Raw genomic sequence first — 72,089 nt, forward strand, 5'->3', positions numbered from 1 at the left:
ACCCCGCACAAAGACTAGGCCCATGCAGCACTCACTACCCCTGGGCATAATGGATGAAAGCTAGGCAAAATAAGTGCAGGCCTCAGACACAGCCTCTCTTCAAAATGGCCCCTTGCACCCCAAGCACATGTTGCCTGTACCAGCACTCAAGGTGGCCACCACCACCACCCACATGGCCAGTCCAAATCAACAGTAGCACCCCAAAAAAAACGAAAAACACACAAAAATCACCACAATCCAATGCCATCCAGGATGTTTACATTAAAGAGAGTGAGACCCCACAGGCAGACTCAGTCCATGCACCACTCACTACCCCTGGGCAAAAGGCCCCAACAGCAGCCCCAAAAAGATCGACAAAAAACACAAAATTCAGCACAATCCCAGCCCATCCATGGCCTCAATGGTGTTTAAATCCAAGAAGACACCCCACAGAAAGACTAGGCCCATGCACCACTCACTACCCCTGGGCAAAAGGCCCCACCAGCAGCCCCAAAAAAACGACAAAAAACACGAAATTCAGCACAATCCCAGCCCATCCATGGCCTCAATGGTGTTTAAATTCAAGAAGACACCCCACAGAAAGACTAGGCCCGTGCACCACTCACTACCCCTGGGCATAATGGATGAAAGCTAGGCAAAATAAGTGCAGGCCTCAGACACTGCCTCTCTTCAAAATGGCCCCTTGCACCCCAAGCATACGTTGCCTGTACCAGCACTCAAGATGGCCACCACCACCACCCACATGGCCAGTCCAAATCAACAGTAGCACCCCAAAAAAAACGAAAAACACACAAAAATCACCACAATCCAATGCCATCCAGGATGGTTACATTAAAGAGAGTGAGACCCCACAGGCAGACTCAGTCCATGCACCACTCACTACCCCTGGGCAAAAAGCCCCAACAGCAGCCCCAAAAAATCGACACAAAACACAAAATAAGCACAATCCCAGCCCATCCATGGCCTCAATGATGTTTAAATTCAACAAAACAGTTGTATCATGCACCCATAACCAACCCTGGTCCTACTGGATACTGTGGCTACCCACAATATATTTTATTTAATGTTCTGAAAAAGTTCCAAAATTGTAGTTGCTGCAACTGTAATGCCCCAAACAAACTTACTTGTGAAAGTTGATTTCTAATCCAAAAGTGATCCAAAGAAAGTCAAAAAGGCCTCAAATCCAAATATCCAGCAGCACCCACAAAAAGTAATCCTTCCAGGTCAAGGTCCAAATGAAAGTGACCAGCACATGAAGAAAGCACTGGGAGGAGCCTGCTGGACAGGAACAGGAAGTTGGAGACGGTGGGGCACTTCCTTCCCCCCCCCCCACCTCCCCCAAAAAATGGACTCCTTGCAAAAAAAAGTGCAGGCAAATGTCAACCTGAGGAGTGATTCTGATAAAAATCATCATTTTCTGAAGGTTTATGCTGTTTGCTGGTGGATTTCTTGTGCAGAATTGCAAAATCTCTATTTTGCGAGTGCGAGATTGTTCGTGCCCGCCGCACCTACGTGTTCTCGCGATGCGTGCTGTGCAAGGTAAGGTGGCAAGCCGCGATTACGTATTCGCGGGCGACAACTCCCGCAGGATCCCGCAGCAAGATCCAAAATGGCGCAGCACTCGCAAAATATCGAGAAAAACAAATCGGCAAATGCTGAATGACGGAAAGTGAACGCCGTGCGCCACGCCGCGCGCCGCAATATTGTATCACCAAGCAAAAAAATCCGCCGCGTGCGAATTGACGGATTTTCGGCAAATTCGCTAGAGTTCGCGGATTGCGAATTTACCGAAAATCAGCAAATTCAGCAAGCGGAACGGATTTTACGCCCATGCTTAGTGCTGATCCAAGTGGGGTTCGGGAGAAATTCCATATTTTAATTCTGAATTGCTATCCGCGTCCCACGGCTTTGGTCCCTGTTAACGGTCATACCTCACCCGCCTACCTATCTCTAGGGGGACCCATCAGGAATGTTCCCTTCCCCCCCTTCTCTTCGCACTCTACATGGAATCTTTTGCCCAACGTTTCTGGCACAATTCTCTGATCACCCCTCTCAAGCCCTGGGTGTATTTATGGCAGAACTAGATTGTTTCACTCAGGTGTTAGGCTTTAAAATGAATGTTGAGAAATCAGTCGCTCTTAACCTTTCCATGCTGCCCTCCACCCTCGAGCGCCTTGTTGCTGTGCACCCCTACAATGGGCAGACGTATCCGTCACCTACCTTGGCATCCAGCTGGTGCCCATGCTGCCAGAGATATCTGCCATCAACTACTCTAAACTGCTGATGCAGATCAAAGTGGAGCTGCGGGGTGGTAATATTTACTGATTTCCTGGCTGGGGAGAGCAGCTGCTATAAAAATGACGATCCTGCCCCATATACTCTACATCTTTTAGACTCTCCCTTTACGGCCACCCAGTGGGTGGATCAAGCAGGTTCAATTAGAACTGTCACAATTTATCTGGCGGGGTTGGCGACCCCGCATGAAGGAAATCATAGCAAGGCTGCCCAGAGAGGAAGGCGGGCTAGGAGTCCTAGATCTCCGACTCCACTTCCAAGCAACACAACTCCGGCATTTAGTAGAATGGAGTAGATCCGAATCAGAGAATCATGGATTGTTCCAACACCAAGTGGTAGCAGCCACAACGTTACAGTGACTTCCCTTTTTATGCAGCGTTCACAGACCTGCCAATATTTTTTTTTATTATTTTTTTTTGTTCACCAAGCAGTAGTTACAACCACATTACTTATTGTTACATTGTAAGACAAGTACAGTTCGCAATGCGCATTTGGCTTTTAGGTAGAAACATCTCAGGCCAACGTCAACTCTACAATGGAGTAGACCTCTGGGGTCCGCCAACAATAACATCATAGCATCTATCAGCCCCCCAGCTCTATCAGTGTATTAATAAGTCGTCTCCCCTACCCGCTCATCCGAGGGGTCTACAGGTTGATTTAATAGATAGTTCACAAACGGTTGCCAGAAGTCCTTGGGTCCAGAAGCAATTGGCAGGTTCTGCTCATAGGTATGCAGTGTTTCTTTACAGTATGCCATGTCCGACAACCAGTCCTTAAATCTGGGTGGCCGCCTGGTTCCCCATTTTATGGCTATTCGTCGTTTTGCTAACAATAGCGCCACTGCCAGCAGTTTACGTCGACCATGCTGCCTAAGCTTATATACTCCTAATGGACAGTTTGTTGGCGAATTAGGGATTGGTTCAGATAGCATTTGAGACAGCGCAGCCATGACTGCCTGCCAGTATCCCTCCAGTGTCGGACATGCCCATGCTGTATGCAGGAAATCCGCCCCCGGGGCAGAGCATTTTTTACATTTATCATCGGTACTAAACCCATATCTACACAGCTTCGCTGGAGTATAGTACGTCTGGTGTAGATATCTAAAGTGTATAATGCGGAGATTGCAATTTGTTGTAAGTAGGTGCAATTGCGCGCAGCTGTAATTCCAGGCGTCCTCTGATATTTCGGAACCTGTTATCTCTGCCCATTTAGCCCTGGCCTTGTCACAATCAATGTTCTCCTCGCTCTGTGACGTAGTATATAGTGTAGTGACCAGCGCCACTCGTGTCGGTGCGGTGAGCAGCTTTTGGAGAGCCAGTAGTGCAATGGGCTCTGCCGGGAACTCACTGTAGAGGTCTTTCATAGCCGCCCGAAGCCTGTGATAAGCAAAGAGTTTGAGCGTTGTCTGATGAGCGCAAAGGGCGGGATCGTTGCTCGATATGAATGCGTGGTGTGGGAAGAGGCTGCCTAGACACCTGCCAATATTTACGCTTCCCATATAACCAGGATGATTCCGGAATCCTGGCATCAGACCTGTCTGGATATACAATTTGACCTCTTTCCCGTCCCCCCTAACCCCACTATTCGACAACCCAGATTTTCAACCAGGGATGGGTAAGACCTACTTTGTAAGCTGGCGCCTAATGGATTGCTGGTCTCTAGGGCATTTGTTTGATCTTGACGGGATTCTCCCTTTCCCTCAGATCCAATCACACTAGGGGATCCCGGAATTGGAGCAATTCTATTATCTCCAGCTCTAACACTGGGCTCTCCATCCCCTCGTAAAGCCACATGCTCAGTTCCTTCTCACACCATACAGAAAATGGCTGCAAACTCGCTCATCCGTCAAAAAACTAATTTCATATTTGTACAAGATGCTGCTAGCCGGACATACACATGCTTATAACGCAGGGTGCATGCGCTGAGAACGAGACCTGGGCTGGGCGCTTAGCCACAAAGAATGGGACGGGATACATTATAGGGCTTGACACTCAGCAATATGGGACTGATGGAGACCGTGACTAAGGTGACCACATGCTGATGTTACACTCCGGACCGACTTTACTCGATGGGCCATCGACAAAATGCAGACTGCTGGTGGGGGTGTGGGCAGCAGGATACGCTGGTGAATCTACTTTGGGACTGTGAGCCGCTGCACGCCTATTGGGCACAGGTCATTGACAAAATTGATAAACGCTTTGATATTCAGCTCCCACGTTTCCCTAGCTATATTCTTTTGGGTCTCCCCAACCCCCTCACCTACGCTGGGCTCGGCCACACAAAACGTTCTGATTCACTGGTGGACTCTGCATATCCCCACATTTACTGGCTGGCTACACCGTCTTTGGCAGGTCTTGGGGATAGAAAAAATCACTCTGACATTACCTGGGAGGGGTTCCACCATTGCAGATCCCTGGCAGCCATTCCTTGCCCTACTTGGCTCTGATTTTAGGGAGCTCAACTGCCCGAGATATCTCTGCCTGCTGCATCTATCAGCACTGCCTGCGGGGGAATCTCAGAAAGCCTCATGGCCTAAAGAGAAGTAAACCTATCCTGCAATGGTATCTCCGTTGGTGGACCAGGGTCGGGTGGCGGGTAGGGTACGTTTTTTTTCTCTTCATGTCCATTCACAGTAGAAACACAGCTACTTTCTTCCACAACCTGAAATTTACTGTTGCTTCACTTGACTTTTGCTGGTAATCTTATGCAAAGTTTATTGTTGGCCTTTAATACGAAATGCAGATAAAAAGTTATAAACCATAAACTGATAGCTCTGTTGCAATGTCTGACCCTGGATGCTGTCTATGCTATTCCATGTCCCGGGTTTCTGCCAACAGCCACCATACTGCCAAACCAACGTCAACAGTGGGAGCCATTATCAGGATTCCTTGAAAGGTAATATATTAATCCATTATCTTCTCAATTAAACTTGTTGACTACAAGGCCTGCGATGAGGAGGATAAAGTGAGTCAATCTTTGGCCACCTTTCAGTTTGCAGCCATCTTTCCCCAGTGTCACTTTGAGGCAGCAAACATAAGAAACTTTGGTGAACTAGAATGAATTTGTACATTAAATATGTATTACTGGGGGCGTGGCCAAGATGGCAACCGAGTAGGACGTACCTGCTCGTCGTTCTGACCCCTGGCCTGGGCCCAAGCTGCATAGCAGCTTACAGCGGATTCCCGAGCGACATCTCAAACCTTGCTTTTGTCCGGTACATGCCGCAGAGGCGTAACTTTGAAAATGATGCGGCGCCTGCACTTCGTTTCCTAATCGGCGCTGCACCCATCCCTGCGCAGTCAGCGGCCTACCCTGCGGCAGAGCAGAGAGGTGTATGGGAGCGGCTGCACGCTCCGGATGAAGCCCATTAGAGGTCCATTGAGCGCTAGTGTCTGGCTTTGGGGGGGGAGATACCGTGCCCCGTTGTCGGTGGAAGCAACAAGCACACCTGTGAGGCGGCCCATGCTGCGGAGGGGGAAATGGCAGCCCTCACCTGATACCCCTGAAGAGACACCTTCGCTGACTCAGGCAGGTGAGCCCACACTCAACAACTGCAGGACCCTTGTTGCTTCCTAGACGCTGTGCCTTATCCCCCATGCGCCGCTGGGAGACGCAAGGGCAGTGTACACCCGGCCCGGGCCTTTGAACACCTGAAGGTGGCCCGAGGAGATAGTAATTGAGCCGCACACCTGACTCCACCGCATCCACCTCCCTCCCTTGGCCAGTGGTGTGCCCCTGCTAATCGCCTTACAGAGAGGCGCGCTGCAATCTGCACAAGCGTGGGGCCCTGTACTGAGACGCAGGATGGAGCAGGGGCCCTCTTAGACCCAGAGGGTGGTGAGTGGATGATCTGGTCAGGGTGAGACATCGCCCGGTGCCCCCAACGCTGCAGCCGCAAAAGCAGGGCCTGGAGCTAGAGGAAGACACCACGGGGCAGCCCTTATGACCTCTGGGGGCTCCTGGAAGAGGAGCACTGTGGCATAGCCCAGTTGAGCAGGTAGGCCAAGGGACCCAGGCACTGGAACCTGCGCGCCGAGGCATAGGCTTTCAGGGCCCTTGGAGCACAACTGGTAGTGGCCAACGTGTGAGCAAGTTGGAGGGGAGACTAACCGGTCCCTGATGCTTGCATTCTCTTTCTGTAAACCATCGCTTCCCAACTACAGGCAAGGGGAGTTAGCCACTTCACGATGGCCACCAACAAATCTAGGAAAGACAGATCTGTAAAGGACCTCCTACTCAAGGCCGGGGCGGGAGGAGCCCAGGCATCGTCAGTGCAGAGTGATCCTCATGCGTGACCGGGCCCAGATGATCCAGAGGGGCTGGTCGCACGTAGTGTCCTGGAATCTATTTTTGCAGATCACACAAGAGAATTCCACACCATGAATAAGGACTTGACCACAGAGATCTGGGAGATGCACAGAGACATGGATTCTGTGGGAGAGAGAGTCAATGAGCTGGAGAACCTAACAGCCAAGTCAGGCGAGGAGGTGTCACAGCTTCAACAAGAGGTCCTGCGACTCTGGGACCATCACTTGGATCTCCAAGCCCATGCAGAGGATCTCAAGAACCGCTCCTGCCGGAACAACATCAGTATCTGGGTGGTTCCTCAGGGGTCAGAGGGGCAAGACATTGAGGCCTATGTTGTGGAACTGTTTCATCATATCTTTGGGGGGTCTTCCGGAACAAAGGATTAAGCTAGACCACATGCATCATGTGGGGCCCAAGAGACCAGCGACTGCACCCTCCTGATATCTTAAGGCCAAGCACCCCATAGACTTCTACTCTTGCAGGCCTCTTCTCTTCCATGATCTGGCAGCCTCTACCATGCAGAAACGACAGGAGTTTCGACCTGTAACTGAGTTTTTGCGCTCAAAAGACATCTCCTACTCCTGGAGCCACCTGTTTAAACTCATTTTTAAATGGAAGGGCAGGCTCTGCCAGTTCTGCTCTCTTAGTGAGGCCACGTCACTTCTTCATCTACCAGGGGAAGATCACGACACTCCAGAGAGGGATGCCTCCACTAGATGCTGCAAGGATGAAGCAAGATGGCAACGAGCTGGGAATTCTTCACTACACCTCCACCCAGACCCGGAGACAATTGCTAAAGAACGCAATTGCTGGGCTGCAATCTCTACCAGAAGATTTGAATACTGCGGACTGAAACACTCCGGCTTTGGTAATAACAGCTGCAATTTTACTGGGATCCATTTTGATTTGACTGGCTGGGCCCTGTGCGGGGTGGAGGCAGTGGGGAGCTCCTGCTATCCATCTCATGTCTCTCCGCAGGGCAGTTTGCCCAGGACATTTGTGGACTTCACAAATTGATGTTTCCAGTTTCAGGGTTTCTGGGTTCCTTCCTCCTCCTTCCAGCTATGATGGGTTGATGGTCTCTACAGTTAGTACCTTATATTCGCTTTTACGGGTTGGGGGCAATTCCTCGTAGCACACTATGGAATCTTCACTTATGTTGTCTGAAATTAATATTCTATCCCTTAACGTTAAGGGTCTGAACAACCCTACCAAAAGGCGGGCCATCTTGTCCTTCTTTTAAAACTCTGACGCTCATATCTGCCTGCTTCAGGAGACACACTGTCCACCCACTGATATGTTTAGACTGATTTCCATGGCCTTTCCTTATCAAATGTTCTCCTCTCGTACCTCTAAGACTGGGCAATCCTGGTCTCTGCTAAGTTCCCAGGTCAGATAGGTAGCATACAGGCCGAGATTAAGGGTAGAATCCTGGCACATGCCTTCACCCCGGGTACACACACTCACTCATGGTAGCTACTGTATATGTTCCTAATAGAGGCCAAGAGGGATTCATCCGGGAAGTAGTACACGAGCGCACTGGCCTCCCTGACAAAACTGTGCTCCTAGGGGGAGATTTTAAATTGGCCTTTGATGGCACGGTGGACCGGTCGGGGCAGCGATGGGGGCACACTGGGGCCATTTCTGGGGATGGGAAATGTGTTCTGGCAGTGGCTGGACTCACAGACATCTTGCAACAGCAACATCTAGAGACCAGGGAATGCACCTTTTGCTCACATCCCCATAAGACATATAGCAGAATTGACTATGTACTCACCTCTGACACACTGACACAGCAGACACGGGAAGTAGAGATCCTTTGCTGCCCCTTATCTGACCACTCAGCCGTGTGAATATCCCTGTCCTAGCACCAACGCCGGCCCACTCGTATGTTCTGGAAAGGAATGTGACTGTGGTCATGAGATCGTGGATACGTACTGGCAATGCTATGAGACCTTATATGCAGCCCAGACGCGGCCCAATGATGGGCCAGCCCACTACTTACAGGGGGTCGCCATGACTAAACTCTTACTGAGCCCGGCGGAGGAGCTTCAAGCTCCCATCCGATTGGAGGAGGTCATCCCTGCAATCTCTCGCTTGAAACTCCATAAGTCACCAGGCCCAGATGGAATTTCCTCCGTCTTTTATAAAAAGTTCTGGCTCCGCTACTAGTGCAGGTCTTTAACTCGATCGGGACCGCCCCTGCCGCCTCCCTCCCACCCTCTATGCTGGAGGCACTGATTATGGTAAGACCTAAACAGGGTAAGGATAGGCGTGTGTGTGGTTTCTTTCACCCTATATCCCTCTTTAACATAGATTTAAAAATCTTTACTGGGAACCTAGCATATAGACTCTATCGTCACCTACCCAGGCTAATAGACTCGGACCAGTCTGGGTTAGTCCCCGGACGTCAGTGCTCTGACAATACCAAACAGCTCCTACATCTGGTAGACATATCTGAGCGTTTTCCAGTGGAACAAATGATTCTCTCTGTCGACGCAGAAAAAGCATTCGATGGGGTCCACTGGCCGTACCTCAAGGAGACTCTGAGTCGCTTTGGCCTTCCAAGCCGCTTCATCAACTGGGTATTTGGCAGCTACACAAACTCTACTGCTACGGTGCGGGTGTACGGGACGGCCTCGTCGGCCTTTCCCATTGGCAGAGGGATGAGACAGGAATGCCTCTGTCACCACTCCTGTTTGCCCTGTATATGGAGCCCATGGCCCAAAGAGTCCGAGACGATCCTGGTATTAGGGGGCATGTTTCGCGGGGTCAGAACACAAACTCTGCTTGTACACGGATGACGTGGTGGCTATGCTGGAGCACCCTAGGGAATCCCTACCCGCCCTCTTGGATGAACTGAACAGGTTCGCATTGGCCTCGGGCTTTAAGATTAACATGCAGAAGTCACTAGCCCTAGATTTCTCCTTGGAGCCTGAGACGCTGGGGCTGCTAAAGTGTTCCTACCCGGTCCAGTGGGCCCGCAACTTAATTCCATACATAGGATTGCAAGTCTCCACTACTATAAAAGTCCTCTGGGTGACAAACTACACAGCAGGTCTGCGATTCCCTCTGGAAATGGAGACCACATTCCCTCTCATGGTTGGGCTGCAAAGCAGATGTGAAAATGGTGATACTGCCCCAGTTTCTCTATCTGTTCCACACACTCCCACTTGTACCTCCGACAGGGGTTATACGCTCGCTGGAGCGGGACGACCCTGTTGAAGGGGGTCTGGAAGTCCCTGACCTCTAGGCTTACTGGTGGTTGGCCCAGGTGAGAGCACTAGTGGAGTGGTCGCACACGCAGTCTGAGAAGCATTGGTTATTTATGGATAGGCCTCTTGCTGGTCAGCCTCTGTGGGCGGTTCCCTTCCTTGCATCTGTGGGACGACCTCAAAACCTGTACCTTTCCGAGGTGACTCGCCCTACTCTTTTGGCCTGGGACAAGGTTGCTGCCCCTAGAGGCCTTTCGACATTTCCGTCCCCGATCACTCCTATAATATATAACCCCGATTTCGCACCAGGCCTGTCCTCTGTGGGGCTCCGTCACTGGACCAAGGAAGCATGTCGTTCTATAGGTCACCTTTTTGATCTCTCTGGACCTCGATACTTTACTGATCGTCGCAAAGATCATGACATACCAAAAACAGGACATTATCGTTACCTACAGGTCCGACACTGGGTTCTACATGGCAACGTGCGGGGGGGGGCACGGAGAGGCACCTCACTCTGTTTGAGAATTTTTTTTGGTTTTGGAAATCAATAAAAGAAATGTAAACAACAAAAAAATATGTATTACTGAAACTATGGAAATTATGTATGCTAATGAGAGGACCTATGGCTGAAGGCACACCAGGCAAAGAGACTTTCAAGGCACAAACCGGTAGACATATCTCAGGTGTATAATTTGGTCTGTGATTTCCCAGTCTCAGAAGCTGTAGGTATTGACTAAAAACCATCAAACATAGCATATGACAAACATGATTTAATTATCTCCACTGAAGCTTCGAAACCGTAAGTGTCTTTCCCTTTATGCGTAGCCCCGTATAGACCTTGTACATCTCTTCACCGCGATTAAGCGGTGTATGTTGTGAAAGATCCATCATGAAGAGAAAGAAAGGTTTGTGGCTGAATAAAAGTGTTTAGATATAGGCTTTACTTTAGGATCCGCTGCAATTGAAGATCTACCAGCCACACTTGCCCATAACGAATTTTCTTTTGACTTTCATGTTATTCTGTATACAAAATAAACGGTCCCAAAATTGGCTGTTTAAGCAGCTTGCTGATGCGAGCAAGGTGCTCTAAGTTACACGCTCAATGATGACTTCAGCTGTGATTTTTAGGTTAAGAGTTCAAATACAAGCAAAGCCAATTTTGACCCTCTATTTTTAATTCAAATGCAGTTGAAAGAAAAACCATTAAAGTGTAGGAAAGTCTGATGGTCGGTGTGAGCAGCTACGCAAAACACGCTATTAATATAATAGGATTATTCCTATAAAATGCTAAAAAGCTAATCAAAACCAATATCGCAACCTGCAAAAACGTATGCATTATTATGAGTATTTCCTAGAATGGTCAAACTCACCGTGACAAAGGCACAGATAATGAGAAAATACCCCTCATTTGTGAACAAACAATAACCAATGGTCTGATATGGTTATACCTATGGTCGTCCAAAAAGGTGAAAAAAAGTTCATATCATAATATTTACTCCATAAGAAAAATATACAGCAGTGGTTTAGATGATATTATTTAGAGATGTATGTTCCGCCATTTTTAACTGACGGGAATATGTAACTTATATGGAAAAGTAAAAACCCCTTACTGAGTTATTAAACTTTGAAAATGCTTTTTCATCACGATTAAAAATATGCCTCAATTACACACTGAATTAAATATTCGAGAGTTAAGATTTGGAGAGTTTGAAATTTATAGTTTCATTAAACCGAAAAATGTAATCTAAAATAGTGTAACATTTCACATTCATCATTTACTTTCCACACATAAAGGCAAATGGTTTGGAACTAAGGGTCTTCTATTGTAAGTAACGATTACACCATAGTATAGTTATGGATTTTATTAGAATTTGTGTTTAAAGGGCACATTTCTACTTACAGCTCACCACTTCATTAATCTGTGGGTAACCCCGATGAGATTCACTGGTTAATACCTTATATTAAAAGGCATTTAATTACTATTCTGTCATTGCAGATATGGCGATTGCTTTTGTTCTGGCTCTGTCTGTTGCCCTGTGTAACACTAGTGGACGAATCCATGCATCTCTTCACAGGCTGGAATGTTCCTGTTTAGTTTGTACGTAGGTAATATGTCTACAGGTACATCGGAGGCTTAGTATGTGGGACTTATCCTTTTGTTTTAAAGGTTTGACTAGCTCCGGAATAATACTTGCTGCCTTGGTGCATAATGACGTGCAGCCAAAGTTAAACAAAAGTTGATGCTTCAATAGAAAGAATGAAAAGAGTCTAAAACAGTATTCAGTCAGCTTCTGGCAGGAAATTAATTTGCTTGTTGCCAAGTATTTTGGACCACTAAGGACATGAATCAATTTACTCTACTGAAAAGGCCGGTGTAATAAAGATGCTATCTGGCTAATGTAATACAGGCTGTATTTTGTTTACTTAGTCCTGGGATACTCATGTAAAGAATACACATTCCCATCAGATACTAACTTCCTCCTATCCCCCAATATTAGCCAGCACAACCACACTATTGTACAAAAGCATATTAGGTGGCAATCTTGAGGATGCCAAAACGTCTCACTTACAAAACCTTATTACATCACTTCAACCTCACCCTCAACGACTTTCAAGCATCTGACTCTCCTTCATAATCTGATATCTATTATCCCTAGCTGCCAATGACGTTGCCTTATACTTCTACTCACAATTCGCTGCTGAACACACAGGCCCAGAAAACAGTACCTATTGATCAATTTCCGCTCACACAAACTCCTCTCAGTCACACTCTCACTTAATCACAACATCCGTACAGCTGCTGATCGATGAAATCACCACATCCTGCTGTGCACCATCAGACATTTTTAGCATCCAGACCATCAAACTCCTCGTGTGTGTTGGTTGTATGATGGTACAACGCATGCCTGAACAGCGCATGCCTGTACCATGCAGTCTCAACCACGAGCGTCTTTAACACGCATGCCTTTACCATGCAATTTCGTGGTAAAAATATGATGGGTAAAGAGAAATGCGTGCTAATTATCATACCCCTGCCCTCTAAGCTGTTCATTTTTCCTCTGCCTTGAGCTCTAAAAATTAACCCCATGCCCCAAAATCTAGCCCAGCCTCTCCCACCCTGATCTGTTAAAACTGTTCCCTGCATCCCTAAAGTAGCCTGATGAGGCCTAAAGTGTTCCCCTTCCCTGTTAACTGTCTCTTTTCCCCCTGCCCTGGGCCATAAAAATTAACCATATGCCCCAAACACTACCCTACCACAGCCTCCCTCACCTTCAGCCCAAAAACTGTCCCCTACATCCCTAAAGTAGCCGACCGCCCGCCCTGAGGCCTAAAACAGCCCCAGCCCTTAAAACTGTCCCTTTTCCCCACCCCACCCTGAGCCCTAAAAACTTTCCCCATGCCCTAAAACCTACCTTGACTCCAGCCCTGAACCCTAAAAACAGTCCCCTACACGGTAAAGTACCCCAACCCAGCCCTATAAACAACCCCTCACCTGAAACCTACTCCCTACCCCCCAAGATCTGGCCCCAGCCTCACTTACCTAACTGCGTCCTCTCCTGGTCCTTCCTCTTCCTGACTTCTTGTGCCAGACCCAAATGCTCTGCAACTAGACCGTGCATATGTGTTGTTAAAGCACATGCCCGTTTAAGGTGTGCGTGGTTCAGCTTACGGGAAAATGGCATGAATGGCGGATCCCACATTGTTCAGACCGTTTCCCTCCTGAAACATATGGGAGCACTGTGTTTGTGTACCTGAAAGGTCAATGGCAAGCTCTACAATTAGCATGGACAGGCAGCAGTAGGCTGCTTGTGGAGAAGAATTTATTGGAGGGGTGTTATTTACTGTGTATTCCACACTATGGAGATTAAAACATGTATTTAAGGTATTGTAAACATTTAGAAACATGAATCGGTTTAACTGGGGCACAACCTAGAATTCGGAAGGAGGAGAATTGTGATGTGTCAGCTTCTTGATCATTACTGTGATGATTAGTGACATGTCTTGGACGGGAGTGCCTTGTGCATGTCAGTCATTTTGAATTGGTTATATGGGTTGCTATGGACAATACATTACACTGAGCCAATATGAGAGCGCAATCACTGAACATGTGGAGCAGTGGGTTGTAATAGTGATTGCAAACTCTGGGCCTCATTTATGGGGATTTTGAGTAGGGCAGCACAGCAAGTCGCCATGCTGCACTGCCCTATCTCAAAGTGAAAGAGTAGGAATTCACACATTTTTTTCCAGTACAGTGCATTTCTGTCCACTCCAGCGCTGGTACCGTCTCGGCATCCTAGCGCCAACGTAGGCACCCTTGCACTATGGTGCACGGGTACCTCTGTTGTTGACAGGATTGGTTTTGTGTGGTAAGGGGCTCCTTCCTGCACAAAAACAATCCTGGGAGGCTTTTTCCTCTATATTATTTGCAGCACACATGGAAAGAGGAACAAACAAGATGAAATAAAGGCATTTGTCTTCATTGCGCATCCCCTGGGGAGGTGTAAAGTTTTTTTGCATCCCCAGGTTTACATGGTTTTGTGAATCTGGGGAAGCATAAAAATACATGGGTGTTACATGAGAAAACCAACTGCAAAGTCCATGGAACACCTCCCTAACGCAGAGTAAGGTAGTGCAGTGATTTGTGCTGCCTTGCTTCACTCCATAACTGTTAGACCTGGCATCTTTGGCATGGTTTCCCCTGACTTTTTGCCTCTACCTCCTGTATTTTTGACGCTGTGCTGGATTTCGTTTTTGCTGGTTTAGATGCTTTGGGCACTTTGCCACTGCTGATCAGTGTCAAAGTGCAAGTGCTCCCTGAGTAAATTGTTATTATGAATGGTTATCCATGATTGGCATATTTGTATTACAAAGAAGTCCCTAGTAAGGGCACTGGGTGTCCCAGGGCTGGTGATTCAAATGCTACTAGTGGGCCTGGAGCACTGATTGTGCCACCCACATTAGTAGCCCTAAAATGGTGTCTCAGGCCTGCCACCGCAGTGCCTGTGTGCAGTCTGTGAACTGCCATGTCAACCTACCCAGTGTCCCCACTGACCAGGCCTAACCCTTCCCCTTCTGTACACATTGAACACCCTCTGGAAGGCCCAAGGTACCCCCCTGGGCAGGGTGCAGTGTATGTGAGAGGTAGAGCATGTACTAGTGTGGGTGACATGCTCTGGTAGTGAATTAGTCATTTTTGTTGTTTCACTATTGTAAGTCTATCTTGCCTATAGGCTATAATGGGGAATGCTGTGCACAGTGGTTACCCGCATATCTTCCCATGGGAGCAAGATAGGACATAAAAGTCTGGCATCCATGAACTCAGAATTTAATAACACATCTTTTAGGAAAGATGTTTTTTAAATCCTGTGTATGAAAACAGCACTTTTAGAAGGTGACTGTTTTCTTGTCTGACCTTTCTGTGTGCATTGGCCTGTTTGTGAATTGACTATCTGGTTTGTGAGTGACAGAGGCTGGGTGGGGCCCAGAGGCTGAGTGGCCCATCCCTGGACTGAATAGCTCTATCCGCACCTAGAGTGGTGGGAGGGGATAGCACCTGGGACTGAAAAGGGCTGTGCCTGCCTTCCACAATGCTGGCTCCTCCTCCTGCTGGGCAGCTGACGACCCTACCCCTCTCTCTGAAAGGAAAGGAGAAGCCAGGAAAAAAAGGGCTCAAGGAACACCCAGAATTGGTTCAGACCAGGCTCAGAGCCCTTCTGCACAAAGGGAACAAAGACTTTTTGGGGTATAAGTACAGGACCCCAGACTACAGAAAATGAGATCATCCTGGAATCAAGAAGGATCCTCTGCCAAGGAGAAAGCTGGAAGACTGAAGAAGAAGGACTGTCCTGATGTGTACTTGTGGGCTGACCTGCAGTTGCTTTGCTGCCAACGAGAGGGGAAGGACTTTGCTTTGTGCTGCATCCCCTTGCATGAAGAGATCTCCAAGGGACTGAGTAGAGCTGGCTCCCTATTAAGTCACAGGAACAAAAGGACTTCACCCCCAGCTTCCCCCCTGAACTCTACTGAGAGAGTTCTGTCCTTTCTAGAGTGCTTGGTCCAGTTGTGGTGCCCCTAGAAGTTGTACCTGTTGTTTGGGAAGCTGTACAAGGAGAAACTAAGACAATCTGCAAATTGTCATGCAGTTTAGGAACTCCAAGAAGAAAGAGTCTGAGACTTGGATGGAGTGTGTGAATCTGTACTTGCATGCACTGAAAGGTTGGATGAAGGGCAGCAAAGTAACTGATTATAAGGGGTTGTTGCATTTAATTAGTTGGGAGCACTTGAGCAGTCTTTGTGTTCCAAAGCAGTGCAAGCATCTTTTAGACAGCGAGCTGACAGACCCAATTGAGCTTGCTAAGGAGGTGGACCGCTGGACCAGTACCAGGGTCCACAGAGGAATTGTGGATACCACAGCCAAAGGTGGGCAGAGTCCCCAGCAGAAGAGTGGGGGGACAAGGGTAACCAAATGGAGTTCTCTCAAGGGCCCCAAAATAGTTCCCAGGGAAAGGAGTCCCAACCTCCCAAAACTAAACAACCATGGCCCATTAGGGGCAGACAGGACAACAGAGGCCCCCCTACCTGCTATCACTGTAATGAGGTGGGACATGTTATCTCTAGGTGCCCCCAAGAAACCCCCAGCACCCACTGGTGCTCCAAAACCAGGTTTAGTGAGTGTAGCTTTGGGAGAGGATTTAAATTTTAGTGAAGGGATGGGACCAGCAGTCATGACCCTTGTCTCCCTAGGAGACCAAGAAATGGTCCAGGAAACCTGCCTGCCCCCCAACACTAAGAAATACGGGCAGAAGGTGACCATCAATGGGAGGGAGATAGAGGCTCTGAGAGACACAGGAGCCATTGTGACATCTGTAAGGTGTGAGTGGGTGTCTGAAGAGCAGGTCATTCCCAATGTACTTCACACAGTAGTTGCAGCTGACAACTCGGTGCGCCTCTGCAAAGTGGCACAGGTTCCCTTCTCAGTGGAGGGGGGTCTCAGGTCTCTTGAAGGTTGTTGTGAGTCCATCCATGCCTGTAGACTGTCTGCTAGGTAATGACCTGGAGAGTTCCCTATGGAAGGAGGTGGAACACCAGGCTCATATGGACATGCCTGAGTGGGTCTGTGTGACCACTTGGTCTATGGCAGCCAGTTGGGGTGATTCAGCAAACATGGAGCCTGAAAGAGTGGCCTAGGTACCTGCCAGGAGGCAGAGAGGCAGCGGGGGCGTGGGAAATCCACCCCGTCATTCCCATGGCCTAGGAAGAAGCAGAACCTGAGGGGGATGCCCGGGAGCCTAATGGGGAACAGGTGGCCGAACTGGGGGACCTACCGGAGCTGACCCATAGGCAGGAAGAAGGTGACCCCTCAAGGGAGGAATTCTGCAAAGCGCAGATGGAATGTCCTTCTCTCATTGGTGTGCGGCAGCAGGCTGCAGACCAGGCAGCAGGTAGAGCATCCAAGGATCATCTCATTTACTGGGAAGATGGGTTACTTTATAGTGAGCCTAAGGGCTAGATGTAGGTAATCCGAAAATACCGATTCTAAAATACCGAATACCTGGAGGCCCATAGGAATGAATGTCAATTACCGAATCGGGTAATTACCGATTCAGTAAATACCGAATCTTACCGATTCTGTATTTTTTACCGAATTATTATCTACATCCCAAATACCGATTCTGAAATACTGAATGGGTAAAATTCGGTATTTTAAAATTGGTATTTTCAGACCTAGAGTTGTGGGAGGGGATAGCACCTGGGCCTGAAAAGGGCCGTGCCTGCCTTTCACAATGCTGGCTCCACCTCCTGCTGGGCGGCTGACAACCCTGCCCCTCTCTCTGAAAGGAAAGGAGAAGCCAGGAAAGATCGAGATCGTCGCAGCACCTGTTGCCACTGAAAAAACCGACGCATACTTTGCTTGCGGAATTCATCACTCCAGTGCCGGAAGATTACCATCGCTGCGAGTATCGTCGTAGAGCCTGTCATCGCTGGGTGAGATCATCGCACCTCTTCCTTGCGGACTGCATCCCGTCACTGCGAGTGTCGTCGCACAGCCATCGCATCGAGGGGCTGCGAGAGGGGAAGATTGTCGCTGCGCATATCCACCGCACCTGAGATTGTCGCCATCCCTAAGATCGTCACATCATACCTTTGCAAAACGCTTCCTATGAAACCTGCGCACCGGAATCCATACAAGGTATCGCCTCCCTCCCCATACAGAGCGGATTCGTCGCAACAAGCCCGCTGCGTCCAGCGGGGCTGTCGCATCGCCTGCCCAGGGTATCAGGAGTGACGCATTGCTTGTTTTTCAACGCTGCAGCTTCCACTTGGAACTTTTGTCGCATCTGAAGGTACTTTTGACTAAAGGTGACGCAACTGTGGATTATTTTTTCGCAAACCGTAGAACTCTTTTAAAATCATATTCTTGAACTGTGTATGTTGGATTTTTGTCGTTTTGGTCTTGTGTAGTTTAGATAAAGATACTTTATTTTTCTAAACAGGTGTGGAGTCCATTTGTGGTGTTTTCACTGTGTTCCTGTGAGTGTTGGTACAAATACTTTACACATTGCCTTTGATAAGCCTGTCTGCTCGTGCCAAGCTACCATGGGGGTGAGCAAGGGTTATCTAAAGAGTGTATCCCCCTTACCCTGACTGGAAGCAAGGGTCCCTATTTGGACATTGGTACCTGCCTCTGCCAACTAGAGACTCCGAGATCTAACAATACCTATGAGGCCATTTAAAGCTACACAAAGTGACTTTGCGTGACCTTATAAATATGATTTTGTAGTTTGCGCCACTGGAGCATCACCAAAAGTGATACTATGGTAGCGCAAAGAGCTCATAATTATGCACCATGGTGTGTATGTGTGAGTTTCAAGGATGTCTGAAAAAGTGATAAATTGCACCAATTCAAATACCTCAATTATCAAGAAGGAATGGCAATATTATAAGGGATGACACACACTGCCACTTGTGTGAGAGAGATGAAAGTGAAGCTGGTGATGTGTTAAATGTAAAAGAGAAATGTGAAGCTTAGGTGCCTAAAGTGCAAAAGGAACTGGTGCTGCAGAAGAAAAAACATTTATTTTTGTTCCCAATAAAACTAAGGTTTCAAATGTTGAAAAAAATGTTATACTGACAAAAGTATGATATGCTGTGCAGAAATTCGAATTGAGGATGAGTGGGATTGGATTACATTATGCCAGGGTGTAGAAAAGGGCAAAGAACAAAACATAGAAGATAGCAATGGGATAAGAAATGCACCACCCTCCAGGTCTCTGGTTTGAAAAGTAGGGTTGATCATGAGAATTATATAATCATGCATGAAAGTACGAGGATACTGGGCAATATGAACATTGTTTTATATGCTAGCTCAGGTTCACCTTACACCTTAGTAGTTGAGGATCTAAGATTCATATAGTTTGAAGAAATTATATATCTCACTAGGAGCTATTGCAATAAAAAGATTGAAGATGTTAGTATGACCCAGTATGCCAAAAAAAGTTGGTTATTTGTGCCTGATAAATATCACATAGACAGCTGTGCCAAGGAACATCACAAAAAGTGACGTTCCGATGGCACAAGTAGCCTCATGATACAGTAGAATGAGAGTGATTGCTGAAAGTCTAATGATACAGACTGGGGAATTCAATGTATAAAGGACTAGTTTGTAGGTACATAGAAGACTGCATGCATAGTCTATACAAGTTTAAAGCAGTCCATGGCCTAAGGCAGAGCTTTCCAAACTGTGTGTCCTGACACAGAACTGTGTTGTCTACAAATGGTGGTTGGGTCGCAGGCACCTGTGAAGTGCAGCAGTGCTGACAGCTCTCATCTCCAGGCTAGAGGAAGGGAAATGCCGCCTGCCTATCAGCTACAAAAAAAGTACACTAAAGGCTTTCAGTGTTAATCGGGGCTCTACAATTCCTTTTGTAAAAATTCCTTTGGTGTCTCGAACTTGCAGAACAAAGCCTTAACCTAGGCCTCGGCTGCCTGCGCACAGCGAAGCCAGGGAAGCCTCTTGCAGAGAAGCTGAATGTACAGTATGCATGTCGAATAAAAGATGTGTGTGCATGCGTTCATAGTTTATCTTCACTTTTGGTGCACGCCAGGGCTATTCTGCATAGAACCATTAGAGAGCCGTTCCATGGCTGCTCCGAAAATTCAAGGCACGTTCTCTCTGCTTGCTCTCTCATTTATTGATGATAGAATATTCATGATGTGTTGTAAGCTAAAACTGTGCACAATTTAGCAAGAGTATATCCTATTGAAGAAGTGCTCTGCGTGTGGATCAAGGCTTGGCTGTTCTTGTGCTAGTGGTGTCTACGTGGCAGACATCTGCTCTTGCAAAGGGCTCTAGTGAACCCCTTTCAGGGTAGAAACCAGTATGGAACTCAACTTCAGCTGGGTGTTAGGGAAAGTTTCTTGCTGGTGGAAAATTTCAAAACGTGCTGGCTTCCCCCTCTGTGGCCTTGTAGCAACTGAGAGAGAGGGAGACAGACTGAGTGAGTGAGACAGACGGAGAGAGAGTAAGAAAGAGGTAGAGAGCAAGCGAGAGGAAGGTAAACAGAGAGAGAGAGGAAGGGAGACAAAAAGAGACAGAGAGACAGGGAGGGAGTGAGAGAGAGAGACAGAGAGAGGGAGGGAGGGACACAGAGGTAAAGACAGAGACAGAGACAGACAGATATAGACAGGGACAGGGGCAAAGAGATAGAGGCAGAGACAGACAGAGACAGAGAGACAGAGAGGGAGATAGAGGGAGGAAGACAGGAACAGACAGAGAAGGAGATAGAGGGTGACAGACAGAGGGAGGGAGACAGACAGAGGGAGAGAGACAGAGAAAGAGGGAAACCGTGGGAGACAAACAAAAAAGGGAGAGTGAGGGAGACAGAGGGAGGGAGACAGAAGGAGCGAGTCTGCGAGAGACAGAGGGAGGGAGGAGGGCAACACTGGGATGGAAACAGAAAGAGGAAGAACATTTTCCCACTTGTATTTCAAAATGTTCTTCCATAGGGAGAAACCCCCCCACCCCTCCCAAACCCCTTTGGACGGTTCGGGCTCGCTCGCTACACTATCATACTATGTCACAAAATTATGCCGCTCCAAAAAGTGTGTCACCAACATGAACAGTTTATAAAGCTGTATCCTAAGGCCTACTTTCCTCCATGAATAGTTGGATACTGACTGGATAATTACAGCTCTCCAACTGCATTTAAAATAGGTTCATTTTAAGCACAGTGCATAGAGAAGAACATTCTGCTGAATAGCTCAGTACAATACGGAGTCAGCAATCACAGATACTTTGCTGGAAGTCAAATGATATAGACCTGCAAATAAAAGCTATAAAACACAACTTTGCTGGTGCATAGAAGAGTGCATACATAATCTATAGAGGTTTGAAGCAGTCCATGTCCTAAAGCCCACTTTGCACCATGAGTAGTTGGATACTACCTGAATGATTACAAATCTGCAAGAAGAGTCTCTCAAACCATTGTTAATTTTAAATCATAAATTTATTCCAGTAACATTTCATAATTTAATAGAGCTTCCAACATGATTTCATCTGAAATTTCATTTTCTTCATTATAAATTTCAAAAGTCATTTTATGTAACTCGATGTCCTGTAATGATTCAATAAAATCCTCATCCATTGTTTCATTGAAGACATTGCAGATTATATCTGCAGCAATATTTCCATCTTCATTTTCACAATCAATAAAAGGTGCATTTAACTCCTCTATGAAAGTGTTAGAAATGTCAACACTTTCTTCTACATAGTTCTGCTCTTCTTTCATAGTGATTTCTTTAAAGGTTGTTGTTCCTTGTACAAAAACATAAACACTTTATTTTATCACTTTTCCTATTACTTAATACAAAACTAGCTTTATTATCTATTTTTCCCTTTAAAAAATATTTTACAAATACCATTGTCAACTACTTTATAAAACCATATTAATAAAATTGCTTATATGAATTTTTAGTTATAAACTTTACTTACATTTTCAAACCAGTCACTATAGGAAAAAACTAAGGCTATTATAATAAAATGCAGTACTAAAAAAAATACATTATATCTATTCACTTTACCAATTCCAAAGTAGTAGATGTGTTCTAGTAAAATGCAAAGAATACAGGTACACTCAGTATATATGTTTCTTATTTTGTTCAAATAAATTTAAAAGATACAAACCATCATTACATACTTATGTAGTTGATCCACGTTTTCTTACTCCAGCTCTGTAGAAGTACATCTCATTTTTAACAGTTACTTATACTTATCTTCAAAATAATAAATTAAGAAAAATAATAATTATTACAAATTTAGCATCTGTAGAAGACAAAAAACAATACAGTTACAATTTATCTTTTACAACACAAAATCATTTGTAAAGCATTTCATTTGCCTTTTTTGCTGTTCTAAGAATATATTGAATTTCACTGAAAACATTGAGTTCAATAGAACTCATCAAATAACAGCAGGCAAAAAAAAAAAACAATCTAGAAGATTATCTTTAATCCCTTCGCTGCTAGGCCTTTTCCCCTCCTGTGCTAAGGCTTTTTTTGGCGTTTTGGAGTAGCGCGCGCTTAGGCCCTTGTAACTTTTTGACCACATAAGGTATCCACGCCAAATTTGCGTCCTTTTCTTCCAACATCATGTGGATTCTAAAGGCACCCAGGGTTTGTGGATTCCCTTGGAGGGGTCCCAGAAATTAACCAAAATATAGTGATTTTTTTGTTTTTTTCAGAAAAATGGGAAAAACGGGCTGCAAATGAAAGCCTCTGGGTTTTTCCCTGAAAATGGTATCAAAAAAGGGTTTGTGGGGCTGAAATCTCCATTGTCTCAGCTTTTAGGGAATGACAGTCTTTTGTCAGAGAACCGAAATTTTTTACTCAGTTTTGGCATTTTTCTGGGACATAGCCTATTTTTGCTATTTTTAGAGCTTTCCACCTCCTTCCAGTTAATGGTAGAAATGAGTTTGAAAGCAATAATGGATCCTGGAAAGCTTTACATTTTCGAAAAGTAGACAACATTCTGAATCCAGAAAGGGGTCATTTGTCTAAATCCATGAAGGTTTCGTTATAGAAACTAACAGTTAGATATTGGAATAATTGAACATTTGTTGAAAAAACACAGCCTTTTGTCTCAACGTTTTCACCTATAACTTTTTCTAATTTTGACAGCTCTTGGAAAGCAATATACCGTTACATCCGTTAGACCTTCCTGGTTGTGGGGATATATAGGACTTGTAGTTTCACCAAGAACCCGACGAACCCAGATCCAAAAACTGAGCAGCAACTTGCAATGGTATTTTTTCATTTACTGGGTATAGAGCACTTTGTCTTGGAAAATGTATACATGGAATAATCTGTATGAAAGACACCTATGTATTTCTGAATTGGGTACAAAGTATAGAGTTCAGAAGCAGTATATAATTGCACATTTTCAAAATTGGGAATACTCATACTAGCATGAGAATTATTGGTCATTTTTCAAAAAGATGTTTTTTTTACACAATGTCTTTCATTGAAAGTGAGAAATGCATGAAAGCTCAATTGGTAATAACAGTTGATTTACAAATCTGAATTACCCCAAGTGTCCCGATAAAAACGGTACCTCACTTGTGTGGGTCGGCCTTGTGCCTGCGACAGGAAACGGTGCAAAATGCAACATGGTCACACCTACATTTTGCAGTTACAAATTGACCTCTTTTTTTGGCAAAGTGCCTACCTGTAGTTTTTGCACCCTAGCTCTGCCGGCACCTAGGGAAACCTAGCAAACCTATACATTTTTGAAAAGTAGACACCCAGGGGAATTCAGGACTCGACTGCCTACCACCAGGTTTTGTTACCCAGAATCCCTTGCAAAGCTAAGATTTTGACAAAAAAAACACATTTTCCTCACATTTCTGTGGTGGAAAGTTCTGGAATCCGCGTGGATCAACAAATTTCCACCCACCCATCGTTCCCCCAGGTCTCCCGATAAAAACGGTACCTCACTTGCATGGGTAGGCATAGTGGCTGCGACACGAAACAGCGCAAAACGCAACATGGTCGCACCTCAATTTCCCAGTGAAATTTAGCACGTTTTGGACAAAAAGACCACCTTTTGTTTTTGCGCCGTAGCTCTGCCAGCACCTAGGGAAACGTAGCAAACCTATACATTTTTGAAAACTAGACACCGAGGGGAATTCAGGATGGGGTGACTCCTCTGCCTACCCCCAGGTTTTGTTACCCAGAATCTCTTGCAAAAATAAAAAAATTTGACAAAAAAACACATTTTCCTCACATTTCTGTGGTGGAAAGTTCTGGAATCTGCGTGGATCAACAAATTTCCACCCACCCAGCGTGCCCCCAGGTCTCCCAAAAAAAATGGTACCTCACTTGCGTGGGTAGGCATAGTGGCTGTGACATGAAACAGCGCAAAACGCAGCATGGTCGCACCTCAATTTCGCAGTGAAATTTAGCACGTTTTGGACAAAAAGACTACCTTTTGTTTTTGCGCCGTAGCTCTGCCAGCACCTAGCGAAACCTAGCAAACCTATACATTTTTGAAAACTAGACACCCAGGGGAATTCAGGATGGGGTGACTCGTCTGCCTACCCCCAGGTTTTGTTACCCAGAATCCCTTGCAAACATAAACATTTGACAAAAAAACACATTTTCCTCACATTTCTGTGGTGGAAAGTTCTGGAATCTGCGTGGATCAACAAATTTCCACCCACCCAGCGTGCCCCCAGGTCTCGCGAAAAAAAATGGTACCTCACTTGCGTGGGTAGGCATAGTGGCTGCGACATGAAACAGCGCAAAACGCAGCATGGTCGCACCTCAATTTCCCAGTGAAATTTAGCACGTTTTGGACAAAAAGACTACCTTTTGTTTTTGCGCCGTAGCTCTGCCAGCACCTAGGGAAACCTAGCAAACCTATACATTTTTGAAAACTAGACACCCAGGGGAATTCAGGATGGGGTGACTCGTCTGCCTACCCCCAGGTTTTGTTACCCAGAATCCCTTGCAAACATAACAATCTGACCAAAAAAACACATTTTCCTCACATTTCTGTGGTGGAAAGTTCTGGAATCTGCGTGGATCAACAAATTTCCACCCACCCAGCGTGCCCCCAGGTCTCGCGAAAAAAAATGGTACCTCACTTGCGTGGGTAGGCATAGTGGCTGCGACATGAAACAGCGCAAAACGCAGCATGGTCTCACCCCAATTTCCCAGTGAAATTTAGCACGTTTTGGACAAAAAGACTACCTTTTGTTTTTGCGCCGTAGCTCTGCCAGCACCAAGGGAAACCTAGCAAACCTATACATTTTTGAAAACTAGACACCCAGGGAAATTCAGGATGGGGTGACTCGTCTGCCTACCCCCAGGTTTTGTTACCCAGAATCCCTTGCAAACATAAGAATTTGACCAAAAAAACACATTTTCCTCACATTTTTGTGGTGGAAAGTTCTGAAATCTGCGTGGATCAACAAATTTCCACCCACCCAGCATTCCCCCAGGTCTCCCGATAAAAACGGTATCTCACTTGCATGGGTAGGCATAGTGGCTGCGACACGAAACAGCGTAAAACGCAACATGGTCGCACCTCAATTTCCCAGTGAAATTTAGCACGTTTTGGACAAAAAGACCACCTTTTGTTTTTTGCGCCATAGCTCTGCCAGCACCTAGGGAAACGTAGCAAACCTATACATTTTTGAAAACTAGACACCCAGGGGAATTCAGGATGGGGTGACTCGTCTGCCTACCCCCAGGTTTTGTTACCCAGAATCCCTTGCAAACCTAAAAATTTGACAAAAAAAACACATTTTCCTCACATTTCTGTGGTGGAAAGTTCTGGAATCTGCGTGGATCAACAAATTTCCACCCACCCAGCGTGCCCCCAGTTCTCCCGAAAAAAATGGTACCTCACTTGCGTGGGTAGGCATAGTGGCTGTGACATGAAACAGCGCAAAACGCAGCATGGTCGCACCTCAATTTCCCAGTGAAATTTAGCACGTTTTGGACAAAAAGACTACCTTTTGTTTTTGCGCCGTAGCTCTGCCAGCACCTAGCGAAACCTAGCAAACCTATACATTTTTGAAAACTAGACACCCAGGGGAATTCAGGATGGGGTGACTGGTCTGCCTACCCCCAGGTTTTGTTACCCAGAATCCCTTGCAAACATAAACCTTTGACAAAAAAACACATTTTCCTCACATTTCTGTGGTGGAAAGTTCTGAAATCTGCGTGGATCAACAAATTTCCACCCACCCAGCGTGCCCCCAGGTCTCCCGAAAAAAAATGGTACCTCACTTGCGTGGGTAGGCATAGTGGCTGCGACATGAAACAGCGCAAAACGCAGCATGGTCTCACCCCAATTTCCCAGTGAAATTTAGCACGTTTTGGACAAAAAGACTACCTTTTGTTTTTGCGCCGTAGCTCTGCCAGCACCTAGGGAAACCTAGCAAACCTATACATTTTTTAAAACAAGACACCCAGGGGAATTTCGGATGGGGTGACTCGTCTGCCTACCCCCTGGTTGTGTTACCCAGAATACCTTGCAAACATAGAAATTTGATAAAAAAATCACATTTTCCTCACATTTCTGTGGTGGAAAGTTCTGGAATCTGCGTGGATCAACACATTTCCACCCACCCAGCGTGCCCCCAGGTCTCCTGAAAAAAATGGTACCTCACTTGCGTGGGTAGGCATAGTGGCTGCGACATGAAACAGCGCAATACGCAACATGACTGCACCTCAATTTCCCAGTGAAATCTAGCACGTTTTGGCCAAAAAGACTACCTTTTGTTTTTGCGCCGTAGCTCTGCCAGCACCTAGGGAAACCTAGCAAACCTATACATTTTTGAAAACTAGACACCCAGGGAAATTCAGGATGGGGTGACTCGTCTGCCTACCCCCAGGTTTTGTTACCCAGAATCCCTTGCAAACATAAGAATTTGACCAAAAAAACAAATTTTCCTCACATTTCTGTGGTGGAAAGTTCTGGAATCTGCGTGGATCAACAAATTTCCACCCACCCAGCGTCACCCCATGTCTCCCAAAAAAAATGGTACCTCACTTGCGTGGGTAGGCATAGTGGCTGCGACATGAAACAGCGCAAAACGCAGCATGGTCGCACCTCAATTTCCCAGTGAAATTTAGCACGTTTTGGACAAAAAGACTACCTTTTGTTTTTGCGCCGTAGCTCTGCCAGCACCTAGGGAAACCTAGCAAACCTATACATTTTTGAAAACTAGACACCTAGGGGAATTTAGGATGGGGTGACTCGTCTGCATACCCCCAGGTTTTGTTACCCAGAATCCCTTGCAAACATAAGAATTTGACCAAATAACACATTTTCCTCACATTTATGTGGTGGAAAGTTCTGGAAACTGCGTGGATCAACAAATTTCCACACACCCAGCGTGCCCCCAGGTCTCCCGAAATAAATGGTACCTCACTTGCGTGGGTAGGCATAGTGGCTGCGACATGAAACAGCGCAAAACGCAGCATGGTTGCACCTCAATTTCCCAGTGATATTTAGCACGTTTTGGACAAAAAGACTACCTTTTGTTTTTGCGCCGTAGCTCTGCCAGCACCTAGGGAAACCTAGCAAACCTATACATTTTTTAAAACTAGACACCCAGGGGAATTTCGGATGGGGTGACTCGTCTGCCTTCCCCCAGGTTGTGTTACCCAGAATCCCTTGCAAACATAGAAATTTGACAAAAAAACACATTTTCCTCACATTTCTGTGGTGGAAAGTTCTGGAATCTGCGTGGATCAACAAATTTCCACCCACCCAGCGTGCCCCCAGGACTCCTGAAAAAAATGGTACCTCACTTGCGTGTGTAGGCATAGTGGCTGCGACATGAAACAGCGCAATACGCAACATGGTCACACCTCAATTTCCCAGTGAAATTTAGCACATTTTGAAAAAGACTACCTTTTGTTTTTGCGCCGTAGCTCTGCCAGCACCTAGGGATACCTAGCAAACCTATACATTTTTGAAAACTAGACACCCAGGAGAATTTAGGATGGGGTGACTCATCTGCCTACCCCCAGGTTGTGTTACCCAGAATCCCTTGCAAACATAAACATTTGACAAAAAAAACACATTTTCCTCACATTTCTGTGGTGGAAAGTTCTGGAATCTGCGTGGATCAACACATTTCCCCCCACCAGCGTTCCCCCAGGTCTCCCGAAAAAAATGGTACGTCACTTGCGTAGGTAGGCATAGTGGCTGCGACATGAAACAGCGCAATACGCAACATGACTGCACCTCAATTTCCCAGTGAAATCTAGCACGTTTTGGCCAAAAAGACTACCTTTTGTTTTTGTGCCGTAGCTATGCCAGCACCTAGGGAAACCTAGCAAACCTATACATTTTTGAAAACTAGACACCCAGGGAAATTCAAGATGGGGTGACTCGTCTGCCTACCCCCAGGTTTTGTTACCCAGAATCCCTTGCAAACATAAGAATTTGACCAAAAAAACACATTTTCCTCACATTTCTGTGGTGGAAAGTTCTGGAATCTGCGTGGATCAACAAATTTCCACCCACCCAGCGTGACCCCAAGTCTCCCAAAAAAAATGGTACCTCACTTGCGTGGGTAGGCATAGTGGCTGCGACATGAAACAGCGCAAAACGCAGCATGGTTGCACCTCAATTTCCCAGTGAAATTTAGCACGTTTTGGACAAAAAGACTACCTTTTGTTTTTGCGCCGTAGCTCTGCCAGCACCTAGGGAAACCTAGCAAACCTATACATTTTTGAAAACTAGACACCCAGGGAAATTTAGGATGGGGTGACTTGTCTGCCTACCCCCAGGTTTTGTTACCCAGAATCCCTTGCAAACATAAACATTTGACAAAAAAACACATTTTCCTCACATTTCTGTGGTGGAAAGTTCTGGAATCTGCGTAGATCAACAAATTTCCACACTCCCAGCGTGCCCCCAGGTCTCCCGAAAAAAATGGTACCTCACTTGCGTGGGTAGGCATAGTGGCTGCGACATGAAACAGTGCAAAACTCAGCATGGTCGCACCTCAATTTCCCAGTGAAATTTAGCACGTTTTGGACAAAAAGACTACCTTTTGTTTTTGCGCCGTAGCTCTGCCAGCACCTAGGGAAACCTAGCAAACCTATACATTTCTGAAAACTAGACACCCAGGGGAATTTAGGATGGGGTGAATCGTCTGCCTACCCCAGGTTTTGTTACCCAGAATCCCTTGCAAACATAAAAATTTGACAAAAAAAACACATTTTCCTCACATTTCTGTGGTGGAAAGTTCTGGAATCTGCGTGGATCAACAAATTTCCACACACCCAGCGTGCCCCCAGGTCTCCTGAAAAAAATGGTACCTCACTTGCGTGGGTAGGCATAGTGGCTGCGACATGAAACAGCGCAAAACGCAGCATGGTCGCACCTCAATTTCCCAGTGAAATTTAGCACGTTTTGGACAAAAAGACTACCTTTTGTATTTGCGCCGTAGCTCTGCCAGCACCTAGGGAAACCTAGCAAACCTATACATTTTTTAAAACTAGACACCCATGGGGAATTTCGGATGGGGTGACTCGTCTGCCTACCCCCAGGTTTTGTTACCCAGAATCCCTTGCAAACATAAAAATTTGACAAGAAAAACACATTTTCCTCACATTTCTGTGGTGGAAAGTTCTGGAATCTGCGTGGATCAACAAATTTCCACCCACCCAGCATGCCCGCAGGTCTCCCGAAAAAAATGGTACCTCACTTGCGTGGGTAGGCATAGTGGCTGCGACATGAAACAGCGCAATACGCAACATGGTCGCACCTCAATTTCCCAGTGAAATTTAGCACGTTTTGGACAAAAAGACTACCTTTTGTTTTTGCGCCGTAGCTCTGCCAGCACCTAGGGAAACCTAGCAAACCTATACATTTTTGAAAACTAGACACCCAGGGGAATTTAGGATGGGGTGACTCATCTGCCTACCCCCAGGTTGTGTTACCCAGAATCCCTTGCAAACATAAACATTTGACAAAAAAAACACATTTTCCTCACATTTCTGTGGTGGAAAGTTCTGGAATCTGCGTGGATCAACACATTTCCACCCACCCAGCGTGCCCCCAGGTCTCCCGAAAAAAATGGTACCTCACTTGCGTGGGTAGGCATAGTGGCTGCGACATGAAACAGCGCAAAACGCAGCATGGTCGCACCTCAATTTCCCAGTGAAATTTAGCACGTTTTGGACAAAAAGACTACCTTTTGTTTTTGCGCCGTAGCTCTGCCAGCACCTAGGGAAACCTAGTAAACCTATACATATATGGAAACTAGACACCCAGGGGAATTTAGGATGGGGTGACTCGTCTGCCTACCCCCAGGTTTTGTTACCCAGAATCCCTTGCAAACATAAAAATTTGACAAAAAAAACACATTTTCCTCACATTTCTGTGGTGGAAAGTTCTGGAATCTGCGTGGATCAACAAATTTCCACCCACCCAGCGTGCCCCCAGGTCTCCCGAAAAAAATGGTACCTCACTTGCGTGGGTAGGCATAGTGGCTGCGACATGAAACAGCGCAATACGCAACATGGTCGCACCTCAATTTCCCAGTGAAATTTAGCACGTTTTGGACAAAAAGACTACCTTTTGTTTTTGCTCCGTAGCTCTGCCAGCACCTAGGGAAACCTAGCAAACCTATACATTTTTGAAAACTAGACACCCAGGGGAATTCAGGATGGGGTGACTGGTCTGCCTACCCCCAGGTTTTGTTACCCAGAATCCCTTGCAAACCTAAAAATATGACAAAAAAACACATTTTCTTCACATTTCTGTGGTGGAAAGTTCTGGAATCTGCGTGGATCAACAAATTTTCACCCACCCAGCGTTTCCCCAGGTCTCCCGAAAAAAACGGTACCTCACTTGCGTGGGTAGGCATAGTGGCTGCGACATGAAACAGCGCAATACGCAACATGACTGCACCTCAATTTCCCAGTGAAATCTAGCACGTTTTGGTCAAAAAGACTACCTTTTGTTTTTGCGCCGTATCTCTGCCAGCACCTAGGGAAACCTAGCAAACCTATACATTTTTGAAAACTAGACACCCAGGGGAATTCAGGATGGGGTGACTCGACTGCCTCCCACCAGGTTCTGTTACCCAGAATCCCTTGCAAACCGAAAAATTTGACCAAAAAAACAAATTTTCGACACATTTCTGTGGTGGAAAGTTCTGGAATCTGTGTGGATCCACAAAATTCCACCCAACCAGCGTTCTTCTAGGTCTCCTGAAAAAATATGGTACCTCACTTGCGTGGATAGACATAGTAGCTGCAACAGGAAATGGTTCAAATCGTACGGTGGTGAATTTACATTACCCTATTGCAAAACTACCTTGATTTTGGGGGGGGGGCATCTGAGTTTGTGGCCCGGAGCTCGGTGGTATTCTTTGCAAAGTAGCAAACCCAAACAATTCTGAAAACTAGACACCCGGGGGAGTCCAGGGAGGTATGGCATGCGTGGGTCCCCCAATGTTTTCCTACCCAGAACTCCTTGCAAACCTTAAAATTATGTAAAAATAGCACTTTTCCAAACTTTTTGGCGTGGGATCGCCGTGCCGGCAAAAATGTCCTACCACCCAGCGTTCCCCTTGTTCTCCCGAGTAAAAGGATACCTCACTTGTGTGGGTGCCCCAAAGCAGAACACGCCAAAAATGAATTTTGAAAGAAGTAGTATTTAGTAGTTTTTAAGTTTTACAAATTAAGCCCCCCAGCCTGAGTCACATGCCTTGGGCCCACCCACACAAGTGAGGTATCATTTTACTCGGGAGAACAAGGGAAACGCTGGGTGGTAGGACATTTTTGCCGGCAGCGAGATCCCACCCAAAAAAGTACGGAAAAGTGGGTTTTATGACCAAAATTTAAGGTTTGCAGGGGTTTCTGGGTAGGAAAACATTGGGGGACCCACGCATGCCATACCTTCCTGGACTCCCCCGGGTGTCTAGTTCTCAGAACTGTTTGGGTTTGGTAGTTTGCAAAGATGCCCGCCAAGCCCCGGGCCAAAAGCTTAGGTGAGCCCCTCAAAAAATAAAATTGTTTGGCTAAAGGAAATTTTTTGGTCTCCACAGTAAGAATTGGGCCTTTTCCTAAAGCAGCCACTATGCCTACCCACGCAAGTGAGGTACCATTTTTATCGGAAGACCTTGGGGAACGCTGGGTGGGAGGAAATTTGTGTGAGCCCAGTGATGCCATGCTTTCCCACACTAAAATGTGTGAAAACATTGATTTTTTCCAGCTACAAATGAGGTTTGCAAGGGATTCTGGGTAAAGGAACATTGGAGGATCCACGCAAGCCATATCTCCTTGGAAGCCCCCGGGTGTCTACTTTTCAGAAATGTGTGGGTTTAGTAGGTTTCCCTAGATGGCTGTCTCGCACGGGGCCAAAAACCCAGGTAACCCCTCTGGCAAAAGCTAGTGGACTTGACATTGTCACCATTGTCAAATTCACCAGCTTTTGCAAGAGGGGTTATCTGGGTTTCTGGCCCCGTGCGAGACAGCCATCTATGGAAACCTACCAAACCCACACATTTCTGAAAAGTAGACACCCGGGGGCTTCCAAGGAGGTATGGCTTGCGTGGATCCTCCAACGTTCCTTTACCCAGAATCCCTTGCAAACCTCATTTTTAGCTGGAAAAAATCAATTTTTTCACACGTTTTAGTGTGGGAAAGCGTGGCATCACTGGGTTCACACAAATTACCTCCCACCCAGCGTGCCCCCAGGTCTCCCGATAAAAACGGTACCTCACTTGCGTGGGTAGCCATAGTGGCTGCAACAGGAAAAGGTCCGAATCGTACGGTGGTGAATTCAAAATACCCTGAAGCAATATAACTTTGATTTTTGGGGGGGGGGCACCTGAGTTTTTGGCCCGGGGCTGGGTGGTATTCTTTGGAAAGTAGCAAACCCAAACAGTTCTGAAAACTAGACACCTGGGAGAGTCCAGGGAGGTATGGCATGCGTGGGTCCCCCAATGTTTTCCTACCCAGAACTCCTTGCAAACCTTAAAAGTAGGTAAAAATTGCAGTTTTCAAAACTTTTTGGCGAGGGATCGCCGTGCCGGCAAAAATGTCCTAGCACCCAGCGTTCCCCTTGTTCTCCCGAGTAAAAGGATACCTCACTTGTGTGGGTGCCCCAAAGCTGAACATGCCAAAAAGGAATTTTGAAAAAAGTAGTATTTAGTCGTATTTAAGTTTTACAAATTAAGCCCCCCAGCCTAAGTCACATGCCTTGGGCCCACCTACAAAAGTGAGGTATCATTTTACTCTGGAGAACAAGGGAAACGCTGGGTGGTAGGACATTTGTGCCGGCAGCGAGATCCCACCCAAATAAGTACGGAAAAGTGGGTTTTTGACCAAAATTTAAGGTTTGCAGGGGTTTCTGGGTAGGAAAACATTGGGGGACCCACGCATGCCATACCTCCCTGGACTCCCCCGGGTGTCTAGTTCTCAGAACTGTTTGGGTTTGGTAGTTTGCAAAGATGCCCCCTAAGCCCCGGGCCAAAAGCTCAGGTGACCCCCTCACAAAATAAGATTGTTTGGCTAAAGGAAATATTTTTGGTCTCCACAGTAAGAATTGGGCCTTTTCCTAAAGCAGCCACTATGCCTACCCACGCAAGTGAGGTACCATTTTTATCGGGAGACCTTGTGGAACGCTGGGTTGGAGGAAATTTGTGTGAGCCCAGTGATGCCACGCTTTCCCACACTAAAACGTGTGAAAACATTGATTTTTTCCAGCTAAAAATGAGGTTTGCAAGGGATTCTGGGTAAAGGAACGTTGGAGGATCCACGCAAGCCATATCTCCTTGGAAGCCCCCGGGTGTCTACTTTTCAGAAATGTGTGGGTTTAGTAGGTTTCCCTAGATGGCTGTCTCGCACGGGGCCAAAAACCCAGGTAACCCCTCTTGCAAAAGCTAGTGGACTTGACATTGTCACCATTGTCAAATTCACCAGCTTTTGCAAGAGGGGTTATCTGGGTGTCTGGCCCCGTGCGAGACAGCCATCTATGGAAACCTACCAAACCCACACATTTCTGAACAGTAGACACCCGGGGGCTTCCAAGGAGGTATGGCTTGCGTGGATCCTCCAACGTTCCTTTACCCAGAATCCCTTGCAAACCTCATTTTTAGCTGGAAAAAAATCAATTTTTTCACACGTTTTAGTGTGGGAAAGCGTGGCATCACTGGGCTCACACAAATTACCTCCCACCCAGCATGCCCCCAGGTCTCCCGATAAAAACGGTACCTCACTTGCCTTGGTAGCCATAGTGGCTGCAACAGGAAAAGATCCAAATCGTACGGTGGTGAATTCAAAATACTCTGAAGCAATATAACTTTGATTTTTGGGGGGTGGCACCTGAGTTTTTGGCCCGGGGCTGGGTGGTATTCTTTGGAAAGTAGCAAACCCAAGCAGTTCTGAAAACTATACACCCGGGAGAGTCCAGGGAGGTATGGCATGCATGGGTCCCCCAATGATTTCCTACCCAGAACTCCTTGCAAACCTTAAAATTAGGTAAAAATTGCACTTTTCAAAACTTTTTGGCGTGGGATCGCCGTGCCGGCAAAAATGTCCTACCACCCAGCGTTCCCCTTGTTCTCCCGAGTAAAATGATACCACACCTTGACAGAGTTACTCAAAAGTAAAACATTCAAGCACGGCTATCTATTCCTCAAAGGCACACACATACAGGTTGGATTTGGCACGAGGGCGAGTGATGGTTCAGTACATAAATTTTTTTATTAACAAGATATTTCAAAGAAACGAAATGCTCTGTCAATAAATAAATGCATAAAAACTGAACCAGTGACTCGCAACTCGTGAGCTGTAAAGCCACGACAAGGCACCAACCGTTTTACAGGCCATTCACGCACCTTTCATACCTGATACAAACCAGACCATTGACACCATCCGAATGGAAAAGCAACACATAACAACAATCACAATAAGGGACAAGGTACACCCTACTGCAGAAAGAGAAAAAAAAAATTATTACTGCACACCCATCTAATCCGCAAGCACACACACATACTGGTTGGATTTGGCACGAGGGTGAGTGATGATTCAGTACATACAATTGTATACGCAAGTAATTTCACAAAAATGAAATACACTGTGTATAATTGAAAGTATGATAAACTGAACCACTGACTCACAGCTCGTGAGCTGTAAAGCCACGTCAAGGCACCAACCTCTTTACAGGCTATTCATACACCTTTCGTACGCGTGACACATACAAAACATTCACACCGCCAGCCGCTGACCCATCACATTTCAACACTCACACCAGCAAACAGCTCCATTCAAGGGCCCATCACTTTCACACGCCCACATTTCTGACACTGCAACTACACAAAATGATGGACTGTGTGGAGTGTCACTCAACTAGCAGTGTGTGTAGTGACCAACAGAAAGTAACTACTCACACACCGCCTGCCGAGCGCCAGTCCACCCACACCACCATCCAAGCACCAGACCATGCACACCGCCAGCCAAACACCACTCAGCGCACACCGACAGCCAAGTACCACTCCACACACACCACGAGCCAAGCATCACTCCACGCACACCACCAGCCAAGCGCCACTCCACAAACACAACACCAGCCAAGCACCACTCCATGCACAGACTGCCAAGTACCACTCCACGCACACCGTCCAGCCAAGCGCCACTCCACACACACCGCCAGCCAAGCACCACTCCACACACACCGCCAGCCAAGCACCACTCCGTGCACAGACAGCCAAGTACCACTCCACGCACACCACCAGCCAAACACCACTCCACACACACGACCAGCCAAGCGCCACTCAACACACACCACCAGCCAAGCACAACTCCACACACACCGCCAGCCAAGCACCACTCCACGAACACCACCAGCCAAAGACAAATCCAAACACAACACCAGGCAAGCGCAAGAGCACGCACACCACCAACCAAACACCAGACCACACACACCGCCAGTCAAGCACCAGTCCGCAGACACCGCCAGACAAGCACCAGTCCACAGACACCGGCAGCCAAGCGCCAAACCATGCACACAGTCAGACAATGGACACTACACGTAAACCAACATCATACTTTAGTTTTTTTTTTAATAAAAGAGAAACAAAAACTGATTGCAAATTGACACAAATCTACTAACTCGACAACTAAATCTAAAAAGACTACACAAATACAAACTTTGAAACTGAACAATAAGTTTTACAGAATAAAGACCAACCAGTTCACTTTACCACTCATTGATACTCCCAAAAATTCTTTTGCGTGTGGTACAATCTAAAACAAGCAGGTACACACAGCCCGGGGTTTGAAGGGCAGTCGGGGCAGTACATGCGAACCTCCTTCCGCAAACCTCTTCGCCAACAGACTCTACATCTCCGACTGAGAAAGTCTTTTGAGGTTGTAGGAGGAATTGAATCAGGAAAGTAGCGATCTTTCAATCTGGCAACATCCTCCACCACTCCAACTCTAGGAACACTTGCCTGTTCCACTAAAACAAGGCTGCCTATTACAGACTCCTGAAACTTTACAAAAGACAACTTTGACTGGGGACAAGATTTCTGGAACACAATAAAAGCATTAAAGGTTGCCAAGTGGAAAAGATGGATAGCCAACTTCTTGTACCAAATGTAAGCCTTACGAAGAGCAGCATACGGTTCCAACCTCTGATCAACTCTGTCAACACCACCCATGTACTTATTGTAGTCCAGTATGCACACAGGTTTGCGCACTTCTGCAACCTGACCCCAAACAGTCCGCGGTTCAGTGCTTTCATCATGTATTGTAGTCAACATGTAGACATCTCTCCTATCTGTAAACTTCACAGCTAGAAGCTCCTCACAACGCAATACACTGCACTGTCCCCGAGCAAGCTTTCGACAAACAAGTTCTTTTGGGAAAGCTTTACGGTTTGAGCGGATTGTGCCACAAGCAACAGTGTCCACTTTGGCCAATTCCCTGAACAACCGCACACCAGTGTAGAAGTTATCGACATACAAATGATGGCCTTTGTTAAACAATCCACGACCAAGTTCCCACACAATTTTCTCAGTCACTCCAAAAGTCGACGGACAACCAGGGGGGTTAATCCTGGTTCCTTACCAGTGTACACCCTGAAATTAGAGACATATCCAGTCTCACTGTCACACAGCATATACAGTTTGATTCTATAGCGTGCCCTCTTACTAGGAATGTATTGCCGAAATACCAAGCAGCCCTTGAACAACAGCAAAGACTCATCCACTGCAATTTCTTTCCCAGGATAAAAGATCTCAGAAAATCGATCAACCAAATGATCAATGACAGGCCGAATCTTGAAAAGACGGTCACAACCAGGGTGATCTCGTGGCAAAGCAAGACTATTGTCAACAAAATGCATCATCCGCAGCAGAAGCAAATACCTATCACGACCCATGACTGCCGGAAATATAGCTGTTGCCATCAAGGGACTAGTAGACCAATATGAAGCCATTGATGGTTTGATAAGCAAGCCCATCAAAAAAGTTAAACCCAAAAACTTTTTCATCTCCTCCAAATTTGTGGGAGTCCACCGGGTAGCTCTAGCGTGGGGCTTAGGGCTGGCACTGTTCACCCTCAAAAAAATTTCAGCATACAAATTAGTCTGCTCTACAATCTCTGCCAAAAACACATCATCCATAAACAACTTGAAAAAATCAATAGGCAAAAAGTTTTCAGTGTTCACCCTACACCCTGGAACACTGGTTCAGTGCTTTCATCATGTATTGTAGTCAACATGTAGACATTAAACATGGGCGAATTTTGCGAATTCGCGATTCGTGAATTTGCGGATTTGCGAATTCGCGATCCGCAAAATTCGCGAATTTGTGCGAATTTGCGGATTTTTATATTTTTGCGTGTTCGAAGGGGCGCTTTGCGTGTTCGCGGGGCGTTTTGGCATGTTCGCAGGGCGCTTTGCGTGTTCGCTGGTTTTCTTTTGGGCGAGACCATGATGCGCCCTCTGGTTCATCACTGCCACCCTCTCGTTTTTTATGCCCTTCTGCCCTCTGTACCACTCGTTTTTGTGCCTTTCTGCCCTCTGCCCCACTCGTGTTTGTGCCCTTTTGCCCTCTGCCCCACTCGTTTTTGTGCTCTTCTGCCCTCTGCCCAACTCGTTTTTGTGGTCTTCTGCCCTCTGCCCCACTCGTTTCTGCCCTCTGCCCCACTCGTTTTTGTGCTCTTCTGCCCTCTGCCCAACTCGTTTTTGTGGTCTTCTGCCCTCTGCCCCACTCGTTTCTGCCCTCTGTCCCACTCGTTTTTGTGCTCTTCTGCCCTCTGCCCAACTCGTTTTTGTGGTCTTCTGCCCTCTGGCCCACTCGTTTCTGCCCTCTGTCCCACTCGTTTTTGTGCTCTTCTGCCCTCTGCCCAACTCGTTTTTGTGGTCTTCTGCCCTCTGCCCCACACGTTTCTGCCCTCTGTCCCACTCGTTTTTGTGCTCTTCTGCCCTCTGCCCCACTCGTTTCTGCCCTCTGTCCCACTCGTTTTTGTGCTCTTCTGCCCTCTGTCCAACTCGTTTTTGTGGTCTTCTGCCCTCTGCCCCACTCGTTTCTGCCCTCTGTCCCACTCGTTTTTGTGCTCTTCTGCCCTCTGCCCAACTCGTTTTTGTGGTCTTCTGCCCTCTGCCCCACTCGTGTTTGTGCCCTCTGTCCCAGTCGTTTTTTTGCTCTTCTGCCCTCCGCCCAACTCGTTTTTGTGGTCTTCTGCCCTCTGCCCCACTCGTTTCTGCCCTCTGTCCCATTCGTTTTTTTGTGCTCTTCTGCCCTCTGCCCAACTCGTTTTTGTGGTCTTCTGCCCTCTGCCCCACTCGTTTCTGTGCCCTTCTGCCCTCTGCCCCACTCGTTATTTGTCCCATTCTGCCCTCTGTCCCACTTTGTGCCCTTCTGCCCTCAGCCCCACTTACAATGGCGCCGGCAAGCTGCCAGCGCCATTCTAAAATAGCTACAAAATCAGCTTCAACAGGAAGCACTAATAGATAAAGTAAAGCAGGTGCTCGAGTTGAAGGTCAAATTAAGTTACACAATAATTAATCACCCCAAGTTTGGGGTGATTAATGATTGTGTAACTGAATTTGAGCTTCAACTCGAGCACCTGCTTTACTTTATCTATTAGTTCTTCCTGTTGAAGCTGACTTTTGTAACTATTTTAGAATGGCTCTGGCAGCTTGCTGGCAGCTTGCCGGCGCCATTCTAAAATAGTTACAAAAGTCAGCTTCAACTTTTGACCCAATCCGTTCCGCTCGCGGATTTTGCGGGGAATTCGCGAATCTCGCGGATTGCGAATTTGCCGAAAAACCGCAAAATCCGCGAGCGGAACGGATTTTCCGCCCATACTTAGTAGACATCTCTCCTGTCTGTAAACTTCACAGCTAGAAGCTCCTCACAACGCAATACACTGCACTGTCCCCGAGCAAGCTTTCGACAAACAAGTTCTTTTGGGAAAGCTTTACGGTTTGAGCGGATTGTGCCACAAGCAACAGTGTCCACTTTGGCCAATTCCCTGAACAACCGCACACCAGTGTAGAAGTTATCGACATACAAATGATGGCCTTTGTTAAACAATCCACGACCAAGTTCCCACACAATTTTCTCAGTCACTCCAAAAGTCGACGGACAACCAGGGGGGTTAATCCTGGTTCCTTACCAGTGTACACCCTGAAATTAGAGACATATCCAGTCTCACTGTCACACAGCATATACAGTTTGATTCTATAGCGTGCCCTCTTACTAGGAATGTATTGCCGAAATACCAAGCAGCCCTTGAACAACAGCAAAGACTCATCCACTGCAATTTCTTTCCCAGGATAAAAGATCTCAGAAAATCGATCAACCAAATGATCAATGACAGGCCGAATCTTGAAAAGACGGTCACAACCAGGGTGATCTCGTGGCAAAGCAAGATTATTGTCAACAAAATGCATCATCCGCAGCAGAAGCAAATACCTATCATGACCCATGACTGCCGGAAATATAGCTGTTGCCATCAAGGGACTAGTAGACCAATATGAAGCCATTGATGGTTTGATAAGCAAGCCCATCAAAAAAGTTAAACCCAAAAACTTTTTCATCTCCTCCAAATTTGTGGGAGTCCACCGGGTAGCTCTAGCGTGGGGCTTAGGGCTGGCACTGTTCACCCTCAAAAAAATGTCAGCATACAAATTAGTCTGCTCTACAATCTCTGCCAAAAACACATCATCCATAAACAACTTGAAAAAATCAATAGGCAAAAAGTTTTCAGTGTTCACCCTACACCCTGGAACACCAGTAAATTCAGGCAATGCCGGCTGCACCATGCCTGGTGCAACCCAGAGGTTCCTTTCATCCTCAAGTCTTGCAGCCGCAGGCCGCCGCCCAGCTGCCTCTTGTCTCACTACACCAACTGGAAGTCTAGCAGCCCCAGGCTGCAGCCCAGATGTCTCTTGCCGCACTATTGGCACATCAATGTCCTCCGCAACCACAGGCACAACAATGTCCTCCCAAACCGTAACCACAGCAATGTCCTCCCCAACCACAGGCACATCATCCACACCAAAAGTAGCTTCATCAGCACTCAAAGTGTCTTCATCATCAGATGAAGCCATGTGTAGAGAAAACTCACTACCTGAATCTTCACCTCCCACCTCTGGCTCAGAATCAGAGTCAGACTCTGGACCATGGTCAGAGGAAGAATCAAAAAGCATTCCAACAACTTGCTGAGCAGTAATCCGGCGGCTAGCCATTATCCTTACAAATAAAGGAGTCTGCACAAACAACTCAACAACCCCAACACTGCGCAAAGTAAGATAAAAAATGTAAGACTTTTTCACAAAAAACTATATTTAGAAAAAATATACAATTCACTTACAAGACACAACTACACTCACCAGCACCTACTCTGCAAAGACACAGCAAATAGGCAACGATATCCCACTAGAAAGAAGAAAAGAAAACTTACATCTACAGAAGGACACATCAAAAACAAATGCAAAACATGTTTTACAATCACAAACAAAACATACTCGTATTACTACACACTTTGCAAAATAAACAATTACATTACAATTGAACAAAAAAAAGGTCTCTTACCAAACACATGCAACTACAGAAACAGCAGAACAACAGAACCACCAGTAACAGAACCGCACACTGCAACAATCTAAAGAGAAAAAAAACAATACACATTAGAAGAAACAAAAACAACACACATTACAACAGGCTATGTCACAGGGTATGTCACAAATGGGGTGTCTGTGCCCAAGGGGGGAAGATTATAAATCATTATAAACATGGGCCCCCTGAAAGCAACCCTACGGAGGGCAGAGAGGCCAAATAAAGACACGGCAGAACATACTGAAAACAAATGGGCCCAAGGAAGCAACCCTTGGCCAAGGGGTCACTCCCTATAAAAAAAGATAACCCTGGAGTCTAGTGGGCTTTTCTATTCCCCCCCTGGGTCCAGAAACGGTAAAAAAAAAAAAACAATCTGCCCCCAGGGGGGGCAGAAAAGTCTATAAAAACTTAGGGCCACTAGGAAGCGACCCTTCCCCAAGGGGTCGCTTCCTTTTCAAATCCAAACAAATCCCTGGTGACTAGTGGGCTTTTCTGACCCCCCCCCCCCGGGTGCAGATCAGCCAAAAAAAACACCGATCTGCCCCAGGGGGGGCAGAAAAAACTGAAAAATATTACATCCCTCTAAGGAAGCGACCCTTGCCCAAGGGGTCGCTTCCTTTATAAATATAAATCAATCCCTGGTGTCTAGTGGGCTTTTCTGCCCCCCCTGGGTCCAGATGCGGCCCAAAAAAACGGCCGATCTGCCCCCAGGGGGGGCAGAAAAGTCTAAAAAAATATTAGGGCCACTAGGAAGCGACCCTTCCCCAAGGGGTTGCTTCCTTTTCAAATAAAAAACAAATCCCTGGTGACTAGTGGGCTTTTCTGCTACCCCTGGGCGCAGATCGGCCGAAAAAACGGCCGATCTGCCCCAGGGGGGGCAGAAAAGTCTGAAAATTATTTTATCCCCCTAAGGAAGCGACCCTTCCCCAAGGGGTCGCTTCCTTTTCAAATAAAAAACAAATCCCTGGTGACTAGTGGGCTTTTCTGCTCCCCCTGGGTGCAGATCGGCCGAAAAAACGGTTCCGTCATCAGCACAGCCTAACCGATGCTGATGACGGAACTGCTCCGTCATCAGCATCGAAGGGGTTAAAAAACCCAAACAACAACCTCAATAACAATCTAAAAAATAGAAATAAAACATTTGTTAAATGTTTTTTTTTCTAAGTCCAATCTCTTACGTAACTATGAGGTATGTCAAACAATCTTAAATAACAAAACACCATCATTAATTTTATTCCATTATAAATAATGTTACTTACTAATATATGCTGACAAAATTTACAACAACAAGTTATTAAAGGTTTCACATACTTTTCCCCATGGCCAAATAGTATGTGTGAAATTCTTAGTTTGAAAGTTGTTCAATAGTAACTCTGAGCGTCTGCCTTCTAGCCTTCTGATCCAAAACCACTGACATCATTTGCACCGTCCCCCAGTGCTCATCCCTCAGCCCAACGCTATTCAACATCTCCATGGCCACCCTCACACAAGTGGCCTGCCATCTGAACCACAACATCATCTCTTATGTCGACGATACCCAGCTCATCCTCTTCCTCACCAAGAAGCCACATACCACAAAAAACAACCTCCACAACGCAATTAAGGACGTCACCAAGTGCATAAGGAGCAGCTCTCTAAACCTGATCTCGCACAACATGAAGATACTCATCCTCAGACCCATCCCCTCAGCTTCAGATGACTCCTGCTGCCCAACTACACTGTGAACAGTAACAACACCTACTGACCATGTACACAACCTATGATTCATCCTCAACTCCTCCCTCTACATGTGTAAACAAGTCTACAGCATTTCCTCATACTGCTATAATACCCTCCACATGCTCCACAATATTTACAAGTACATCCTAAAGAAAACAAGAAGAAACAGACTACACTGTGGCAACACACTCTACACAAGAATTCCAGCCAAACCCCTATAACGACTACAACCAATCCAAAGCACCTCCACCTGACTGATCTTCAATGTCCACTGCTACAGCCACATCACCCACGACATGATACACCTACACTGCCTCAACATCAACAAGAGGATTACCTTCAAGCTCCTCACCCTCAGTTACAAAATACTCTACAACACCAGACAAATCTACCTTAACAGCAGTAATACTGAAAGGCCAAATTTTTATCTTAAAATTTTGGCTTTAAAAATATTAGGTAAGAATTTGGAAACTCTTAAGGCAAACGTTTCTTAAAAACGAATTGAGTATCATTACAATGTATTCATCCTTCCAGACATTTTACATAAACAGTGTAATGTCTAAATGTTGTAGAAGGTCTATTATGAAAAATAATTACAATAGCTACAAAAGTTCTTCCTGATATTGATACTTGAGTAGCTACAACATTTTTAATTAAGGTTTCCAATTTTCTTCCATCACCTCTACAAGTTGCAGCATTAAAATGATATACTGTCCATATCTTTGTATAAATAATGTTGATGACATTTCTGATTTACATTGGCTACACTCCATGTTTTGACTTGCTCCTCTTACTAGATTGTTAAAAGACACTGATTCGCAGTCTCGTAAAGTCAAATATATGAATCTTTCCGTGTCTATGTTAGTTCTACATGTAAACAAACAATTTTGACAGTCATGTTGCCATTTATAAGAAAGGCCAAAACTATGTTCAATATCTATACATTCATCTTCCAGTACACCAAGCATAAACATAAAAAATTCCTGACAATCTTGCTGAATATTCTGTGTAATTTGAGTAGAACCAGAACATATGTCCAAAACATTTTGAATATCAGAAACACTTTAAATTTTACTTTTATCACTACTACATTTATCATAAACAGAATACAACAAGGAACAGAATCTTTCATCCTGATTTTCAACAATTTGCTGTTGCAAACTTTCAAGAAATAAAACAACATTAACGACTACATTAGCAAAGCAGTTGACACCACAACTATTTTCAAACCGATAACCAACATTCTCTTCAACACTGTCCATTTTCTTTTTGCTTGCAGGCGCAACTTCATCTTCTTTTTTTCTTTCTCTACAGTTTCACTACAGATATTCTCAAATCTTCTTTTTCTACCTACCACATGCTTTTCAAATACTGGATTTTGACCTAAAGTGGGAGCATATTCTCTTCTTAACCTATTATACTCTTTCACACAATTTGCATCTGCACTAACCTTTGTCTCATCAAAATCAATCAAGTACAATCCAGATAAAGTTCTGCCTCGGGACAAAACAACATATGCCATACCCTCTTTAAACACGGTACTTCCAATATTCTCTAAAGCACTATCTACACTTAAACCTTGAGATTCATGAATGGTCACCACATATGCCAAACAAATAGGAAACTGTTTTCTGCGTACATACAAATCTTTTACAAGCAAAAACCAAGATGGACAACAACTAAATTGCTGTATTTCAGCAATTTCAACAAATTTGATCTTCAAAAATTCAATCCCATCTCTATTTAAATAATTAGCAAAATCAACAATTTTACCCATTGCTCCATTTACTAAACCTTTTTCCCCATTCAAATTACGGCGTAAAATTACCCTACAGTTTACATATGCATACAAATTCTTTCCTAAACCAGCAGTTTTACTTATCGACTTCTCTAAAGAATCCAATTTCCTCTTCAACTTTTCAGTCAAAATAATAGTGATTCCTTTATGTTTTATTTTTTCAATAGCTTCCAATGTTAGAATTTCTTCATTTTCCAACTTTAACATTTCTTCATTGAATACAGAACATTCACGCAGTGTTGGCCTTAAGCAGATTACAGACTTGTGTTCTGCAATTTTCATATATATTTTCTCAGGAACAATATTTTCATTTGGAAACAAATTGGGAAGTAATTGTCTCTGTAATGCTTATTTGCCATATTCTGTCACTTTTCCAATTCTTATATCTTGAAGAATTTTTCCATAATATGCATAATTTGCCTGACACATATTTGTAATAAGTTCCTTATATTAAAAAAAATGACCAAATGTTAACGTTTCCAATACTCCCCAAAGACTTTCTGGTATCTTCATGTGCCAGTGTTTTAAACACTGGTTGTCCTTTTACAGGAGTAAGTTGTAGTAGATCTCCAAAAACTATGACATCTTTTCCTCCAAATAATACGTCATACTCTATTTTAAGAATTTGCTGCATTCTTAAATGCACAAAGGCAAGCATTAAATTTGATACCATGCTTAACTCATCAATAATGAGAAGTTTATTTTCTTCAAGACTCTTGAAACTTCAAAACAAGCTTATCCAGATAGCTTGTGGTATTCTAATTTGTTATTATGCTCTACTGGTAGCATTAATAAACGATGTAAAGTAATTCCTTTAATATTGTGTGCCGCCAACCCAGTTGGAGCAGAGACAACACAAGACAAATACGAGTCAGTTGTTTTCTGTAGATAAGTTGAAATTACTTTAATTAAAAAACTTTTTCCTGTTCCAGCTTTTCCATTCACGCACAATTGGATAGGTTGAAACGATGAGCAAGAACACTCTTTCTTTTCATGAAGTAATCCATGGTTAATCTGCTCCCTCACTTGCTCATAAATTTGTTTCTGCTCAACATTTAGTTGTTCTTCCAAGTTTCCTAAGTTTCTTACATCTTCTTGAGCTTGATACATTGCTGTTTCCACCTCTTCCAGAGCAGTTGCTGCTTTATTTTGAATAATTGGTTCTCCTAATGGATCCTGACTTAACGGAGCAGAAGACTGTCTTGAGAACTGTCTCTGGCAATCTCAGCTGCAATTATAGCTTCTTCCTGAATTTTGTCGTTCAACATTTTTCACATAATTAGCAAAAACAGGACATTCTATAGTATGTTTAGTTGCATTGAAGGAATCTTCATTGCTCTCAAAATCTCCAAGTAATTCTAATTTTGAACGCTATGGCTTGAAAAGTTGCAAAAGAGCTAAATAGTAAAATTCCTGTTTGTCAGGTGTTTCTCAACTCAGTTTACGGTGATTAATCAAATGTCCTTTTCTTTGTTTCACCAGACATCCTTCCGAACCAATCACAGCATATATACCAATATTGATGTTTTCTGTAATATTCCGTTTTAAAAATATAGTTTTCCAGTACTTCATAGAGACAAATGTTCTCAAGATGATGACTTCTATTTGGATAATATCTATCCAACATATTTGTTTTCACAAAATCTGTACTTTCTGGCTGCTTTTCAGCGCAATATTCAATTTCTTGTACAGATTTAAGCACTCGGTTTTGTGTTGCAGCAAGACCTAGACTCACCTAAATGATTATTCTAGATTTGGAGTATAGACTTGCAGATGATAAGCGATCCGAGCATTCATACGCTCCAATTTCTCGATGAGATAACATCTTCAAACTGTAAGTATATAATTTCTTACTTAGACTCTTCTCGTGAGAAATCTCTTCCCACTTTTCCTTCAATTCTGTCTTTTCTGATTTCGTTATGTACGATGTCACATATCGAGCAACAGCAATGGAATTGTCTGCAACATATTGAATATCCATGTTAGCATTCCACATGGACAAAATGACTGGGTTATAGTCATTTATATATTTTGAGTCTTCATTTCTTCTTAAATTGTAGGTATTTTTAGGAGACTTTCTTGTGATAGTATGTTGCAAAGATGGTATAAAACTGTTCACTCTTCCTTGTTATGTTATGTTATGTTACTGTCTCTTGTATAGCGCACGAATCACCTGGGGGCATCTCGGCACTTAACTCTAGGACAACCTGATGAGCAGACAACACTGAGGTGGAAGAGGGATTTAAAACAACAGAGCCTTTAAATATTTCCTAAACATCAGGTAGGAAGGGGTTTCTCGCAAGGACAGCGGCAAACTGTTCCAGTATTTAGGCGCAATGCATGAGAATGCCATGCCCCCAAATCTATGGAGTCTGGTACGTGGAACCACCAATAGCTGTTGGGAGCTCAATCTCAAAGGGCGTAAAGGGACATATCTTCCCAGTTTCTTCTGAAGATATTCTGGGCCTTGCCCCTGCAGCGCGCGGTAAGTAAGGCAGCAGATTTTGAAGAATGACCTCTGTTTTATTGGGAGCCAGTGAAGTGGTTGCGAGGGGGTACCAGATGGCATATTCATAACCAGTCTTGGTGCCGTATTTTGAATGACTTGTAGCTACTTCAGGGATGTGGAACCCACTACCGCCAGCAGCGCATTCCCATAGTCAATACGGCTCATGACAAGGGCTTGCGTAACTGTTCTACGGTGTTCTAGGGGAATGAAAGGGAGAATCTTCCTAAGTAGTCTGAGCCTATATTAGCATGCGCCAGACACTGCCGCCACATGGTCCTGCATGGACAGAGACTGATTTAGTTTAATGCCCAGTTTGTTAACACAGGATTTAGGCGTGGGGGGCGAGCCCAATTATTACGGCCACCAGTCTCTATTCCAGATTTCTGAGGCTTTTCCTAGGAGCATCAGCTCCGTCTTGCTTGGGTTCAGTTGGAGACAGTTGTTGGTCATCCAAGTTGAGATCAACGATAATCCCCTAGCAAAGCGAGTTCTGTCCGCCTCAACATGTTGTCCGATGTTAAATAGTAACTGGGTGTCATCGGCGTAAGATAATATTTCGAACCCCAGGGACTCCACCACCCTGGCCAAAGGGGCCATATAGATATTAAAAAGGGTGGGGCTAAGGCAAGAGCCCTGGGGGACTCCTTTATCCAACGATGTTCTCTCAGATTGAAGGGGGCCCATTAGGACTGATTGTGAATGATCTGCCAAAAAATTCCGTAGCCATTTATGGGCAAGGCCCTTGATACCACAGGAGCTTAACCTCTCCGCAAGCCTATGGTGAGAGATGGTATTCAACTTTGCACACCGCATCGCGCTGGGCGCTGTGACCATCGCGCTACTATTTTAAACCTACCTCTTTGGATATTTTCTTTTGTTAGCCCTCGTTTTTAAATAATAATACTTCAGGCCCCTTACCTGCACATTAATCGGTACCTGCACCGCTATTTTGGCGGATCCGGTTCCCGGGTGGTGGCGGGGAACTTTGGGCGCCATATTGGAGTGGTGCTGAGGCGCAGGGGACACCAGTTGCGAGCGCTCTAGCGCTCTGGACAGCCAGAGGGACGCCTATTTAAGGCGACCAATCCGGTGGGTCTTCTGATTCAACTTTGCACACCGCATCGCGCTGGGCGCTGTGACCATCGCGCTACTATTTTAAACCTACCTCTTTGGATATTTTCTTTTGTTAGCCCTCGTTTTTAAATAATAATACTTCAGGCCCCTTACCTGCACATTAATCGGTACCTGCACCGCTATTTTGGCGGATCCGGTTCCCGGGTGGTGGCGGGGAACTTTGGGCGCCATATTGGAGTGGTGCTGAGGCGCAGGGGACACCAGTTGCGAGCTCTCTAGCGCTCTGGACAGCCAGAGGGACGCCTATTTAAAGCTCCCTTGGACGCGCAGCGGTATCGCGCAGCGGTCGTGCCTTTCCCTGTGCCTGAGTCGTGCCAGAGTCCTGCCCGTCTGCGCCCGTCAGCGTCCCGGAGGCTTCCGGGGTGACGGGCGGGACCGGGATCTGGTGGCACTTACTTTTAATTTTTTACCTCCATGCTGCAATATTCGGCGCAGGAGCTGTGCTCCTTGCAATGGACGCGAGATTCCTGTCGTACGGTATTCCCAGCCCGTCACAAGGGTAAGAGTCGATGCCCTGAGTGCGGCTGGCGGCCTCAGAAATATCTGGCCCGTGTGCCACACAGGGAGGCAGTTATCACTAAGCATCTCTGCTTATTGCTAAATACTAGATCTCTCAGTCGTCATGCATTGGACATTTATGATCTGTTGGCAACAGAAAAACCTTTGTGTCTGATGCTTACCGAGACGTGGCTTGGTGAGTCTTCCAACCCCGATATTGCCACAGCTATCCCCCCTGATTACAATATCTTCAGGCAGGATAGACTGAAGGGACGAGGAGGTGGAGTGGCACTGATAGTAAATAAAAGGGCCACCTGCACCACCATCCCCTCTGATGCGATTAAGGGCTGTGAATCCCTTGCGTTTTCCATTGTGTTATCGCCGCACCATTCTGTTAAAGGTCTCCTTGTGTATAGACCTCCAGGGCCCACGGGCACTTTCTTTGAAGAGCTCCAGTCGATAACCTCGTCTTTGGTTCTCAAGTCGGGCCATTGTATAGTTGCTGGCGACTTTAATATCCACATGGATGATGAAACGGACGCCGACACGATTAAAATGTTGGACGTTATAGCCCCCCTTGGCTTGTCACCCTATCATTGTGGACCGACTCATGAGAAGGGCCATATCCTGGATTTGATCTTCTCGACCTCTCCCATAGAGATTCTTGCACCCATTCAGGTGCTGTGGTCGGATCACAGGTTGGTCAAATACTATATTTCGGAGGACAGAAAATCTTCTTTTGCCCTCCGGCAGTCTGCCCAAGGATCTAGGGCACTACATCGGGTTACTCCTGAACTGCTGACGCAGGCATGTGTGGCTCATCCCTGTATTTTGACAGGGGATTTAGATAGGGATGTAGAGCGGCTGCAATTATGGCTCTCGGAGAGGCTTGATGATGTTGCTCCGGTGAGGCCCCCCCGTAATATAGAAAAACGGACGTCTGCCCCTTGGTTTACGGAAGCTTTGATGGCTTCACGATGCCAATGTAAGGTGGCTGAAAGAGCGTGGTGTGCGAAATATGACCCGGTGGCCAAACTTGCCTACAGGTCCTCAGTAAAAGCCTATCATCGCGACATCCTCTCTGAGAAGAGAGGTTATTTCGCGAGGAAAATTGAGACTGCCTCAAACTCCTGTAAGGAGCTATTTGCCATTGTGCGGGAATTTACGGCCTCGCGTATATTGTCGAATCAGGCCCCTCCTGCAGAATCATGGGTCAGTGATATTGCCAATTTCTTTACTTCTAAGATTAAGCTGATCCAGGACTCTTTTCCCTTGCAGGGGCCAGAGTTGTCCTGCCAAGTGGAGGATGTTTCGGTCTCAACGGCTAATGTGGACCCGGTTTTGGCAGTTTTTCCCCCTCTGCTTCTTCATTGGATCTGATGGCTTGTCTTAAATCTGGCTCCCCCCGGGATGCTTGCCCCGCCAAATTTTTGGCGAAAATGGCCGAAGTCATCAACCCCTGGGTGAACCCCCTGCTGAATTGTTCTCTTAGGCAGGGTGTGGTTCCTCAGTTATGGAAGCAGGCGATGATTATTCCTCTGCTTAAAAAGCCCGGGCTGAACGCGGAGGTGTTGGCCAATTATAGGCCTATTTCGCTGCTACCTGCTTTCGCTAAAATTCTTGAAAAACATGTGCATAAGGTGCTTGCCGACTATCTGGAGTCACATGATCTACTGCACCCCACTCAATCTGGTTTCCGCGCCAATCTGAGTACAGAAACAGCACTTCTGGAAGTCTCGGAGGCGATTAAGGAGGTGCTGGATTCAGGTGGCAAGGCGATGTTGGTGATGTTAGACCTGTCGGCGGCCTTTGACACCGTTCCCCACGAGGGGCTCCTCGCTAGACTTTTGGAGATCGGTCTTAGGGGGACGGTGTTCAGTTGGTTTAGTTCTTTCTTGGCGGGCCGTCGACAAACGGTCTGGGCCCCCGCTTGCTCCGCCGAGATGTCGCCATTGGGTGTCGGAGTCCCACAGGGCTCAGTTTTGAGCCCGACTCTTTTTAACATCTTTATGACCCCTTTGGCGGCTCTGGCGGAGTCTTTCGGGGCCCAGATCGTTTCCTACGGCGATGACACCCAGCTCCTCTTTACCTGCGAGAAAGGTGCGGATTTCGACGGAGAGAGTATCCGGGGTTGCCTTGGGGCTGTTTTTAATTGGTTCCAACATAACAGCCTCAAGTGCAACTCGGATAAATCGGAGGTCCTCTTCTTCGGGTGCAGTTCTGATCCAGATTGGAAGGAGTGGTGGCCAGAGAACATGTTTCCTCCTGTGGATTCTTCCCAGGTGGCCAAAAACCTGGGGATCAAGATTGATAATGGCCTTTCACTGCGCTCCCAGGTAATTGGTCTCACTGGCACCTGTTTTGGCCTGCTTCGGATGTTGCGGAAGTTCCTCCCCTTACTATCGGAGGAGCACAGGAAGATAACAGTGCAGGCGATAATTGGTTCGAGAATTGATTATTCTAATATCCTTTATCTCGGCCTGCCAGATTATCTGTTACAACGGCTGCAGGTGGTCCAGAACTCGGCAGCACGGGCTATCTTTGGACTATCTCGCCGTGCCAGAGTCTCTGGACTCCTGCAGTCATTACACTGGCTTCCCGTCCGGAAGCGGATTATTTTCAAGGCATTAACTTTGGCGCATACAGCTCTTTATGCCTCAGGAGCAAAATACTTACAAAAAAGGCTTGCCTTTTATCATCCGGCCAGGTCTCTGAGGTCCGGATCCCTGTTTCTTGCCACGGTCCCTCGTATAAAAAGGGCACGCATTGGAGGTCGCTCTTTTAGACTGCTGGCCCCGCAGTTGTGGAACATGCTACCAGTAACACTGCGCAGTACATCAAATTTACTGGCGTTTAGGAAGGGTCTCAAGACGTGGCTTTTTACTTCTTAGTTGTCCCCCTTGTGGCTTTCTGGTTCTTTTTCTGTTCTCTTTCTTGTTATGTTGTGAGATAGGTGTGCAACCAAAGCGCCGTGACACTCTTTTGAGTAGCCGTGCGCTATACAAAATCAAGATAACATAACATAACATAACAAAGGCCGCGGAGAGGTCCAACAGTATCAGAATAGCTGATCCTCCTGCGTCCACTGTTGTTCAAAGGGAATCAGTCACCGCTAGAAGGGCCGTTTCAGTGCTGAAACCCCTCCTAAAACTGGACTGCGAGGCGTCCAGGATGTTGTTCGCCTCCAGATAACTATTTAGTTGCCTATTAATCATACTTTCTAATATATTCCCAAGAAGAGGGAGCAGAGATATCGGGCGATAATTGCACAACTCTTTCGGGTCAGCCGTGTTTTTTTTTTAAGATAGGGCGAACATAGGCCTACTTCCAGGGTACTGGGATTACTCCCTCCCTGATAGAGAGGTTAAACATCCCTTGGACTGTGGGGGCCAGACTGTGAGATAGGAGCGACATAATTTTTGATGGACAAAGGTCTGTAGGTGAGCCTGATTTGGCAGAGGCCAAGGCCAACTGTGTCTCTACTAGAGTGATTGGCTCAAAACAGTCGAAAAAGCATTCGGCTCTTTCAACAGCGTCTTCTGGGTGACTGTCATCTGTTGCGGTCGTCAGCTTCACAGTGGAAAAATTTGCATAGATTTTGTCAATTTTCTCAGAGAAAAACTTTGCTAAGGAATTACAGAGGTCCATAGTCTCAATAGCGGGTTGTTTGCATACCGTCGGTTCCACAAAGTCCTTCACAATATCGAAAAGGGCCTTGGCTGAGTTCTTAGACTGCTCGATTTGATTGGCAATGAACACCCGGCGTGTAGCCTTCAAATTCCGATGGTAAGCCGCCAGAGCTGATTTATAAAGGTGTGTTGATTCAACCGTTTTGTTATTTAGCCACGCTCGTTCCAGTTTTTTACAGGCGGCCTTTTCCTGGCTCAGCTCTGAGGTAAACCATTTAGCGGAGACCCGGCTGGGCGTGGGCCTGAGATAGTATTTCCTAGGTATGGTAGCATCAAATGCTTTTTCCAACCCTACATTGAATTCTGTCAACATGTTATCTGCCCCCTGGGATTCTAACTGTGACGGTGGCCGATAGGCTTCCTCAAAAGCCTGTGGGGTAAGTTTGTTCCACGGTCTGTATGCGGTAGGACGCAGCCCAACAGCCTGATCCCTTTGAGGCCGCACAGGCGACAGGTTTGTGAACTTGATCATCGAATGATCTGTCCATACGAGAGGCAGTGGAGCCTCAAATCTAAACGCCTCTACATTTGTAAAAACTAGATCAAGAGTGTGGCCACCACTATGCGTGGGCCCCTGTATTCTTTGATAAAGACCCAGCTGCTCCATATCAGTGAGGAGTTTCTTAACTTCAGGTAAGGGACCTAATTCACCATGAAAGTTAAAGTCACCTAATACCAGGAATTTATTCACCGCTAGCGCATGCGTGGCAATCAGGTCAACAAGTGTGTCCGTGAAATCGGTTTTGGGGCCAGGAGGTCGGTAAACTAGTGCTCCCGACCAGCACTCCGATGCTGAAAAAATCATTTTGAAAATCCTGATTTCCAGACTCTGATTCAATTGGTAATTAGTCCAGGAAATATTGATATGCTGTCTATAGGCTATAGCGATTCCCCCCCCCCTTTTTTTCCGTCCTGTCAAGATGAATGAGTTTATAATTCTCTGGAATGGCCATGTTAATCGACGGATAATTAGTGGCATTCAGCCAGGTTTCCGTCATAAAACAAACTTCAGGGGAATAGGTGTTGAGCAAATCCCAAATTTGGAACTGATGTCTGGGAAGGGATCTGACATTGCATAACATAAAGGTAGGGGCCTCTTCCCTAGTGGGCTCAAGGGTGTGTTTAACCACTATATGGCAAATAAATTTGTCACCCTGAAAAGTGCATCTGCTGCAGGCCACCGGGCCTTCTAGCTGCACCGGAAATTGTAACGGACAGGTTATCATATCTTCCCAAGAGCCGGATACAATGCTCCGAAGGTTATGGAGTTCCGCTGAGGGATAGCCTATGTTTTTGCGCTGAGGTGTACATGGCAAAGGTCGAGAGTGGGTCCCGAGCCCTAGCCTCGTCCTGCCGCGGACGGGCGCAGACAGGCTTACCTTTGGCGCGCCAAAGGCGCGTACGCTGCGCGGAGGCATCCCCCTATTCTTTTATGACGCCGCCACTCTCGTCAGCTGATTGCGCCACGTCCCTCCGCCCCGCCTTCAAGGTGGGCGTAGCGTGAGCCAACAGCGTAGAGGGGAGGTGTGGTCTCTGCGCCTAATCGGCGGAGCACCGTGGAATCCTGGACTCCAAATGTGCATTGAGTTTTGTTTAAAAAGTGCAAAATGCAAACACAGGAAATAAAAAAGTAAACTATTTTAAAAATTGAATTAAGCAGGGTACAAGAGACCTAACTCCCGGCTTTCCGCCTCAGGAGTGTCAGAGTAGGGCGAGCCTGGCTTGAATTCCTTCTTTTATGACGCCGCCGCTCTCGTCAGCTGATTGCGCCACGTCCCTCCGCCCCGCCTTCAAGGTGGGCGTAGCGTGAGCCAACAGCATAGAGGGGAGGTGTGGTCTCCGCGCCTAATCGGCGGAGCACCGTGGAATCCTGGACTCCAAATGTGCAGTGAGTTTTGTTTAAAAAGTGCAAAATGCAAACACAGGAAATAAAAAAGTAAACTATTTTAAAAATTGAATTAAGCAGGGTACAAGAGACCTAACTCCCCGCTTTCCGCCTCAGGAGTGTCAGAGTAGGGCGAGCCTGGCTTGAATTCCTTCTTTTATGACGCCGCCGCTCTCGTCAGCTGATTGCGCCACGTCCCTCCGCCCCGCCTTCAAGGTGGACGTAGCGTGAGCCAACAGCGTAGAGGGGAGGTGTGGTCTCCGCGCCTAATCGGGGAGCACCGTGGAATCCTGGACTCCAAATGTGCAGTGAGTTTTATTTAAAAAGTGCAAAATGCAAACACAGGAAACAAAAAAGTAAACTATTTTAAAAATTGAATTAAGCAGGGTACAAGGGACCTAACTCCTTTTGATATTACTGGATGTGGAAATCCAAAACGGCATTTAGTGTAGAATTTGTCCTTAAATTTGTACTTTCGACGACAGTATTTCCCACAACGATGGCTTTGGAATCGTAAACTTGTTGTCTTAAGTCCTTATCCTGTGTGCTTTTGGGTATAGCACATGTAGCATATTCTTCAATAAAGGACAACACAGTATCATCTGAGTCTGTTCCAAATTTGGGAGCATCTTTGATCCGTATTATGTGTATGTGAGGAGCACCTCTTGCTTGATGCTCCTTTCTACAAAAGAAGTCCACAACCTCTCCAAGATGAGGATTTCTTTTATTTTGGTGATAAAAGACATCATAGCTTCAAATCTATGATTGAAATACCTGCATACATTAACTGGATCCAAAGACCACAATTCTCCAGGTGTCTTGTATTCAATATTTAGTATATTTGGATTTGCCTCTCGAGGAAATCATCCCAAGCATATTCAGCAGAGCTTAGAGTAAGGAACCATGTAGGAGTTCCTAAGTTCCTTAGCATATATTTAAGCTCTCCATGACGATGGTACCAGTACTCATTAGTACCACGCTGACATGCCATGAGATTAATTAGCTGAGATTCCAAAACATTATCTTTCTGGTGTACTTTATCCATAAATTCCTTTGCCGAAACATTTTGCAGATGTACACCTGTTTTCAATATATGGTTTACTGCATAAGAAAGTCCAGACAAATCACTCTCAAACAAAAGATGAAACAAATATGGAATACATTGTCATAATCTTGGATCTTCTGCATACAATCTTAATGTCCAGTATTCAGATGCAGGAATCTGCACAGGTCGGTCATCATATCGTTCTCCTTTTCCTGTGGGAAACAAATGAGGGAAACAACGAGATTCCAACTTTTTTCCTATACATTAATGGGACCTCCCTTTGCATCTTTCATTTGGTATAACTCTATAGTATTCCCCATCACTTCTTTGGAATGCAGTGGCTGAGCACTGTAATGTTCGTAAATTTCTTCAGTTCTGGACACATCCACTTTTTCAATTTATCCAGATGGCAAGTCAATATCTTCTTCTACAGTTATTTCTTCTTCACTCAAAAACACATCTTTATAATATTGATTATTTTTTATCAGATACAACGTTGCCTTTTACACTTTCCTAACATCCACTAATTCCTGCCAGATTTTCTTACTCTTAGTAGGAACGCCATTAACAAGAATAAATAAAGGTTCATCTTCTACATTTTCTACACCAACTGTTTTAATATTTTTCTTTAAATCTAATGGAAAATAGACAACTCTTCCCTTTAATCCTCTCTGTAAATCTGAAAGAGGCAATTTCCCTGTCTTAGGCTCCATATGAACAATAACCTGAAAAGGATGCACACATTGAATAAGAATAGAGTCATAAGTATTTAAATCCACCAGTTCAGAAGCAATATTTACAAACTCAAAATTATTATGCACAGCTCTAGCAGGCATTTTATTCTCGTCTAATTTGTTATAACAATATTTACAAATACGCTGATCACAACCCAAATCAAAAGTATTCTCTACCAACAAATAAGTTACAAATTCCATCCACAGATCAACAGTCCTAGTCTGATTTTTGTAATGAGTACGTCGACAACAAATACAAGAATAATTTGGTGTTTCACCTGAAATCACCTTGAACTTTGTAATTTCTTGCTTAAATTTTTCTGTACTACAATGTTCTACATTCTCTTCTACATTACTTTCTACTAACGTATCAATTTCTGCACTGTCTTCTTCTGCACCAAAATAACTAACCTGAATGTCATCACAAACGTTCTTTACATCTGATACAGATTCATGCAAAAGAGCACTGTTCAACTTTTTTAACATTAGAGCTGGACTTTTTGCGTAATAAAACGTTCTGACTAATTTCCTCAACTCAGTATGATGTACTGCCAACATCCTGAAATGGTGAAAAACACTTCTACATGCTTTTTTAGAAAGACAAGCCAAAGAATGACCTTGCAAACCAGTATTTTCTCTCACTCTGCAAGGGTCTAAGCCTTGCAACATCTTAATCTTTTGTTTAACACTTTTCTTAGTATAATTACGTACGAAATTGTGTAAAAAATCAATAGATTCCTGCCGTACACTACAAATACTACTGCTATTCCAAGTGTACACTGGAGCTTTAGGCCTTCTCCCTAATACTTCATCAGCTAACACCTCTTCTACATTTCTAGGAACAAATTTTTCTTTCTCAATAGGACAACCATTTTAACCTCATAAGCACGACCTGTAGTGTTAACTGCATGCAACAACTCATTACTCTGAACATAACTCTCCTCATTAAAAAAAGGCTCAGAACTTGAACTATGTTTCCATTCACCCAAAAAAACTTCATAACTATTACTTCTATTAATTACTCTTCTCCACATACTTTTGCCCTTCATTAAATGGATTGGCTTATCTAGTGATCGAATTCTATTGATTACTAAAACAAACTGTTTTTTTTAATTCAAAAGCTTTCTCAACTACATTTTCAATACATTTCCTCTTCTTATAAAATGCTGTTTTCTTCTTACAATTCTTTATTAACTTAGTCAAATTCAACAAAATTCTATTATAGAACATCTTCTTCCTTATTTCCTTATATTGTTTTGTTAGATCTGGGGGTCTCTAGTTGGCAGAGGTAGGTACCACTGTCCAAGTAGGGACCCTTGCTTCTGGTCAGGGCAAGGAGATAACCCTCTGAGATAACCCCTGCTCACCCTCTAGGTAGCTTGGCACGAGCAGTCTAGGCTAACAAGAGGCAATGCGTAAAGTATTTGTACCAACACTCACAGTAACACAGTGAAAACACCACAAACTGACTCCACAACAGTTTAGAAAAATAAAGGTATTTTTAATCTAAACTACAAAAGACCAAAACGACAAAAATCCAACATACACAGTTCAAGAATATGGTTTCAAAAAGAGTTCTTAAGGTTGCGATAGAATTCTCTACGTTGCGATAGAATTCTCTACTGATGCATGAAAAGTTCACAGTTGCGTCACGTTTACTCACAGTACCTTTAGTTGCAACAAAGTTCCAAAAGCAGAAGCTGGTGCGGTGGAAAACAAGCGACGCGTTGCTCCTGAGACCCTGGGGAGGCGATGCGACAGCCCAGCTGCAGCAGCGGGCGTGTTGCGACGAATCCGGTCTGTATGGGGAGGAAGGCCACTTGTATGGATTCCGATGCGTAGGTTCCGTAGGAAGTCTGTTCTCGCAAAGGCACGATGCGACGATCTCGTGGTGGCTGCGACGATCTCCGGGGCGACGATGCGCGGTCCAGCGGGGATCCTCTCTCTCGCAGCTCCTCGATGCGTTGATTCTGCGACGATGCTCGCAGCGACGTGATGCGGTCCGCAAGCAAGCGGTGCGGCGTTCTCACCCAGCGACGACAGGCTCTGTGACGACTCTCGCAGCGATGTTCGATTCTCCCGCACCGGTCTGGTGCGTCCCGCAAACGAAGGATGCGACGTCTCTGGCAGCGGCGTCAGGCGCTGCGACGATCTCGACCTCCGTAGCGGCGGCAAACTTCTCGCACTGTCGGGGATGCGCTCCGCAAGCAAGCGATGCGACACTTTTCAGATTCAAAAGTCACTCAAGCTTAGTTTCGAGCTTCCCAGCACAGGTACAACCTCCAGAGGCCCCACAACTGGATCAAGCACTCTAAGAGGGACAGAACTCTCTTAGTAGAGTTCAGGGAAGCTGGGGGTGAAGTCCTTTTGTTCCTGGGACTTCAAAACAGGGAGCCAGCTCTTCTCAGGCCCTTGGAGATTCCTTCAAGACAGGGGACACAGCTCAGCAGCAATGTCCTTCCCCTCTCCTTGGCAGCAAAGCAACAGGTCAGTCCAGCAGAGCAACAGCAGGACAATCTTCCTTCTTCAGTTTCAGCTTTCTCCTTGGCAGAGGTTCCTTCTTGATTTCCAGGATGATCTAATTTTCTGTTGTCAGGGGTCCTGTACTTATACCCCTAAAGTCTTTGTTCTCTTGGTGCATGTGGGCCCTGAGCCCGGTCTGAACCAGTTCTGGGTGGATCCTGAGCACTTTGTTTTGCTGGCTGCATCTTTCCTTTCAGAGTGAGGGGCAGGGTCCTCAGCCGTCCAGCAGGGGGGTGGAGCCAGCATTGTGGAAGGCAGGCACAGCCCTATTCAGCCCAGGTGCTAACTCCTCCCACCACTCCAGTTGCAACTGCAGTCATTCAGCCTAGTGCTGACTCATCCATCCTGCTGGGGAATTCCCCAGCCCCTGTCACTCACAAACCAGACAGTCAATACACAAACAGGCCCAGGCACACAGAAGGGTTAGACAAGAGAACAGCAACTTTCTCAAAGTGCTGTTCTCAAACCCAGGATTTAAAAACAACCTTTCCTAAAAGGTGTGTTATTAAATTCTGAGTTCAGGGATACTAGATACTTATGTCCTATCTTGTTCCTATGGGAAGAAATGCTGTTAACCACTGTAGCCAGCATCCCCCATGTTAATATATGGAGCAAGATAGCCTTACAATAGTGAAAAACGAAAATGGCTGTAATTCACTACCAGAACATGTAACCTGCACCAGTACATGCTCTACCTTTCACATACACTGCACCCTGCCCAGGGGGGTACCTTGGGCCTTCCATAGGGGTGGCTGATATGCACAAAAAGGGAAGGGTTAGGCCTGGTCAGTGGGGACACTGGCCAGGAGGACATGGCAGTTCTAAACTGCCCATAGGCACTGCAGTGGCAGGCCTGAGACACCATTTTAGAGCTACTCCCGTGGGTGGCACAATCAGTGCTGCAGGCCCACTAGTAGCATTTGTCATCACCAGCCCTGGCACACCCAGTGCCCTTTACTAGGGACTTCATGCTGATACAAACATGCCAAACATGTATATCCAATCAGAATAACAATTTACACAGAGAGCATATGCACTTTAGCACTGATTAGCAGTGGTAAAGTGCGCAGAGTCCTATTGCCAACAGCCGCGGGTAAGGAAAAATAAGGGAGGAAGAAGAAAAAAGTTTGAGGATGACCCTGCAAGAAGGGCCAGTACCAACATGTTTTTACCTCCTTTTACTATATACGTTTTTTTCACAAGTTTTTCCATGGTTCTTGTCTTTTCTCTGAGTTGCAGAAACAGTGATAGTATTTTTTACTTTGCGCACACTACTGTTAGTGGTTTGCAATCTTCGCAAAAAAGTCTTAGTTTTCTTACCAGGACTTGTTTTCTTTTTGTTAACACATTGTTCTTCAGGTAAATGTTGTAGATTACTTCTCTTTAAATAAACTGCTTTATTTTGTTCTTTCTTCTTTGCTATTTTTGAAGGCATGATGATTTTTTTTCAGTGATGATCAAAAGAATTTATTATAAAAAATATATATCACTTTAGAAAAAGAAATATATGAAATACACTATTATATTACTTATAAGAAGAGAGGAGAGATTATGACAACAAACATAGGAGTATGAAAATAGAAGGAGTTACAACAAGAAAAAGAGAACTATGAGACAATAGGAAATAATAATAGAATAGAGACTATAAGCAGACACTGCAGTATAAGGGGATAAATATAGTATGAAAAGACTGGAAAGCATGAAGTATGAGGAGAAAGGTGGCAGTATGAGGAAAGAAGGGAGAGTATAAGAAAAAAGAGATAGAATATAAGGAGACAGGGGGGCAGTATAAAAAGAGTACCAGAAGAGAACAAGGATAATGTAAGGAATTCTGCTGCATAAGAATAAAACGAGTATACAAAAACAGAGGATACACTATGAGGAGAAAGGAAGGAGTATAAATATAGGGTAGATTATGATGAGTGAAAATAGTATGATGAAAGAGGGAAGACTATGACAAGACAAACAAATGTAAAGAGAGAGGTTGGTATGAAAAGATGGGAAGTATGAGGAAAGTCCTACAGAGTATACACAGAGAGTCAAGGAGAAGTAAGAGAAGAGAACAGGCAATATGTACAGAAACGTGAAGTATAAAGAAAGTCAAGACAAAATGAAAACAGAAAAAGAATATGAAGAGAGACAGGAGAAGATGAACACAAAGAGAAGGAGTATAGGACAAAAGGGAATATAAGAAAAAGAAAATAGTATGATGACACAGGGAAAAGTAAGAGAATAGAGAGGAGAATATGAAAACAGGGGAGACTATAAGGACAGGGGGGGAGAATGTTGAGAAGAATACAACAATAACAAAAGAGAAGAATATTAGGACAGAGTTGGAACGATCAGAAAAGAGAGGAGAAGTGTGAGCAGAGAGAGGAGAGTATGAGAAGAGAAAGAAAAATAAGAGAAAAAAATGGGAGGTATGTTCAAAGAAGAGCAATAATAAGAAGAAAGGGAGAATATAAGGAGAGAAGAGTATGTATGAGAAAAGAAGAAGGAGGTATGATGAGTGAGACAACATTAAGAGGTCAGAGGACAGACTATAAAAAGAAGGGGGTTATTAGGAGACAGAGGAGACAATAAAGACAGAGAGGGACTAAAAGGACAGAAGAGACTATGAAAACAAGCACCACTATGAGGAAAAATAAGTGAAAATAAGGAAAGACGAGAAATATCAAAAGAGAAGTATAAACAGAGAGAGGTAGACTATGAGGACAGACTACAGAGATTATGGAAAATGGTGTAAGTATAATTCCTTAATTTACACAGATGCTCAGTGTGATTCTAGACAAATTATTTAAAACCATACATTTTATCAAAACACATTTACCACACTAAAACATTTAAGTGATTGAACACATTCTCAGCCGCGGCCCGTGGAGGGAGTTGTGGTGGGACAGGCAGGCGGGGTAGGGGAGGGGCAGCGTGAGGGGTGATAAACAATGGAATCTGGATGATTGCAGGTAAGTAAACAATTAAATTAATAAAACGATCTTCGTAGTGCGCCCTGCATCGCATTTTGCGATATATATATTTTTTTACGACAGATTTACCGTGCGCGTATGTGCAAAGTCTGATCAGCAGTGCATTGCGGGTGAGCGAGTTATAAATAGCAGAACTAACTGTAACGGAGGAGTTTCTATGGTTTTGTACGAGTGAAATGTCCAGCCAACTATAACACCTCTAAACCTATATTTTTTCTGTGAATTTCTAAGGTTTTATAAATGCTAATTTCTAACTATAACGTCTCGGAAACCTATGGTTTTTTCAGTGAATTTCAAAGCTTTTTTAAATGCTAAATTCTAACTATAATGTCTCTGAAACCTATGGTTTTTTCAGTGAATTTCAAAGCTTTTTAAATGCTAAAAAAAAGTTCAAACTGAAATATTGTTTAATTTTTTTGTTTTATTTTGTTATTTTAATATATTTATATTATTTTCTTTTTTTCCAAATTTTTTCGGAATCGCGCACCCAAAGCGTACACATCAAGGTGGGTGCGCAGATTCTAACCGCCATTTTGGAAAAGTCGTGAAGGATCTGCGTACCGTGTGCGACGGCTGCATGTTTTTCAGTTATATCAAATACATTTAATATTACGTAATGTGCGTGATTGGTATCCGACAAGTCCGCGACTCCTGCTCCCGCTCATTTGCGACACATGCGCATTACGGTACTCGATGCTTGCACAGTGGCGGGTCCCGCGTGACGTCATATACCTGCTGGGGCATGCTGGGAGCGCGACTTCCGCGAAAAAATGTATGTTCTAAAATAATATGTATGTGTCTCTAATATACATATTAGGGCAAGAGATTATCTAAGATATTCATAAAAATAATATATTGGTACTTAAAATAAACTTATATTGCTTTTAAATATATTTTCGTGAAGTTTTGTCGGGTGCGAGCCTCATGAGTACAGAATGCGTGGATCCCAGGTGACCTAAACAAAAAAAGATTTCATTGGTCCATAACATTCCCCACTGTAACTATTGAAGGACCCCACCCATTTTAATCATTCTTGTTGGAGCATCTTCAGAGAGACATCGCTTTTCCTACAAGAACCCTTTTTGCTTGTTTTTTCGGGGTGTTTTTCAAAAAATATCAAACAAATTGGCATCTGGACAGCAGCAGCAGCAGGAGGAAGTATCTTCTGTAGAAGAATTCTTGCAGGAAGCACCACGTCCACAGAGGCCGGAATCTGTTGTGTGGAAATTCTTCCCTTTTCCACCTGGAGAGAAGAAAGTAAATGCGAGAAAGGTGACGTGCAAAATTTGTGACCTAGTCCTGTCAAGAGGCAGTGAAAAAAAAGACTCTTGTGGCACTGCTTCTATGTACAAGCACCTCCAGACCACACATCATCTCAATCTTGCTCAGGAGTAAATGAGGCAAGCTGCTTTGAACCCCTCACTCGCTGTGGCAAGTACATCTGGAGCGTCCTCAGGAACACTTGCAATGGACATTAGGCCAGAATTCCTTTCTCGAGCAACACTGCGTGAAGTGTAAGAAACGTGTATGATTCGGTGAGCAGTCGCTGGATGCAGTTTGTGCTGCGCAACGCAACCACCGTTATTAATTTTTAGTTGTTGTTGTTTTTGGAATGATAAATAATTCCAAAAGTTTCCTGTTTTATTTGTTCTTTTTTGGTAATTTTTAGAAAAAAAAATACAAAATTGTTCAAAAAAATACAAAAGGAAAAAGAAGAAAAAAAATCTTATTAAAACTACCTTATCTGGTTAAAGGAAGAACTATAATTGCAAGGTAATGTGTGAAAGTTTGGTTGAATATATGTATATAGCATGATTGACTGAAAGAATGTAGTAGTGTATGGTAAATTTATAGGTGAAGATTTATGAGGAAGTACTGCAGCGTGACACTGCAAGCTCTTTAGCTGCACTGCACTGTGGCACTTCCAAAGCACAGGATGTGAAATATGTACATGAATATGTTGCAACTCTGTGCTTCCCTCTGCACTGCTGCACAAACTGCAGCCATGCGGTGACACAGAAGTCTGTGTGGTTGTTAGAATATGTTTGTGCAGGAAGGGACACATTCCTGCACAAAAACAATCAGTAAAGGCATTTTCCTCTTTCGATGTATGCTGTGGAATGCAGCATGCATTGAAAGCGGAAAAAATGAGGAGAAATTAAAACAATTCTCCTCGTTGCTCCTTGCTACACCAACTCTAGGATGGCACAACATTCACATACATCTCCAGATTTACGATTTCTCATAAATCTGGAGATGTGTCTTGTTCTATGGGTGTTGCGTGGGAACACCCACAGCAACACCTATGGAACGCTACTTCAATGCAAAGTTCTGTGTATGAAGGGGTCGTATTTACATGGAGAGGAAAAACCCTGCAGGGTGGCTTTTCCTCTCTTTGTAAATATGAAGGAGTGCCTGGCGCCATCACTACGTTAAAAAAAGTGACGTACTGGTGGCACAGGGTGATTGTAAATCTGCTCCATAAGTGCTTAGGTATTGGCAAACTGATACAATAAGAACATAGTGCTGGATTGGTGATTAAAGAATTGTATGAGACTGACAGAAGGTATCCTACGCTGCATAGGTACTATTTCAGTATTTAATGGAGTGGACCAATAGTATGTATCTGCTTAGAGATTTGTAGGGATTATGCACAGAATATTTTATGTGTACATTGTGTTGGTGCCTAGGTCATTCTATAAGAATACCACTAGTAACTGGAAGGATGACAGTGCTGCAAACAGAGTGAATATTTAATTTATAAGTGCTTACGTATTTGTGGAGTGATAGCATAAGTAGATAGTGGTAGATAAGTGATCAAAGAATTGCATGGGACAGACTGGATGATTCCTACACTGCATAAGTACTAGCTGGGTATTTAGAAGAGTGTATCAATAGTATGTAGATAGTTAGAGGTCTGCTTGGATAGTGCACACAATATTATAGCTGTACTTGTGTTAGTAGCTAGGCCATTCCATAAGTTTATGAGTAGTAACTAGAATAATTACAGTATTACAAACAGAGTGTATAGTGAATTTATAAGTGCTTAGGTATTGATGGAGTAATAGGATAAGTAGATAGTGCTGGATGGGTGATTGGAGAAATGCATGGGACAGACAGGAGGATTCCTACACTGCATAGGTACTAACTGGGTATTTAGAAGAGTGTATCAATAGTTTGCAGCTGGTTAGAGGTATGCATGCATAGTGTACAACATATTGTACCTGCACTTGTGTTAGTGACTATGCCATTCCTTAAGTATACGACTAATAACTGGAGTAATTTCAGTGTTGCAAAGAAAGTGCATGCTGAATTTATAAGTGCTTATAAGTGCTTAGGTATTGGTGGAGTGATAGGATACATAGATAGTGCTGGATGCTTGAATGGAGAAGTGCATGGGACAGGCAGAAGGATTCCTAGACTTCAAAGTTACTAACTGGGTCTTTAGAAGCGTGTATCAATAGTATGTAGCTGGTTAGAGGTCTGCATGCATAGTGCAAACATATTGTAGCTGTACTAGTATTGGTGTGTCTATGGTTTCGAGAATGGTAGTCTGTATTTTAGGGTGTGAGGAGGTGCATCAGATGATCATGTGGATGATGTCATCAGTTATGTCATTTGAGATGTCATCAGTGATGTCACTCACCATGTCATGAGTGATGAAATATGTGACGTCATCAGCAGTGCATTGCGGGGGCGCAAGTTATAGTTAGCACAACTAACTATAACGACTGAATTTCTCTTGTTTTGTATGAGTGAAATGTCCAACTCACTATGACGTCCATGAAACCTGTGGTTTTTCAGTGAATTTCTGTGGTTTTTTAAATGCTAATTTCTAACTATAATGTCCCTGAAACTTGTGTTTTTTTTCTGTGAATTTTATATATATGTATTTAATCTCCTCTCACTCTTACAATGAAGGAATCAGCATTCAGGTTGTAGTTTGGAAGTATTTAATCTGCAAAGGATGTGTTCCACGCTTTTCGGCTTGTCCAAACCGATACAAGACGTCATTGTAGCATCCTTATTTAAATGTACAAATGCCTAGAGTTGTCAACATTAACAAAGGACTGTATATTACTTTAATCCAAAAACCTGGTGGCCATATTGGCCTGGTCACGATGTGAAAATTAAGGAATTGATACAATAAACAAAAGAAAACAAGTGTTACTATGCATACAATGTCATTTCAGCATATCTTGCCCCTTGACCGCCATATCTGTATGTTCGTCAACATGACTTATTCATAATAAACATACTTAGGATTGCAAACATCAACATAAACACATTACTTTAAAGTGAAAGGCTATCGGTCATATTAATCTGGGCACGTTGCGCAAAGTAATGGTTCTGACACGAAAGAAAATAAAAAAAGGGTTGTTAATATACACACACTATACCTTAATAAAGTTCTAGCGATTATAGTTACATTCCATTCACAGCTCATTTGAGATGTCATGAGTGATGTCATGAGGGATGTAAATGACCATGTCATGAATGATGTAATATCTGAGATCATTAGCAATACATTGCGGGGGCATAAGTTATAGTTAGCTCAGGCAACTATGAATGCTGAATTTCACTGGTTGAGTATGAGTGAAATCTGAGTCTAACTATACCGTCCCTGTAATCTTTGTTTTTTCCAGCAAATTTCTATTTTTTTTTAATGTGAAGTAAGTTGCGTATCACAATGGATGGTGGGGGGTTGGAAGCAGGGCTTGACATTGTGCTGCCCCACTGAAGCTTGCTGCTCCTGCCTTCCCTCCTCCTAGCCATCCATTGTCCAAGTCTTTGTCCCTGCTCCCTTATTACAGCCCTGTGTGGCTGTTGTTCTGTCTCTGGCCTTCCCACCTTCTCTGAACAGTTAGCTTGCTGCCCCATCTACCTCTTCCCTATCATCTGTTGTCTGAATCCATGGACTAGCCTCCCCCTCCTGCCATGCATGGTCTGATGTGCTGCTACTGCCCTCCATTTAGCATGATGTACCAGTCCACGTCTCCTGCCCTCCATTGCCCAATTCTATGCCCCATCATTGACCTCCTGCTTAGCCTCTGTGCTTAGCTTGCTGCCCCTATTCTCCTTCCCTCCGATATCTGTGTGCATGCCCCTGCTCCATCCTTTTTGCCCACCATGTTCCATGGACCTGCCACTCCTATCTACTCTGAGTGTTCTGTTGAACTACCACTCCCCTCCCAACTGCCTAACATTGTCAGATGACTGTAACCTGTCCCTACCACCTCCACCCTGCTTGTCCACATGCCATGCCCCTATAACCTTCCTCCTGTCCCCTATGGTCCATTTTACTGCCACACCCATCTGCCCTCCCTGGTCTGTTGTGCTGCAACTGCTCCTCCTGCCTGCCCTGCATGGTCTGTTGTGAGGCCCCTGCCCCTGAACTATTTTGTCTGTACCAAGGTCCTGACCCTCCCTACAGTCCTCCATGGTCCTTTGTGCATGCCCCTGCACCCTCCTTCTTGCCCATAATAGCCATTGTGCTGCCACTAACACTCCCACTTGCCATGCATGGTCTTCTGTGCTGCCATGGCCCCTCCCACCTTCCCTGTGTGGTCCGCTAGCTCCCCCTGACCCCCTGACCCATCCCACCTTCCCTCCATGGTCTGTGTGTATGCCATTATAGTCTCACTGTTGCTCTCCATTGTGTGTCTTGCTTCTAGTGTCCATACTGCCTGACCTCCATGGTCATCTTGCTGATCCTGCCCTGTCCCCTTGCCCTTATCCCTCTGTTTCCATGTGCAGACCCCTCTTCCTTCCCCCCTGGCTTGTCTGTTCTATTGTAATGTCCCTGATCCGTCCCTCCTGCCCTTTATGGTCCGTTATGCTGCAGCTTTCTCTCCTGTCTCTCCATTATGGTCAGCTAGCTACCATTGCCTCTTTTCCCTCTGTTCTCTGTTGTCCATGTGCATGGTCCGGTCCCCTCCCTATTGCTTTCTATGGATTGTTGTGCTGCACTCCCGTCCCGCATGCCCTGTGTGGTATATTGTGCTGCTGCAAACCCTGATGCCTTCCCTGTAGGGTCAGTTTGATGCACCTCTCCATGTCCCTCCTGTCCTCTGTTATCTGGGTCCATGTCCCTACCCCAATGCCTCCTGCCTTCCATGATCCAATGTACCATAATTGCTAACATTTTGAACTTGGTAAGAGGGAGATTTTGAAATAAAAGTGGGGTATTGATTTTCCCCTTTGACTTACATTGAAAAAGAGGAGATTGTAGACAGGAGACCAAATAAAGCCCATTTGGGCTTAAAAACATTGGACGTTTCCTGTCTGAATCAGGTCTGTTAGCATGTATGGTTGTACTACCACTGCCTCTTCCTTCTGCCCACAATGATCTATTATATTGCCACAGCCTCTCTTGCCAGTCCTGTATTGCTGGGTGTTGCCCCTGCCCCCCTTTCCACTGCCCTCCATAGTCTGTTGTGCTGCCACTGCTCCTACTGCCTGCCCAGTGTGATCAAAGTGTTGCCTCTGCACCCTCCTACCTGCCTTCAATTTTCAGAGTCTGTGCCCCTGGCCTCTGCCTCTCAACAGTATCCTAATGAACAACTAGATTGTTAATATTCTATATTTGTTACAAAAGTCTTGATGTAATCAAAACTTTAATACCTAGAGCATTTCCTTTAGAAATTACATATATGAGAGGGTCCTATTTGCATCAAAATTATGGTTAGTGCTCTAAAAAAACTAAAATGAGAACATATGAGAACATATTTTTTGAGTTTTCAAATAGTGACAAAGCACTTTTAACATATTTCTCATCTTTATGTTTTTTTATCCAGTTGACCACTCGATTAAATGTTTCACTCAGAGGAGAGGATGTGGTGTTACTTCCAGAGCTGCAGACTTTGCAACTGGGGAACCAGGCTGGAGTTTCTGCTTCAGCTCGACATTCTGTGATTCTGGTCAAATCACTTAGGGGCAGATTTATGTTGGACTTGCGCCACGTTTACGCCGCCGTTGCGTCACGCAACAGTGCAGAAACGTGGCGCATCCCTGCGACCTATTTACAACGTGACGCATCTAGGCAGATGCGTCACGTTGTAAAGCCCTGCGCCACATGAAACCTGCGTCAGGTTTCATGTGGGCGTTCTGTCGCAGGGTGGGCGTTCCCTCGTAGGAAAGCCCCGTAAAACTGACGCAGTGAAATCTACAAGATTTCACTCAGTCAGTTTTACGACGCTGCTGGGTCAAATCCTTACGCCTGCTTGAAGCAGGCGTAAGGAGTGACGCACCACGTTATATATGGGTGGCCTCTGTACATTGCAGGAGTTGCGTCGCACTTGCGACGCTACTCCAGCAATGCGCCGCCCGTACACCACAAGATGCGTCACGCATCTGCCCTTCCTTGCACCATGGTGCGCCGCATTGTAAATGCGGCGCATCTGTGGTGCCGCAAGGAGGGATTTGCGTGACGCATCAGTTCTGGCGCATCTCTGCTGATTTGCAGAGATGCGCCAGAACTCATAAATCTGCCCCTTAATCTCCCCATGTCTAAAACCAAAATGAATTTGTTATTGTGTGATGTAACCAATGCTTATGTAAAGCACTCCAATACCTGACAAGTCTGCACTATACAAAACTGCAAGAGCACACAGTAAAATAAGGTGTTTTGCACACTTCTGTCATTGGGCTACATGTGGCCTACAACTGGGTGATATTTGTGCTACATTTGGGCTCTTTTGTCTCTGGTGGCCATCTTGGGAGATCTATTTGTTATGAAGTTTCCTAATTTCCTCATTTACTGCAGTCTCCTAAGTAGGAAATGCTTTCAGTTTTTTTCCATCAAGAAGGTATTCAGATATGTGACACATTTGCCGTACATTCTGAATGTTGGCACTCCAGTTGCTCATTAGATCACTGTAGTAAAGCTACTGCTCACCACGGAAGTCTGCTGCTGGTATTAAAAGTGCATGTTTCAGTCTGCATGTCAGAATTTTTTAATGAAATAGAAGAAAATGTGAGAAGTCACTCAAAATGTGCCCTCATTTTTCTTTCTTCAGCACTAATCATACTTTCTATGGCAAAACGAACCCTCTCATTTTGTTCCTTTTTAAATTAAATGTTTTAAGAGTTACCACTTTATTCCAATCAAGATGTCTTTAGGTGTGCAATACGTTTGTCATAAGTAGGACTGTTAGCGCTCTAGTTGTTCTTTAGAACACTCTGGGAAGCTGCAGTAGAACACAAAGGAATCAAGTGACAGTCTGTGACCTTGTTGGATGTACATGTTTTACTGAGAATGTCAGACTTCATTCTCACTTGACTGAGAAAGATAATGTGACTTTACAGAAAATATGCTCTCAGTTTAGCTTATAAATCACCTTCCAAACCTCTGTGGGAAAAGCATGAGAAAATAGTTTTCTCTCAAGCATGATTCATGATATCCCAGCAGAAGGCTTTTTCACATGGTAAAATCACCTTAGAACACACCACAACTCCTAAAATGAGTATGGTACCATCAACAAATGATTGATAATGTAACTAAAGTATTAAAACCTTCTATTAACTGCAATGCTTTTTAATGAGGTGCTATCATGTATATTGGTCCCAAGATGACTGCTAACACTTCTTGAAAGAAGTGCTGACTGCCAATCAGATCTCATGATGAGATGTGTGGTTTTATATATATATATATATATATATATATATATATATATATATATATATATATATTACCTACTGGCGATAGCCAGTAGGTATATATAGTTAGGATTTTTTTCCTATGGGATTTTTGAAAATTCTATGTCGAATAACTTTGGCGTTTGAGGACAGAATTGGCTGAAATTTTCAGGAAAATGGAACATTTTGTTTCTGAGCAGCCCCTGAAAATTTGGGGGGGTTTCGTCAAGGGGGGGCCGAGAAAAAAGGGGGGTCCCAAAACGTGTTTTTCCCATGCAATTTTCCATAGGGCGGTTGGCCTCACTTTTAGCCTGAACGGCTGAATGGATTTACACCAAACTTGGCAAAATTGTAGGGACTGGTAGCCCGATGTGCCTTTGCTATGTCTCAAGATATAGGCTCCAGTGGTTTTTACGAAAATTAACTTTGAAAAATATATATTGGGCTACATTGGGCTATATATATGTTGGAGCCCAAATGTAGCCCAATGTAGCCCAATGTAGCCCAATGTAGCCCAATGTAGCCCAAAGATGGCCACCAGAGACAAAACAAAACAAATGTAGCCCAAATATCAGCCAGATGTAGCCCAACTATAGCCCAATGACAGAATGTCCCAGAGTGTTCTAAAGAACAACTAGAGTACTAACAGTCCTACCTATTACAAAGGTATGGCACACCTGAAGCCATCTTGATTGGAATAAAGTGGTAACTCTTAAAACATTTAATTTAAAAAGGAACAAAATGAGGGGGTTCATTTTGCCATAGAAAGTATGATTAGCGAATATATGACGAAATCCCGCATACCATCAGTCCGCAAAAAAAATCCCGCATGTACTATAAGGCCGCAAATTAAAATAACGAAAACTTTTAGAACGAATATGCCTTTAGCATACACTAAACAACTAAACTACCCTAAACCCTAAAACACTACCCCCAGCATGACCCTACACTACACAAACAGTACAACACTACCCTAAACCCTAAAACACTACCCCCAGCATGACCCTACACTATGCAAACACTACAACACTACCCTAAACCCTAAAACACTACCCCCAGCATGACCCTACACTACGCAAACACTACAACACTACCCAAAACCCTAAAACACTACACCCCAGCATGACCCTACACTACGCAAACACTACAACACTACCCTAAACCCTAAAACACTACCCCCAGCATGACCCTACACTACGCAAACACTACAACACAACTCTAAACCCTAAAACACTACCCCCAGCATGACCCTACACTACGCAAACACTACAACACAACCCTAAACCCTAAAACACTACCCCCAGCATGACCCTACACTACGCAAACACTACAACACTACCCCAAACCCTAAAACACTACCCCCAGCATGACCCTACACTACGCAAACACTACAACACTACCCAAAACCCTAAAACACTACACCCCAGCATGACCCTACACTACGTAAACACTACAACACTACCCTAAACCCTAAAACACTACCCCCAGCATGACCCTACACTACGCAAACACTACAACACTACCCAAAACCCTAAAACACTACACCCCAGCATGACCCTACACTACGCAAACACTACAACACTACCCTAAACCCTAAAACACTACCCCCAGCATGACCCTGCACTACGCAAACACTACAACACTACCCTAAACCCTAAAATACTACCCCTAGCATGACCCTACACTACGCAAACACTACAACACTACCCAAAACCCTAAAACACTACCCCCAGCATGACCCTACACTACGCAAACACTACAACACTACCCAAAACCCTAAAACACTACACCCCAGCATGACCCTACACTACGCAAACACTACAACACTACCCTAAACCCTAAAACACTACCCCCAGCATGACCCTACACTACGCAAACACTACAACACTACCCAAAACCCTAAAACACTACACCCCAGCATGACCCTACACTACGCAAACACTACAACACTACCCTAAACCCTAAAACACTACCCCCAGTATGACCCTACACTACGCAAACACT

Source organism: Lissotriton helveticus, chromosome 2_1 (genome assembly GCF_964261635.1).
Source record: "Lissotriton helveticus chromosome 2_1, aLisHel1.1, whole genome shotgun sequence".
Taxonomy (NCBI): domain Eukaryota; kingdom Metazoa; phylum Chordata; class Amphibia; order Caudata; family Salamandridae; genus Lissotriton; species Lissotriton helveticus.